At 44.3% G+C, this 60948-nt stretch overlaps 2 protein-coding genes across 2 annotated transcripts; one reads left to right on the top strand and one right to left on the bottom strand.

Moving 5' to 3' along the window:
- Positions 1-4039: 4039 nt before the first annotated feature.
- Positions 4040-6259, top strand: LOC310782304 (prominin-2-like; the record flags this gene model as incomplete). Its single annotated transcript, XM_083642978.1, has 1 exon — positions 4040-6259. The coding sequence occupies one exon, from the start codon at positions 4040-4042 to the stop codon at positions 6257-6259; it is 2220 nt and encodes a 739-aa protein (XP_083499104.1).
- Positions 6260-17213: 10954 nt separating this feature from the next.
- Positions 17214-27114, bottom strand: snw1 (SNW domain containing 1). Its single transcript, XM_083643696.1, has 14 exons — positions 27076-27114; positions 26442-26595; positions 25980-26144; positions 25539-25634; positions 25053-25159; positions 24678-24782; positions 23278-23347; positions 22982-23047; positions 22730-22846; positions 22337-22478; positions 21779-21881; positions 20783-20900; positions 19252-19415; positions 17214-18104 (listed from the first exon to the last, which is right to left on the bottom strand). Exons 1-14 carry the CDS (start codon positions 27087-27089, stop codon positions 17912-17914), a joined length of 1614 nt encoding a protein of 537 aa, XP_083499822.1. The 5' UTR covers positions 27090-27114; the 3' UTR covers positions 17214-17911.
- Positions 27115-60948: the final 33834 nt, after the last annotated feature.

Genomic DNA, 60948 nt, shown 5'->3' with positions numbered 1-60948 from the left:
ATAGAATAGAATAGAATAGAATAGAATAGAATAGAATAGAAGTATTTATTTGCCCAAGCAATGTTTGACATACAAGGAAGTTGACTTGGTGTGGTTGGTGCACAGGATATAAACAAAATTAATACAAGCTATAAAATATATAAAAAATATCTAAGTTATTAACAGAGATAAAGCTCTAAACAGTATTAACCAAGCGTGGTAACCTAAAAATGCAAAGTAACAAAATATGCACAGGGTGCATGAGAAGTAGCAGCAGTAATAAGCTTTGTATTGCACAGGAATCACAGATATTGACAGAATAGCATAGTATTGCACATGATTGTGTGGAACGATAAGAAGAATAGTGTAGTGACAAACACACACACACACACACACACACACACACACATTGGGCTGTGAAAAAGAGCTCTGAAAATGTTTTTTTTTCCCATGGCCAAAATATAGCCTAACTTTGGAGTGTTATTTAGCCACCTTCCTGACAAGATTCATGACATGGTTGGTATAGGTATAGGCTACCAATCAATGCCTTAGGTCTTCTAGTGTCCGCTACAGCCTTTGAAAACAAATTTTCAAAATTGTGATATTTCTCAGAATATCGGCCCGAGCCTACGCCTTAGGGTCAATGTGTATATAAAAACTGTTTTGTAAAAAAAAAAAAAAAGTGAAAAAAGTAAAATAGTTAATCCGTAGTAGGATCCTAAGCACATTTTAGCTAATATTAAATAACTAAATGAGACCCCTGGTCTTGATAGTTTTATTGTTGTATACAGTAGGCATACATTAATATTGTGTCATATTGGCTTTTTTGTATGTGATATGTGAATGTGATTATGTTTCTCAGATGTTGTCAACGGAACAATACAGATTTCTACGACGATTACTACTACTACTCTTTTACAATGAATTTCTTCCTGTGTAATCATTGAACATTGCAAAGCACAAAATGCTGGGTCTAGAAAACAGCACTTGCACGATTCTGACAGACTGCCGATTAACTGTGTTAGATAGCTGAAAAATATTCTGACATCAAAATTGAAAAATCTGTACATGCACTGGATTGTTTTTTTGCCAATTTATTTTAGACATAAACCGTGATGACGTTTGTGGTCCGTGGAACTAGGAACAGAGTGAGAGCTCTGCCCTATTCCTCTCTGTCTAGCCTCACCTGTCACTCATTCCCCAGCAAGGGAGGTCCTATGGCCCAGCCCATTGACATAACCCATAATAACCTTTGCCTGGACGTCAGCTGAACACCCACTTCCAGTGACGCTGTTTCTCACCTATGCAGGACAAGAGTCAAGGATCTGTCCAAGGTGATTCCCACGAGAAACATGTATGTAATGGGACATGTCTTGAAATTACTACACTGAATACTATAATTAATCAATCAATCAATCAATCAATCAATCAATCAATCAATCAATCAATCAATCAATCAATCAATCAATTGTATTTAAAGTGCAGAATCACCATGAAGTATGGTCCCAACACACTTTACAATTACAATACAAAGGGGTGCTTGAATATAAATAACTGAAAATAATCAAACCACATTAAAAAAGACACACATTAAAATAATGTTTTGGACAAAGTTTGAAAACCACTGTTCTACACAACACATACTTTTGCCATTTTAGAGTGTCTGGGCAATGTTTCTCTTCTCTTAGACTGACAACAAAGTGCCTTTTTCACAGCAGCCATTTTGTGTCTAAAAGGCATAGTAAACTCAGGTGCAACAAACATGAATGAGGGTTTGCTTTCCAACTTCCAATCTATTTAGGTGTTCCAGTGCTGGGCCCCTCATTCGTGTTTTGGTTGCACCTGTGTTTAGTATGCCTTTTAGACACAAAATGGCTTCCGTGAAAAAAGCCTATCAGTGCATTATACTGTATGTTTTCCCTTTACCATTTAGGCCTACAGGGAAGGAGGAGGTTTGTACGTAACGTTTTGAACCAGTGAAGAGTGAAGACATTCCAGGGTGGTGGAGCAGCAGAGGACTGATGTGAGGATTTGAGGAATGTGAGTGAGAGGATGCAACAACAACAGAGGTGTTTCCTGGAGTCAAGGTCAAGCCTGTGCGATACCTTTAAAGACTCCAAGTTGTACTTCCTGTTTCGTAAATGGTCTGATGTGCATGTCAGCACAAAGCCCTGGTATTTGGGGGAAAATGTGTCCATGTGTCTTTTAAACAATGTGTGTGAGTTTAGGTATATTTTATTTTCAAATTTTTACAGAACAATAAACAAACAAGACAAACAAGCTCAGACACAGGATGTGTATGTAGCGGCGGTGTTGAACAGAGCAATCGTGATGTCATCAGTGATTATGTCATCAGTTAGTGGCATAGACATTGTGACATCATCAGTGTCTGTCACACTTATGCTGCATTCGTTTATGGCCGGAGCTGGCAAGTGGCAAGTGGAAAATGCATCATCGCCGACCTATGTGTGTTCGAGCTTCAAGGCTTCAAGTCGCAAAACCATGGATGCTAATTGCCGTTAGCTCTCTAAGCTAACAGTTAATAACAACATTTATGTTTAATTGTGTGGGTTTAACCAACTATTGTATTGGTATGCTGCACTCCTTTTATAGTGATCACTTTGGGACAGGTCAAACTGATCACAAGCGGATGATCATTATAACATATTATTTTCCGTTTTCTTTATTTCTCATGCAGATTATCATCTAATTGACATTTGTATAGACGTGAAGACAGAACATATAATAAAGTAATGAAATGGACAGTTTCGCTATTTATTGAATGTTATTGACTTTAAAAATCCAGTAAGCTAGGCCTCCAGCTGTTTCATACACAGCGGTCTCGCATATACATGTACAGAGACGCCAGACAGACAGACAGACAGACAGACAGACAGACAGACAGACGGGGATGCTGCGATCTCTCCATATACAGAGAGAAATGCACCAAGTATCGCTGCTGAATCTCGTGACTCATTTTTGGCAGTTTGTAAGTTAAAAAATATAATGTTTGTAGTTTTAAACATTATTTCAATTGTTCTTCTCAGGTGTGACAAGGCCCAAAATGATCACTGTAAGCAGAGTATTGATCACTAAGCAAATTATTTAAACAGCATGTGTATAGGAATGATTCGGGACCAAACATTTTGATCAATATAACCATGATCACTATAAGCAAATTCCACTGTATTGTTGAACAGAAATGAAAAATGGGTCAAAAATGTGTTTTAAATATTCTTAGAATCGTGGGTGCCATGAGAAATGAGGTCAAATGACGCACTGGGAGCAACTAGGGGTTGAGAAATCATACCCAAGTTTGCGAGAAGGAACTCGCAGCGTTTTATTTGATTTTTGCTAGTAGCAAGTGGCAATTTGCAACTTATAAACGAACGCACCATTACGCACAGTGCAATTGTGATGTCATTGATGATGATGTCATCAGTGATGTCACTGGAGCAATTGTAATGTCCTAGGTGATATCACTAGTGATGTCACTCGACCAATTGTGATGTTATGTCATTCACTAGTGATGACTTTGGCACTGTCATCAGTGATGCAACTCAAACGTGATGTCATCAGTGAGTGACATAGACATTGTGACATCATCAGTGTCTGTGACAAATCACTTACTATGCACAGAGCAATTGTGACATCTGTGATTATGTCATCTGTGACATCACTCGAGCAATTTTCATGTCATCGGTGATGATGTCACCAGTGTTGCCATTTGAGCAATTGTGATGTCATTGGTGAGGATGTCATCACCATTAGAAGAAGAAGGGAAAACACCAGTGATGTCACTCCATGATGATGTGACCAGTGATGTCACTCGAGCAAACACAATCTGACTACTATAATAGGGCGGTCGTCCTCGACATTGATGTCATCATCTGTAATGAGACAGATTATCTGCCATGATGTTGCTCGCGGGGTAAACCTGCTTTTCTCCGGCCAAGTCTTTCCCCAGCTACTCTCACCTGTAGGCATGCTATCTGAGGGTACAAGGGGATGGAGATGGAGGTGGCGAGGTTGCTCTGGAGCATTCAGGGCTGGCGTTGTAATGCTCCTCCTGGGGCTCAGCCTGGCAGACCCCAACCCTCGCCAGGATGACTGTCCAGCTGTGGTCCTGAAAGATCTCACCCAGCCACAGTACCAGAACATCACAGCAGCGGATACTGGATTGGGCTTCATGCCCCACCTGGTCCATTCCTTCCTCCACATAGTCCAGCCTAACCCCTTCCCTGCAAAGCTGATCACACAATTATTTAACAATGTGGTCATCAAAGAAGCCCTCCAGAAACAAGACATCATCAAAGTCCTGGAGAATCCAGACATCAAAGAAGCTCTGCACTATCTGATGGGTTTCTTGGTGTGTGCAGCCATAGGCATCCTGTACATCATTCTGATGCCCATAGTTTGTTTCTTCTGGGCATGCTGTCCATGCTGTGGTGATGGGCAGATGTACCAGGAGCACACATCCCGCATCCGCTCCTGCGCATTCATCACCACACTCATCACCACACTCATAATACTTGCAGGAAACATCTGTATGTTCACAAGTAACGAGGCCCTCAGAGTGAGTGTGGACAAGGGTACAGAGGAGCTCGGCATTACTTTACACAATCTCCGAACCTACTTCACTACTGTGTCTCAGCAATTTGACCATGTGGAGAATGAGTTCAATAAGCCCAAAGACGAGGTTATGCAAAAACTAATTGCCATTCCACAGAACGATTATTTTAATACAATCCCGAGATTACTGACAAAAGCCAAAGAGCTGACTTCTAGCGTGAGCGAACTCCAGGAGAACGTCATCGCTGTTCAAGAAAAGATAAGTAAGACCATCAGCAAGCCCGACTGCATTCGTTGTGAAGATTTAAAACAAATGCTGCAGGATATAACAGTGGACATCCCAGTCGATAACTTCCAGTCAGCAGTGGACAAAGTCCAACATGATTTCACAAAGATTAAGAAACAAATAACCGCTCTCACCGACAAGGTAAATAAGGAGCTGGCGAAGATAGGAGAACAGATTGATAAGACCAAAGGATTGATCACTACACTAGCTCTGGACGTGACAGTCAAACTGGGCCAGCTGCAAACAACCATCACCTCCGTCACTCCACAGGTGGACCAAGCAAAAGATATTAGGGAGGCGGTGTGTGTGACCATGTACTGCGTGGTGCTTATGGTGGTGGTGTGTAATGTCCTGGGTCTCCTCCGGTGCCCTTATGGAGGCACTTTCCTCATGATGGGCACAGCCGTCAGCTTCCTGTTCTCCTGGCTGTTTATGTTGGTGGTGCTGGTGCTGTTCCTGATGGGCGGGAACGCTTATACACTGGTCTGTCGGCCCTGGGCCAGCGGAGACCAGCTGCTAGAGTTCATTGATACTCTAGATCTAATTACAAAGTTTATCGTGCCTGTGGGACTGTCCAAGCTGACAAACAAACTCAACGTCACTGATATTTACAGGGATTGTGGTAAAAACATGCCTCTGTGGGAGACACTCCACCTGCATGATCAATACAACCTTAAAAAACTGCTTGATATATCGAAACAAGAAGATCTATCGAATATGATAGAAGACCAGCTGTCCATTACTTCTCAGACGGCCGACGGTGAACAGCAATGGAGCTCTTTAGATGACGTTAAACAGAAGATCGACAAGATCAATCTCGCATCAATGATAAAGCAACTGAAAAATCTCTCACAATTTATTTCAAGAAAAGAAATTCGGGCCGAGCTGATGGATGAGGCCAAGGACCTGGAGAACATCCAAAATATGATCATACCCATCAAATCAACCATATCTGATTTTCAATCCAACGTAGAAACAATGAAGACAACAACAACATTTGAAACAGACAAAAAGATTTTGAAATGTCTGATGACGTACTTCACAAAATATGCTAAATGGGCCAAGAACGCGATCAGGAAGGAGCTTGGCCTCTGTGAGCCAATGGCAAGAGCGGTGGACTCGGCAGAGACCATCATCTGCTCACACGTGGTGGAATCTCTGAATGCCTTCTGGTTCAGTCTGGGCTCGTGTCTGATCTTCTTCATCCCCAGCATCATTTTCTCGATCAAACTGGCCAAGTCTGACAGGGCCGCCAGAATGCCCAGAATGGCCGCCGTCATGCACGATGTCGGACCTTCCACAGATCTCGTGCCTCCAAGGTACGCCGCTCCCCGGGGCCCAGTTGTCACAGCTCGGCAGTCCGAGCCTGCATGGGTAAACCCAGCCTTCAACGTGACGCCACAAGGTATGGTTGTAGCGTAAGTTTCTTCGTGACTGATAGTACATAGAGGTCACGTGGATGCTGGGTTTAGCCAGGCTACAGCAGTCCTACCCTTTTCCACTGACCTAGGGGGGGGCAGAATCTGGATTTTGGGAAGTGGGGGCGGCATGTCCCCATGTCCCTAGTGGAAATTACACCTGGGGGCCTCTGTGTGTGTGTGTGTGCGTGTGTGTGTGTGTGTGTGGGGGTGGGTGGAGGAGTCTGTCTGTGTGGGGGGCTGTCTGTGTATTGGGGGATTTTATTTTGCATGCTTATTTATAATACTAACATGTATGGGCTTACCCCATGTTGCAAAGCATTCCGACCTATTCGGTGACGTACAGTAATGACGTGGCTCTAGTCAGCTCTATGTAGCCCATGGAAAAGCAAACCGGCTCTTTAGAAGGTTCACAGTTGACCACCTGCGAACATGGCCGTAACTAGCTATGAGGACGGGGAGGTCCGGACCTCCCCTAATATTTCAGAGAAAAAAATAAAACAATCTGCATGGAAAAGCATGAAAAACACGGGATCCCTTTTATTTTGAAACGAAAGGCAGGTCAGGCAGGAAGTCATCTGACGCCGCGTCCGCGGTAACTTGATTCCGAGAGAGCAGCAGCATGGTGGTGAGTGATGACTGTCTGTCTGCCTGGCGAGATAATTGAAGGTGAGCGAGCTGCGAGACAGTGAGCGAGTGAACGACAGACAGTGAGTGACACTGACAGATTTTTTAGCAACAACCAAGAAAGTAAGTGTCTAGTCTGTCTCTTAAGTAATGTTACCTGTGTGACACGTTGGGATGCTACTGGCTAATCATGCATGATGCCAATTGCCAAGCTCCCGAAGTCAGGTATGCAGGTGGCTATATGCATGGTTTCAGTTTCATGACCCAATAAGTAACAAAAAGAGGTGGTGTAAAGTTAAAAACAACATACCGGTAATATATTTTATTTTATTTTTCAATCGTTCCTATCAGGAATAAATAAATGTCCCTCTGTATGTTTTTTTTATTATCGATGATGACTTTGTGTGTTGTGTACGGCTTGGGTTGTGTACCTGTGTTTGTAGGTGTCATTTTGATATGAATTTGGCTAAAACAGTTTGTGTTTGTTAGTTACAATTATTTTGACAGGAGAGCTGAGCAGGTGGTGACATGAAAGAGAATATACTGAATAATGACATCACAACAGTATAATCCTAATGTTGATTTAAAATGATATATTACTGTAAATATGGCTAAAAAAGGGGAAAAAAACTCAAATTTTTTAGAATGGTGCGGGCAGTTAGTCTGCCGTTTCCACCGCTTCGAGACCGGGGGGCGCAAACCAATGTGCCCTGGCAGGAACCGGAACACATTTTCCGGGTACATGTGTGCCAAAAAAATCTTCCTGGTGACATCCTCAAGTGCTCGAGTGACATCACTGATGATGTGATAGACATTGTGACATCATCAGTGACATCATTACTGCACAAATATCACAATGTGGGACCAAAATTGCAGACAGACAGAGGCCACTTACTCAATTTTATATATGATGATGATGATGATGATGTAGTTTGTGTCGTCTAGTTATTTTCCCTTAAGTTTTAATTAATTAATTATTATGGGTAGACTGGCTCTACGAGCATCCTCAAAGCCTTACAAACATAGCAGTGGGTTCATAGAACATTGCTGCCGAGATGTCTTTTTTTCTCGTGTGTGTGTGTGTGTGTGTGTGTGTGTGTGTGTGTGTTTGTGTGTGTGTGTTTGTGTGTGTGTGGGGGGGGGGGGGGTGGTCACCTGTCAGTCACCATGTTAAGGGGACAACATGGTGACGGTCCTGTTGTCAGGTTATTATAACTTTTACATTGGCGTATGACTCCTTAGTTTTGTTACTTCCTTGAGCCTAAGAAAAAAGAAACATGGAATATCACAGAAATTCACTGAATTTCATTCCAATTCTGTTCCAATGCATGGTAACAGCTTCCGAATTGAGATGGCCATGGCCTTCACTAAATCGATTCACAACCTGTCCGACATTAAGACCAGTGAAAGACTTGCTCGCCTGTTCTCACTGACGCCTGAATCTAAACCAGAGACATCGAGACAAGCTTAAAGATCTTCACCTAAAGTTTCCTCTCCCATTAAGGACACTTTAAGCTTCAGTTTCTCCTCGTCTGCTGTCATCTCCTTGCATCACCTAATTTGCATAATAGTATTTACTTTATGTATCTAGTGTAGCGCTATTAACATTACAATTTAGTTTTGTCATCTTTGTTGGATTGGTTTGTCAATAAGATAGTTGCCACAGGAAGCTGTGATGCAAGAGTTTCCCAACATGGAAGCTGTTACCATGATACCATGAAAACGGCCTGTTGTTGACCCCAACCTCCAGTCCATAAAATGTAAATAATATTTACATTTTGTGTCCCACAATTTTTTTTGATTTAGTATTTTCGTCTGCACAGTATATTTACTAAATATCCGGTGCAGACGAAAATACTTCATTCAAGAAACCCACTTCTTCTTCCAACCTCCTAGATGGCACTGTTGGGCCACACAAAGACAAAAACCAAAATAAGAGCTTATGCTGGTGCTGTGGGTTGTTGTAGTTCAGTGTGTGATGGCATTGGTGTGCAGCCCAATGTTCCCAGGGTGTGACACCCATGATTAAGACATCGGTGATAACATCTGACTACTTGATTCTCTAATCAATTTTCAAGGCATGCCTTTTTTGTTTTCTCTCAAGGTTGTAACCTTGGCTACATAAAAGATCTACGCAGCTTGCCAATGTACACAGAGGCAGTTAAGCTCCCCATCCATTCTGAACCTGATAAAGGCGATAAGGATACAGTTTTAATAGGATCAGAGGCAGGGTTAAGAGGAAAGAGGATCTGCTCGCATTGATACTGCCACAGCAAGGCGCTTTAGTAATGATTGGAATACATTCTCATGATACAAGTAGTGAATGGTTTATGATTAGCAATTAATGGCAAAAAAAGAAAAATCAACTTTTCATCTGATACAAGCTGTACTCAATGTGATGCACTGTAGCAGCAGAGTAAATGCAGTTTACCCACCTATTTCAACTGAGGCAGACTATTTTCAGATCAACTGTATAAATCAATTAGGGGAAACAAGGTGGGTAAACTACTCACCTTTGATAGTTTACCCACCTCTGTATTCACCGCTACACCCCTGACTGTAGCCTACCGGTGTGTGCAGACCATTCTCTTTTTTGCTCATAGCAGTGTCTCTTTTGGCTCTGTTCTCAGTAGAGGCATATGCAAAGATTATTCCAAACAGGCAGCTATATACCACCATAAATATTTCATATGAATCTCTTTTATGTGGGGGGGGGGGGGGGGGATAAAAAGTGGACTACCTACTGTTCAGTGCTTCCCTGCATCAGTATTGCATCATAAAATATAGAATTTACGAACGAATCTATCTATCCCTATAGACCAAAGCATAATTATGATCTGTCTCGGCTGACAAGTTTACATGTCATTGCTGACATATTGTCTGCTTTTTACATTAAGTATCATTCAAATGACAGATGATTTCCCATTCACGGAAGATGTATCCCTGCTCTCTGTTGCAATTTCCCTGCTTTGATGTCATCTAATGAAATCATCAGGATAATCAATCTCTCCTCCTATTCCCCAGACAGCCCATTAAGAGCCAGCACTGCCATAGAGGAAGTCTAGGCACGCAGCCATTTTTCATACTTCAACGGCGTCTAATGGGTTAGATAACAAATGATGAAACGAGGATAATACACAAGTAACCATATAAATGAGTATGAATGAGCGTGGGCTCATTGCTAGGAATTCCACTCATGCACAAACTGAAGCAATTGCAAATCACATCCCACCAAACAATGATCCACTCCCAAGATATAGATCACTCCTGCCAGAAATGTCTGAAAGAGTCACACAAGGACAATGTATCCATCAGAGGTCAAAGCATCTCTTTTGACACTGCAAACTGCATGTATGGCGATATTGGGTTAGAATAATGTAAACATCAAGCGTGCCCACGCGAGGAGAGATACAGTATTTAGGAACGCAGCCGGAGAAACTAAATGACACGGTTGGATGTTGCTTTCTGATGGTAAGACAGTAATATTGCATATTGTGGCAATACAATTGTGACAACAAATACGGCTTGTTATCGATACTTTCATGCCGCATCACAGTAGCAGCAACAGCATCATTAGACCACCCACCACTACTACATTCAAACCAGAGCCATTTATAAACTGTAGAAGAGACATCTCCATTCACTCCAATGGACCAGTTTTTTACTCTCAAGAGTTCCAGGAAGTAAGGTCCTGGATTAAGAAGCACTGTCGAGTTGCAGCAAAATGGACAGTTTGTGTTGTACTTTGAACGTTTATTTTTATTTTTATCAAATTGTATCAGCTTTATTTTAGCATTCAAAAGTCAGTCGAGACCCCTTCCTGGCTGTTCATTGGCTAATGAGACGCATTTTGGTCCTCCGCTGACGCCACTCTCTCTCTAGAGGACACTTATAATTCAAACCAAACTCTAGGCCTCGCCTCAGATTAAGACATTGGCTGGCCGAGCTGTCAATCAATTCCCGTCACAGCAACATCCCAGCGCGGTCAGTGTACACTCCCAGCAGGCCTGGGCGGGCCCCTGCACACCGGTGGGTAGCGGTGAGGCTGCGTTCCTGACTGACACAACCATTAGAGATAGTTCCGCCTGTCTACATCTTCCCAGCGTAATGGATTATCCACAGAGGAGAGGACCAATCCTGCTCTCTGTGATTCAGATGAGGGCCTCGGCTGCACACTGCGACCCAGACAGACTGACTGACTGACAGGCAGGCCATTTTCCAGTGAGTAGTAGACTGTCCAACTCCAGACTGCCTGCCGGAATAATGATGAGTGAATTACCACAGTCCTAAGTATGCAAAGATGAGCAACTAATCATGACAGGGAAGTGTGTGAGTGACTGAATAATGTTGGGTCTCCCAGGTAGCCTATATGCTGCTGCTGCTGCTGTGTTTATGACAGATTCAATTTACAGAATATGCGGCTTCGTATAGTATATTCACACAACGCATAAGAGTAGTGCATATTAAAATCAACTACCGGTATATACTGTACTCATGAGTAGGCCCAAAGAGAATCTGCAGACAGTAATCTGCAGACTGGAAAAAAGTTGCACAGAAAATGACATGATGTATGATTTTGTCCAGAATTCCATGACTAATATGTAGAGATAACAGCGAAGCTCTGAGTAAAATAATCATTCTTCTACATTCTCCAATTGTTAACTTCTTGTAAATGAAACAATGAAGTTCAACAATGCCTCAATTTGCTTGGGACCCCCTGGGACGTGCTCAAGGATCCCCTGGTGGCCCCCCAGAGCCCGCGTTGGGAATAATTGGTGTAGGTGTTAGTGAGGAACTAAGGCTGTTGTTTTCCAAGGAGGTGGGTGTTTTTCTTTTAACCTCTGTTAGCAGCAGCCCTCAATACTGAAAGAACAAATGTCTCCAGTCCTCATGGAGTGAAATAGGATCTTTGGACGCAGTTTTCGACAGGTGAACAGCAGCACCGGGTGCATTTATCACCAAACTTATTGCTTTGCTGCCACCGAGAGGAGGGAGCAAGGGGAAATAGAACAAAAAAAACACATCACAAAACAAACTAAGCTATCCTGCTTCAAGTGCAAAGAGTGTAAAGATGTGCCACAACAACTCAATATTGTTTATTATTTCTGGGTTCGTTTCCGTCTGGAGCAAAGATAAGAAGCTATATCCATCACGGCCTCCGTCTGCGACCTGCAGATTCCATTATGGCCCGACACAACATGTTTGCTGTTTGCGTGGAACGGGCACACAAAAGCAATGCCAAGGAACCAATTTCCTCCATGAATAAGAAACTCATTCATCTTCCTCTGTGCGCATTCGGAAAGGCAGACAAGGGCCGAGCCGGAGAGCCATTATCAACCTGTCCCTGAAAATTAAATGCACCTAACACTTCGACAATGAGGGAGCGCCTCCTCTCTGCTGTCCTGCTGCCATATGAAACCCTAGCTGCTGGCTTCCAAAAGCTCCAATTGATTGTGTTGTCTAGAAGAGCACAAGGCCGGCATGTTTCTGATAAAACCACAAACCAGAGACAACAATCTACCCCCATATGTCAGCCGCACAAATGTGTCAAATTGATTCACTCACACCAGGAACTCCGACTGGCTATCATCACAATAGACCCCCTGCTGTCTGTAAAGTAGCTACCTCACACTGGTAGCGAATTAATTTCCATCCATTCATTCACCTTTTATTTGCACATAGGGCACACGCCCCAGTTTGATATGTTCCCCTTTGTTATTAAGTAAAATATGACCGCCAAAAAATCAATAAAAAATGTAGCCCACAGTAGTGTCTAAATTATAAAATAGGCTACACCACCAGTCAGAGGTTTGGTATATTTTTGCGGGTTATGTTTCACATTTTAGAATAATAGTAAAGACATCAAAACAAATGGAATTATGCAGTGATCAAAACAAACAAGAGTTAAACAAATGCAAACTATCTTCTATATTTTAGATTCTTTCAAGTTTGCCTTGATGCACAGCCAAAGGCTTTGGAAAGAAATTCTTACAGGCATCAACTTCACTATTTATATTTGTCAAAAAAAAAAAAAAAGCCTAATAATTTAAGCATAAGCCTTTAGATCAAAATGGCTTTCAGTTCATGATAAACATAGTAGCTACATTCAATCAGGTCACAGGTGTGTCCAAACTTTTGACTGGTACTGTGTATCAAATCAAATCAAAAAGCCATGAAGACAGTGTGTCCTGGTGGCTCACCTGGTAGCATGCGTACAACGGACCTGTTAGCATGCGTACGACGGAGGCTCGGTCCTTTGCACAGCCAACGTGGGTTCGAATCAGACCTGAGGTCCTGTAGAGTCCTCAATTTCAGCCAGGCTCGGGCAGACAATTTACACTAATGGGTCGGGCTCGGGCTGAGCAAAAAAGAGAATGTGTTCTTTATGCATTTACAGTAGGCCAGACTGATACTTTATTCTGTCACTCTCTTCCATGCTTACACACACACACAGCTTTGAGTTCCCAGTTTCAGCCTGAGCCCCGACAGAACCCGACCCAGCCCGATGGGCCGGGTTCGGGCTGACAATTTCTGCTAATTGTTCGAGTCGGGTCGGGCTTCAACCTACTATGTCGACTCGGGTCGGGTCGGGTTTGAATTTTCAGGCCTGTTGAGTCCTTTGCCACATGTCGTCCCCTCTCTCTCCCCACCTTTCCTGTCTGCCTACTTCCCTATCTAAAAAATAAAGGCAAAAATGTTGCCCCCCCCCCCCCCCCCGCCCGCACCAACAAAAAACAAAAAAAGCCATGAAGACAGCACTGATAATAATAGTAAAGATGATAACAGAATGATTAAAAACAAGTCGTCGGAAAATCAGCGGAGTAAGAATGATGATTCCTATGGAGTTATGTTTTTTTTTTTTATATATATAAGCTGTTCCCCAGCTGCAGAAGGGAAGCAGAGACATGCTGCCTGGTTTCTACCACACTGGCAGAGAATCAGATGACTTTCAACATGGCAGCCCCTCTCCGCATGGTATAGGTCAATGGTAAATCACATCAGAGCCACTTTGCCATAATTGAGTCAAGGGGTTTTAACGTATTTTAGCCTGGTTCCTCAGCAGAGACAAGCTGCAGCACTTCACCTCGCTCTGAGTCTTCCTCTGACATAACCTGGTTCCTCAGCAGAGACAAGCTGCAGCACTTCACCTCGCTCTGAGTCTTCCTCTGACATAACCTGGTTCCTCAGCAGAGACAAGCTGCAGCACTTCACCTCGCTCTGAGTCTTCCTCTGACATAACCTGGTTCCTCAGCAGAGACAAGCTGCAGCACTTCACCTCTCTCTGAGTCTTCCTCTGACATAACCTGGTTCCTCAGCAGAGACAAGCTGCAGCACTTCACCTCGCTCTGAGTCTTCCTCTGACATAACCTGGTTCCTCAGCAGACAAGCTGCAGCACTTCACCTCGCTCTGAGTCTTCCTCTGACATAACCTGGTTCCTCAGCAGAGACAAGCTGCAGCACTTCACCTCGCTCTGAGTCTTCCTCTGACATAACCTGGTTCCTCAGCAGACAAGCCGCAGCACTTCACCTCGCTCTGAGTCTTCCTCTGACATAACCTGGTTCCTCAGCAGAGACAAGCCGCAGCACTTCACCTCGCTCTGAGTCTTCCTCTGACATAACCTGGTTCCTCAGCAGAGACAAGCCGCAGCACTTCACCTCGCTCTGAGTCTTCCTCTGACATAACCTGGTTCCTCAGCAGAGACAAGCTGCAGCACTTCACCTCGCTCTGACATAACCTGGTTCCTCAGCAGAGACAAGCCGCAGCACTTCACCTCTCTCTGAGTCTTCCTCTGACATAACCTGGTTCCTCAGCAGAGACAAGCTGCAGCACTTCACCTCGCTCTGAGTCTTCCTCTGACATAACCTGGTTCCTCAGCAGAGACAAGCCGCAGCACTTCACCTCGCTCTGAGTCTTCCTCTGACATAACCTGGTTCCTCAGCAGAGACAAGCCGCAGCACTTCACCTCGCTCTGAGTCTTCCTCTGACATAACCTGGTTCCTCAGCAGAGACAAGCCGCAGCACTTCACCTCGCTCTGAGTCTTCCTCTGACATAACCTGGTTCCTCAGCAGAGACAAGCTGCAGCACTTCACCTCGCTCTGAGTCTTCCTCTGACATAACCTGGTTCCTCAGCAGAGACAAGCTGCAGCACTTCACCTCGCTCTGAGTCTTCCTCTGACATAACCTGGTTCCTCAGCAGAGACAAGCTGCAGCACTTCACCTCGCTCTGAGTCTTCCTCTGACATAACCTGGTTCCTCAGCAGAGACAAGCTGCAGCACTTCACCTCGCTCTGAGTCTTCCTCTGACATAACCTGGTTCCTCAGCAGACAAGCCGCAGCACTTCACCTCGCTCTGAGTCTTCCTCTGACATAACCTGGTTCCTCAGCAGAGACAAGCTGCAGCACTTCACCTCGCTCTGACATAACCTGGTTCCTCAGCAGACAAGCCGCAGCACTTCACCTCGCTCTGAGTCTTCCTCTGACATAACCTGGTTCCTCAGCAGAGACAAGCCGCAGCACTTCACCTCGCTCTGAGTCTTCCTCTGACATAACCTGGTTCCTCAGCAGAGACAAGCCGCAGCACTTCACCTCGCTCTGAGTCTTCCTCTGACATAACCTGGTTCCTCAGCAGAGACAAGCCGCAGCACTTCACCTCGCTCTGAGTCTTCCTCTGACATAACCTGGTTCCTCAGCAGAGACAAGCTGCAGCACTTCACCTCGCTCTGAGTCTTCCTCTGACATAACCTGGTTCCTCAGCAGAGACAAGCCGCAGCACTTCACCTCGCTCTGAGTCTTCCTCTGACACAATAAAGGCTGTAAACAGGCGGTGAGAGTTTGAGATCAGGCTCTGATCTCTGATCTCAAACTGTGAGGAAAAACTGAATCTGAATGTGGAAAGAGGTGTGCAGTAAAAACTGAAATATTTCATGGCCTCTGCTCAGATGGAAAAACATGTAAGCTATTGGATATACCTTTGTACTCCTTTGTACTTTGTACCACTTGCCTCGACTGGAAATTCTGGCTATTGTGGGGATAATTTTGCCCCAACCCACACCGGGCAAATACTAACCACATATCAGGTTTGCAAAATGTCTATTACTGGTTATAATTTCAGCCAATATACCTGGCCAGCTGTGTCCAGGGCTTTATTTGACAAGCAATATATTTCATAACAGTGCTCATGGGGAATGCAAAATAAACACTGAAAAAGTCTATCAAACACAGGAATGGGGTCTTGACGGTGCCTTACTAATCAAACAAAAATAATGAAAAATTGTGATTTCATGCAATTGGTGGCATCCATTGATATAGTTTCATTCATTATTGGTTGGAGAGCAGTCTGGGGTTTTTCAACCTTGGGAGAAAAAAAGGTTGGTCAGTGAGTGTTACGGTTTGTGATTTTCTCTGCGTTTAGGTTTCTAGTTCATCAAATGTTGCTTAGTTTTAGGTTGGCAAACCACAAATGACAATCTTAAACAGCTCATTTGCAGGCACATTGAGAACATTATCAAAGGGCACTGTCCCTATCACATATGTTCGACTATAATTGGTGGTATGGATCTGAAACGGTTTGCCTTCTGCCTCTTGGCTGCACAACACGTTTCGCTCGATGATATATTTATTTCTCTGTCTCCCCGCCATAATTTTTAGGATGCTGGTGAAAGACTGGTAATAAAACACAGCAGGCAAGCCCAGGACGCTGTAGTAATACAAGAAGCCATAACACAAAATAATGCCCAAACAGCTGAGAATAATGCCCATTGAACTAAAGCATGTGAACAAACCAACTGTCTGACTTCACCCCTATTCAGGTATGAGTGAGAGATGGCATTATGCAGAGATTTCTAAGTCTGCTGGGCTGTGTAATGCCAAGTTGATTAGTTTCGGAGGACAGGAAAATAAAACTGTCAGACTGCATAAATCATAATTAATTGTAATTAATGGAACCAGTTTTGTTCTAATCATCGCATAAATCGCACAGCCCATTTCTGGTGAAAATGTCACTACTCACACTTTGTAATTGATGGCTTCTCTGAATACACTTTGGGTATTTAATCATCTATGTAAATGGGACACATTACTCAGGAAGTGACTAAAAGGGGGGGGGGCGGACACTACTATAAGCAAAATATAACAATTACACAACTAATGGATTCCCCACTATGTTCCCAAAGTTGGAGATAAACATCACTAAACTGGACTGAATAATCTGATGGGGGGGGGGGATATCACACTTCTTTTTCAAAGCATCATGGCTTCCTCATAAATACCAACAAATATTGATTTACTCCACAAGAAAGGCAGATAGCGATTTCAATTGCACACTATATGAAATTTATTACATTAGAAGTTGTACTGTACAAGAAATGTTGAGCTGGTTTTGCTTTATATCCTACAGGTGACCGGTCGCATCCTTTTCATATGCCGTAGAATAGATCAAAGAAAGTCAAGGGAGAATCAACTTGATTTACATGACTGCTGTACATATTTCTGGTATCAAATATGGGCCAGAACATTGCTCACAAGAATACTAGTGGCTTAAATAAAACAGAGAAGGGGGGGAAAGGTAAAGGTTAACAGTCCCTGCTAAGTTTGTGGTGGGGTTGGTTTGTATATTGAGAAACGTAAAATAACTAAATCTATATATTTCCAGGGCTTAAGTTTGGACCCAATATTACCACCTGCATCTGAAATGACATTGTTTACAGACAGAACAATGAAGTTTACAGATGCAGAAGCAGATCTCAGACGTACAATAAAACATCTATCCTTTCAGCCCCAGTCATGCTATATTCGTCATGATCACCCATGTTATATTGAACACGAGTGAACATCTTCTGAATCTGAACATGTTAGGGTTGAATATTTACTGAGTGGAGCCAAATAAACAAAACAAAACAAAAAATTGAGGAAAAGGGGGGGGGGCAATGTTGTTGTTGTTTTTTGCAAACTGAACGAGTGTAAAGACTACCTCCCCACCCTGTCGGACGCCAGTAGCTGCCCTAACTGGACTCTGTGCCACCTTGCTCTCACTCCTTCCTGCGCTTCTTGTCGTGGTAGTCGTCCTTGGAGCGACCGCTGGTGGAGGGCCTCTTGGAGCCGCCGTGCTGCTTAGCCTCCTCCAAGAACTTGTCCAGACCGAAGGGATCCTCCTCAAACTGGACCGGCCCTTCCCGCCGCTGCCCGTGGTCGGCACCGGAGAACTCCCTGTCTGGAACGAACCTGATGATAGGGGGGAGGGGGGGGGGACGGGCGGAGAGGGAAGAGGAAGAGAGAGTGAGAACAGTGCTGAATACTCTCTTACTGGTTTGAAGGTCATTTGACTGCGGGCTGCAACATGTGAGAACAATTGAGCTCTTACAGGAACACATTTACATTTACAGGAATACACTAGAGACAATTCTAGTTTTGCTTGTTTGTCAAAGCATAAAAGGGTACTACCACAAACTAACTGCTAGCAATTTTCTTTTTGGCTAATGGATGTGCAAAAACATTTTCCATCGCGAGAAAAACAAATGACTCAAAAATATGATTGGATCCAAAATGTCAAGGCATTCCATGAAACAGATGTAATGCCTCAGAGAGCGGGGTTACGTTACAGATTTGTCATGATACGGGTGCACGATGGTGTAGCACCGCGTGGCCAGCCAGCCATTCCTAGAGGACAATGACACACCGGCGACTAAACATAGGAGGCAGGCCATGCTCCACTAGTAGAGTGTGGCACCGCCACCCCAAGGACAAGGGCTCCTGCTGGGTGCCTGCCTAGAAATAAAGCTGGAACGACCTCAAAAAAGTTTCATGTTTTTTTTATGAATGATTTCTTGTCTTTTTTGCCTGAAGTGTTCATTATGATAGAGAAGGTTAAGAGGGACTTGTTAAGTGGTCCAGCTTCAGTAGTTTCAGTCCTGATAAATAGAGAAGGACTCGCAAGCTTGATAAATATGAATGACCGTTTCAAGCCAGTGATCTCAGCCTGGGGTTTGGGACCCCCTGGTGGGCAGTGAATTAATTTGATAGGTCAAATACAGACTTGTAAGCCATGTGGACGTAAAAAAATATATATTTTCACACTCCTGTCCAGATTATCTTCAGTAATTAAGCATGTTATATGTGGGAATCATTTTGCTTTTACAAAAAGCACCATTTTTGAGTTTATAATATTTTTTTAATGCATGACTCCCTAGAAACCAGTGACTACTGAGTGAATTTTCCTTATCACAATCACGGTAAGAAAGTAAATAGCTTATTATGCAAACAAATAAGTCAATAATTGCATCAATGTTTCACAAAAAGAAACGGGTGCATGTGAAAAACAAACAATATTCATACTACACTACACTATAATACACCACTAATCCACTGGTACCTGTTGTTGTGCATGAGTGTGTCAAAGTCATCTGCGTAGGTGTCCTTTTCTATGTTCTTGCTGGGCCGGTAGATGTTCTGGGCCATGTCTCGGCCGGGGCGGAATGGCTGGTCATACACGTTGTACGTCTCGTCCTCACCACCGGCAAAACCGCTATCCATACCCTGCAGAGGGAGAGAGCAACAGAAAATGATGAAGAGTGCACAAAATATATAATACCTGGAGATATGAGGCTCTCCCTGTCTTAGCTGGCTGTTTGCCACCACCTAAAAAAATTAAACCACAGTTGACGTGCAAACTATTCTGTTCCCCCTCTGGTGGGTTTGTGAGTGACTTCCAATGGCGCGTTTTCCTTGCTTAAAGTCGAACTGAACCCGTTCGGAGCCCAAGTGGCGCGTGGGTCGGAGTCCGTTTCAGACTGAAAACATAACTTGTCTGAGATGACAGGTTGAGAGGCGGGTCATAGTAGCATGTCGATGATTTGATTTGACAATTCTGGGGACTGGCTTTGGCATTGGCCAATCCTGGCGTGTTCCACCCCCAAATCGAGTGGGATTCAGCGTGTTGTCGTGCTACGCGAGTACCAGACAGCCAGCTACTTCTGTGTGGAACGAGCGAACAATCCGATGCATGGGTGCTGCCCGCCCGCCTGGAATCTCCCAGGGGCGACCCCTGACAACCAGGCTCTCAGGCGCGCGCCATTATCGATATGGCGGTAAGCCAGTTACATTTCTTTGCATTCTCAGACATTACAGTTTCATTTATTTAGTATGTTCCATACAATTGGCCAAGTTAGTAGTTAGTTTATGGGCTAGAAATTCTGTCAGATGACAGGCACTAGGCACCATTTTCTCCTTCATTTGGAAGAGAAAATTATCCTGAAATGAAGATTTGATTGACAGCTGCCATGTCGTGATAGGATTGGTTGAAATGGGGTAGAAATCTGATAGTACTAGGTGACGTCAGCAAACTGTAGATTACTGTTATGAATGAAATCTTGAAAAATGAACTTTTGATGTGAAAAACTAAAGAAATTCAATTTTTGTGATTTTTTTTGGCATACATTATTAAATAGGTGCACTGAATACCTAGTTATTTGAACTAAAATAAAATAAGTCATTTTTGGGTTCAGCTCGACTTTAAGGCTCTTGAAAAGAGGTTGTTTTAAAAACAAGTTTTCAATCATGTTCCCCATCCTCATGCAAAACACAAACTACTGGAAAATTTACCACCTAAGCTGCAACACTGGAGGTGAAATGAAACCTTTTTGCTATGAAGAAGACTGTATTAGTAGATGTTTAATTGCAGCAAGGTATGTCTGTCTGTTCTGTGTATTCCTAATCTAAGCTGTATGTGTTCTCACCTTGTTCTGTGTATTCCTAATCTAAGATGTGTGTGTTCTCACCTTGTTCTGTGTATTCCTAATCTAAGCTGTATGTGTTCTCACCTTGTTCTGTGTATTCCTAATCTAAGATGTGTGTGTTCTCACCTTGTTCTGTGTATTCCTAATCTAAGATGTGTGTGTTCTCACCTTGTTCTGGTTGAAGAGTCGCTGGTCGTACTGGGCCTCGCTGGAGGAACGAGGGTTGGGCATGCCCAGAGCGATGAGCTCGCTGATGTCTCTGTCCTGGTCCCTCTGCAGCTTCGACCTGGAAATGAGCCCAGACACGCACTTTACAAACAAATTGTATATTTCTATCGACATGCACAATACCTTGGATATAATAATAGGGACACAGAACAATGCCTAGACCGCAACATGGATGCATAGAGATATCACACAAGAAGAAAACAAATGACACAAAACAAATGATACTTTCTTTTGACGGGTGGAATTGTCGTTGTAAAGTAAACCGAGAAATATGCTTCAATGTAAGCCTCGAGTTGGGACGTTGTCACTTGTCTGCGGCAGCTAGACATACTACATACTAGATTGAACATCAGCTCAGACACACACATGGACACAAAGTTTCCCCTGCCACCCTGCATTTTGGATTTCAGAATTTCTTAAATGCAGGGTGTCAGGGGAAACGCAGCGCGAATAGTGAAATGCTGGAACGAGCCCATTACACAGTCCTTTCATCTACATTAAACAAAGATATTCACATTGTTTTCTAAGTTTTGCATGCTTATTTTGCGAAGACGATTAACATTTTTTCCGCTTCCCAGCTGGGAACACAACACACCACACACGCGGAAGCTCGAGCCGACCAGCTAGCGGCCCAAGGCAACAGCCAATCACAGCTCTCGTGCAGACCCCCCCCCCCCCCCCCCCCCCACACACACACACGCACAAATCACACATGCGCATATACAGTAGGCTCTGGATCATTGCAGACAAGGGCTAATGCGTCAGAGCTATGCTGCATCCTGCTGCGTTTGTTCAGTATTACTGCCGGCCCCATGAATGATTCAGCATTGAGTGGTACATCTGTGTGAAGTGTGTATAATGTGTATGAGGGGGGAGAGAGAGAGAGAGGGGTGGGGCGTTCATGTGCAGGATGTGTTAAAAGCGTGTGTCCAGCACCTCTTATCAGGAGCAGCTCTGGAAATGTTCCTGTCGTGCTGTCTCTCTTTCCTTCGGTCATGGCGGATCTCGTCACGCTCCCTGGCCTCACCGTCCTCGCCACCTGCCGCGGGAGAGATGGATGGATGGTGAGAGGGACAAGAAGTGAAGAGGATGGAAAAGCAGAAAACAAATGTGGAGACAGAACACAAAAGGAAATGGTAGAGGGGAGGTAGAGCGAGGGAGAGAAAATAAGAGGTGTTGGAGGAGAGTAGGAACACAGACAAGGGCAGGGATGTGAGGCAGGTGATGGATGGAGAAACACCAGGAGAAAGTTAGAGACTGAGTGTCCAAGGTCAGTAAACTTGCAAAACAAAAAAACAGCTGAAAGCTGGGGGTTTGCTAGAATTGATAATTTTCCATTTAATTTCAATCTTTCGGCCAATACTATCAGTACCCCAGTATATCTGTCTGGCTCTAGTCACTAGAGGGCACACAGATATACGGTACTGGGGTACTGACAGTACTGGACGGTTTTTGAACTTGTTCTTTTTCTTAGCCCATATCACTAGGACTCACCTTTGTCTCCGTGACCTTTGATCCCTGCTCTGCGGTCTCGGGCCATCTGGGCCAGCTCCCTCAGCTTCTCCTCCTTCTTCTCCTTCTCCTTCTGGGCCATCTTCTTCTCTACCTGGGCACGCATCTCCACTGCCTCTCTGGCCTACAGAAAATGAGTGCAACAGCAAATTAGGATTAAAATGGATCACCAACATTACAAGAAAAACCCTTAGTAAGGCAAGTGCAAGGGTCTAAATTCATAAGCCCTGATAACACATGACAAAACATTTCCATGAGTATTGAAGGATCACGTAAGATAATTTAAATGTGTACAAAAAGCTTGATGTTTCAGGCAATGCAACAATGCTGGACAACAGCAAACCAAGATCCATTAGGGCCAACGGGTGCAATTACCTTTCTGTCGGCGATGTACAGTGCCTCAGCTAGCTTGGCAAAGTTTTCATTAATGTGAACTGTTTGCAGCCCCCTGCCGTCAGCAGCCAGACGCTTGTCAAGAGGAATGGTGTAACCCTGGGAGAAATCACAAATCACAGACAGATCGAGAGACATGAGCAGAGAGAAGGAAAAAAATTGGCAGCACAGCAGGAAAACTAGAATCACCATGAAATATAAACATGACCCTGAAATTCCAAAACAAAACATTACCTTTGCGTTCTTCCAGTTGGAGATGCACGGGGGAATCTTCCACTCCTGTTGCTCCTTGACTGTCATCTAAAAGAATAGAGGGAGAAGTCCGTCAAAGTAATATTGACTTAAAACGTATCGATATAGTATTAACGTGTACATAAAAGCAAAAGCAGAATCCTAGTTTTGCACAATAGGATCTCAAGAGTTTAACTAGTTTATGGATAATTCTGTAGAGAAAAGACCGCTTCACATTAACATTTTCAGCCAGTTGGATTAATTTGTGCTTTCGAGAGTCATTGCAAACCAAACTCTACCTTTCTGCTTGGAGAATGCATGACAGGTGCAGGAGGAGAGGGAGGCCCACGAGGAATCTTCTTGTTGATCCTGAAACACACATATATGCACAGGTCACATTTCTTTATCATTTTTCCTCAAATGCCTCAACTATAACTTGCCCTGTGAGAATGAAGTTATTAAAAGTAGGTGTGTAGATAGATACTGCTTGGCTTCAGTGGGGAAAAATAGTCAAAAAGATTGTTAGTTATTTATTAAAAGTCAATCTTTTTGGGGAGGACTACTGCGCTACGGATGCAGAGCAAAAAAAAGAGATGTAAGTTAACTTGAACCAGCAAGGCATCCAAACGAACCAGAATCCAGTCCACCATTTTCTTTCATAAGAATTAGGCTCAGACATAGTCCGCAAAGGATTGTAATTTTTTTTAAAGGTTTCTTTTAAATAATCTGATCAGGTGTATCGGTCTGGACCAGTTATATAACTTACAACAGCTTAAAATTTGAGTTATTTTTAAGACCTTTTAATGCAAGTAAAAAAAAAAAAACTAAGAAAAATGAAAAAATGGAAAGTGCCTACCCGGAAGCAAGAATGGGCTGACACCAGGAAAATGCACCAAGATACAGTTTGACGTTTTAAGGTGGTCTCACGCAGGTGCAGAACGTACTAGGGGTGCTCCAATCAGGATTTGGGGGTGTGTGCTTGCACAGTTGCATGTGCACGTGGATACACTGAGGTGCACGGATCGAACGAGAGACTGAAGGAGGTATGTGGGTGTGTGTGTGTATGGCGCATGTGTGCATCTCGCATGGACAAAAAAGAGCGGGACTGAGAGCAAGTGTGTATGTGTCTAATGCTGACGGAGAGAGGGAGGGAGGGTGGGAGAGAGAGGGGTGAAGTCATTTTAGGTGCACATATTTAATTGTCTGGCGTGCATCTAATCGGCTCTTTAGATCAGCCTTTTTAGAGAGCTCCGATCAAAGCCGATGGAGCCGCTATCGGTGCCCGATCAATCGGAGCACCCCTAGAACCTATGTGCTAGTTGCCCGTTGACTGTGTTCAAATTCAACTTTTTGGTCGCGACACAGGAGACGTGAAGTGACGCATCGGTCGTGCTCTAATTGCCGCTATTCCTTTCTGGATTTCCCGGTGTGTCTCCACCTTTACAGTCGATCGATTGTAGGTGTTTTAGGTCCAGATGACATTTTGGCGAATTATAAATAGCTGCATATGACTCATATCAGACTGTAAACAATGAGAGAAGGAGCAGGACATCCAGTGGAAAGCCGTGAAATATCAGAGTCTTATTAGTCACCTGACTGATAGACTGAGTGCCCAGATTGGCATACATGTTTTATAATCTAGAAAAATAGGTGTTTGCATGTGTTTACAAGTTACTGTGATGGAGTTGTGTTTACATACTTGAAACGTGGAGGTTCCATGGGGTCCTTTTGCATCTCCACCATGCGGATCACCCTCTGCTTGGCCCCCGAGTTGAAGGCCACTCCTTGCTGGGATGGGGTGTACCTTGGGGAAAGAAACAAGACGTGTCACTACACATAGGAGCTACACTCACACGCAGATCATAATAAAGTTGAAATAGCTGCAACAATTCTCGAAGTGTTTGTCGTAGTGTGAATCTGAACACAAGTATATTGAATTGGCTTAAACTTCCTTTTATAACAGTATATCAACTAAATACTGCACAAGTTTACAAAGAGCATTTCCACAAAGATGCTTTTGAAGAAGAAAAAAGCTCAGTCAAAAGCAGTTTAAAAAAAATATATATATATATACCTGATGTACTGTGCGGGGGCCTGTTTGTCTGCTGCTCTCACAGGCATGGCAGCAGCGATCTTTTGAGAAACCTGCTTGTCCAAGGCAGCACGTGTCTTCTCTGTCAGCTACACACAAAGGAAACAGACCAATAGAATTTGAATTGATAGAACAGTCAATCAAATCTACATACTTGAATGGCCATTTGGCTGGTACACTTACAAATGACTGCTAAAGAATGTTTGATAATGTCATGGAAATTATTGACGATTTGGTGCATGAGACTCAGAAACTGATGTGCTACCATGGCAACTGCCTTACCTTGCAATGAATATCAGATTAAGTGAAACTTGAATTATCTGCATGGGGAAATAGGTAAAGGATATTCTATGATATTATAGTCTTGAACTCTATGTCCCATACTAAACTAAATCTAATGGCAATCTGCCTTGGCCGCCTTTCAAAAAATAAAGGAAACCCCTACCTACACAGAGCACCACGACTCACCTCTTGGACGGCCTCCTCGTCGGGTCTCTGTAGTTCTGGGGCATCTGCATTCAGAACCTCCTTGGGAAGTAGGTCTGTGTACTTGCTGAAGACCACCTGCAAAAATAAAAGATGAGAACAGTTTAGCCAGAACTGTAACTTATGATGCTGCTTGATGTAATCATACCATGAAATGACATGCACCATTGAAATAGATTGTGTGTATTACAAGTGAGTTATATCAAAGAGTGATGACATGTCTGATTATGCTTGTAAACATGGTGTGTGTGTGTGTGTGTGTGTGTGTGTGTGTGTGTGTGTGTGTGTGTGTGTGTGTGTGTGTGTGTGTGTTTGTGTGTAACTGGTAGGTCATGTGAAACATCGGCATCTTCACTGTTTATGTCTTAAGCAGTCAGACTAGATTTTAGAACCCATAAGTTTGACTGGTATTTGTATCTATACCTTATCCTTGCCCTGTCCTTGTCTGGCGATGGCATCATATTTGATCTTTCCTTCTGCGTCCACCTGCACAGCCAGCGCATTGGATGTCTTTTTCGAATTCCTGCCCATCTCCAGGGGAAACTGGGCCACATGAATCTCCGGGAAAGCTCCTCCATCTCCAAAGTCCTACAGAAACACAGATTGAAAGGACAAGATGAGGATATGGAAGTGAAATTAAGGGGTCATGCTTTCTTGCATGGCTCTATGGCAGTGTCTATGGCACGTTTTCAAATCATGCTTCAAACAAAACATTTACCTGAAACTGAACTTATTCAGTCCAACAACCCAAACAACAACTACAACTGGTACCAAAATAAGTACGGGTGTGGAAACATGCAGAGACAAAATTAGCCCCATACCACCATCAAATAAATCAGTAAGTAAGTCTTTGAGTAATCATATTTTCAAATGAATCTGTGGTACCTCAAGCGAGCGAGGCACCCAGCCCTTTCTGTGTCCGTACGGAGGCGGCTCTCTGCGGGATGAAACCAGGGCGGTGGAGTAGGACTTCTGGGCCCGGAGCCTCTCCTCTGCCTCCAGCTGGTCCTGCGACAGCTGGGTCGGCGACGGTAAAAAACTAGACAAATAGAAATATGTCCAGAGCTTCAATCACAATGTTGTGTGTACGTTAGCTCACTTGCTAACGTATTGGGCCTTGCTAACGTTAGCCTTCAGCCAACTGTGCATTTAGCAATATCTAACTAACCTAGTTACAAACGTTAACTTATAATAGTCTAGCTTGGGGCTAACGGCATGGCAATACTGTGATTTTGTGCATATGAAACGTCACTTGTGCTTGTTGTCATGAACTGTTGATAAACATGTAGCTAACAAGCAAGCTAAGCTAACATGCCAACGTGCCAATGACGTTAGCCAGCTAGCTAGCTTAGCTAACACCATTAGCTATGACCGAGGTAGCAAACGATAACCCAAACATTTCAATACAAAACGTTTACCTTATACGTATACGATAGCGCTTCACTTGTATGACAGATAATGCGACACAAAATAATTTGTGATAACAAATTAGTGTAAAAGGATTTGTCACCGAACTCACCTCGCAAGAGACATTTTTCTTTTCTTCCTGATTTCCTTAGAAACGAATTGCACATGCGCAGTGCCATAAGAGAAGTGTGTGCGTGCGTGCGTGCGTGTGAGCAGAATTTCGGCCTGTCACGGCTGTGCGTGTCTTGTATGAACCATGGACCTATTATAAGATATCTTACCAGGATCCTTTTTGCCAATTGTTAACTATTTGATGAATTAGCTGAGGTCAGAGCTTCTTCAACTAATATGGACTGGGGACCAAAAGTGGGTTGTGTTCTTGTTTTTATGGGTCCCCACCATTGTGTAATGTAGGCTACTACTAGTGTATGAATGTAATATCTCCTCTGCTAATCTGGTACATGATATAGGACCGTTATGATCAGGAGAAACAATCTGCCAATTAACTTTGATTTTCCAAAGCAATTTGACTTTCAGTGCAAGGCTGCAAGCTGGCTCTTATGAGCCCAAAAGCACACCACAGTGCTAGAATCGGAATGGAGAGTCTGTCAATAGTGATTGTCCCTCAGTAGTTGAGTGGTCTGGTGAGAGAGCAAACAGAGCAGAGTGCAATCAACAAGAAATTCATATGGGGATATGCTTACACACATTCTCAATAAACATCACAAGTCATTTGAAGTTGTCTCATATTGAGTCACAAGCAAGTCTCAGTCTATGCATGCACAAGTCCAGATCAATGGAAAGTAATTTCCCATTTTTTTGTCACACGTAAGTCTCAAACCATCAGATTGGACTCAAGTCTATAACTCAAGGTGAAGTTACAATCCATTGAGGGGACACCTCTGCCTCGCATCTTGTGTTTCCTGGACGTGTAATTTTATAAAATAAATACATAAAAAGTCCCAATACTCAAACACTAAAACACTGTGAAGAGAGTTTTGGCTTATGTCCTCGCAGGAAACCAAATGTTGTCAAGTGCAGATTGGCGGAATCTATATATCTATATATCTATATATGTCTATAAATCTATATCTATATCTATATCTATATCTATATCTATATCTATATCTATCTATATATATCTTTATATCTATCTATCCGATGACCTCAGGAAAACATCACTGAATATGTGTCCCAGTGCATCCTAGGATGTATCTTAGAATCAGAATTATATATCTATATAGGCCTATCTATATCTATATATCTATCTCTCCATCTCTCTATCTATATACTGTATGTACACACACACACACACACACACACACACACACACACACACACACACACACACACACACACACACACACACACACACACATATATATATATATATATACATATATATATATACATATAATATAGCTTATGAACCCATGGCCAGCAACTGACCCATGAATATAGTGTCAGACACGACTCCTTAGAGATAAGTCTTTTTCAAATGTTCAGCATGGCTAAGCAAACATTTTAGTGCCATGTCACTCCAAACTTAATGGCGTTTACAGACTTGTCCGTCAGAGCCTCGCCCCGCCCTCCCCGTATGACGGCGGGTGGACGCCGTCATGCGGGGAGGGGACGCCGTCGGCTGACGGGGGCTCCTCCAAAATGTAACTCAGCGATACGATATAAATTTTTTACAGACAACAGTTTTTACCTTTTACATACACATTATTGGGCCGATTTTAGGAAATATAGCGGGCTCAGTTTTAAAGCCAGAGTGACGATTCTGGTATCATATGAAACATGGTTAAATCAACAACAACAAAAAATATTTTTTTTAAGTGGAAGTGGTCCCTGGGAAATTTGGTTTGGAACATATAACAGCTAATTCAGTTATACTGTGTTATTATGACGTCATCCTTTTTTAGCCCAGCTTGGTGCGAACAGCTGATCTCTCTCTCTCTGTTTCAGCTTTGAGCTATAACAGAGATCAATCGAGGCACACATTTCCTGGTCTGAGGCCTCACTGTGACTCATCACCTTCTAGTCCCTAATAATAATAACTCCCTGCTAAGTGCTTCATTGATTTCAGCCCTTCTTGCCCACCGGGGTTCCTCCTGCAGGCCAAGCATAAATGATACCTCTGATTTGTCTGTTTTATTTGGCATTAGCACTAACTGCTTTGCTCCATTGCTCTGCAGCAGAGCTCCATCACGCTGAGTTCTACTGCTGAGCATTGAGGCAGCATAAGCGGAGAGGACAGCAGACATTATCCTCTGTAAAATAGCCAGGAGGAATCCTTAAGAAGCGTTCCAGTCTCAGTCGACATAATAGCACAAGGTTTCACTTGAGAGTCCTAATAAAGCAGGAGGAGAAGATCAACACTTAACACTTACAAAATGGGATGTTTGTGTGTGTTAAGCAATAGGATAATTATGTAAATGTCACCATAAGTGGCCCTGCTGATGTGTTGGATATGAAGAACATCTTGATCAGTAATAAATGTGACATCCCTGCTGTTAATGACTGGTGCTTGATCGTCATCTGCTTTCTTTTTGTCATGCTTTTTTCTTGGTTTCTACATCTTTCCAACTCTCCATCCTTCTCCATCTTCCTCTCTCTCTAGGAGGTGAAGGTAGCCTGTCAGTCTCTCAGCAGAGACGTAGTTTATTAATGTGACAGAGGGTAAAAGGACACGTCAGAGGAGATCAGTCACTGGTTTGTGGCACGGGACGAGAGAGCTTTGAATAGACCCAATCATCTGGGCGTTCCTCTTCTGGGTCGTGCCTGGCATTTGGCATTGAGGAGCCCTATACCATTCTGTCTTCCTCTCCCTGGACTCGCCGCAGCACGACAAGTGATGGAGTGAGCATCTTTTCACCACTCAACTGAAATCGCCCTCCAGGGGATCTGTAAATGGTGCTTTCATTTTTTTCATTGAGGATGGTGGGAAATGTAAATGACTAAACCTGTTAACTTTTCAAGTTCCGTTTATGAGAGGGAATCTACTGTACGTATCAACAAAGGGGCACAACGTATTCGCAGAAAAGTAAAAAAAAAAAAAGGGCTATTTCCCAATGAGATCCTGCTAATATGGAACCTCTGAAGGAAATATTTGTTTCTTCTAAATCAATCAATCAATTAATTAATCGATTAATTAATTGATTGTATATATAGCGCCTTTCTAGATACTCAAAGCGCTTCACATATCAGGGGAGGGAGGGGGAGGGAACTCAACTCATCCACCACCAATGCACAATCAATGCAGTAGGTAAGACAAAGGTTAATGGGAAATGTAAATGACTAAACCTGTTAACTTTTCAAGTTCCGTTTACGAGAGGAAATCTACGTACCAACAAAGGGGCACAACGTGTTCCCAGAAAAAAAGGCTATATTTCCCAATGAGATCCTGCTAATCAAATATGGAAGCTGTGAAGGAAATATTTGTTTCTAAATCAATCAATCAATCACTCAATCAATCAATCAATGCAGTAGGTAAGACAAAGGTTAATTGTTGTTACATCTGTGGAGATGTGGAGAACCCCACTGGGTTCTTGCTGGTGGGTGGGGTCGTCGTCGTAGGCCCGGTGTACTCATTGGGCATTAGCCTTTTTCACTTCAGGCATTTTGTGTTTAAAAGGCAGGAAGTAACACAGGTGCAAGCATGCAAAACATTAACGAGGGCCCTTCTACTAGAACACCAAATGGATTGGAAGTTGGAAACCATCATTAATGTTTGCTTGCACCTGTGTTACGTCCTGTCTTTTAGACACAAAATGGCTGCTGGTGAAAAAGGCCCATATAGACCTTCAGACCATTCAGTCTCTCTCCTCCCCGATGCACCTTTTGTTCTGTTCCTTTTGTAGTTTTTGTTGTATTTTCACATAATTTTAGCTAATACTATTACTATTATTTTTAGCAAAACACTAATGAGGATTTCCAATTTCCAATCATGGAAGTTGGAAACCCTCATTAGTGTTTTGCTTGCACCTGTTTATCCTGCCTTTTCGACACAAAATGGCCCACGTGAAAAGGGTCTTTACTGGGAGGCGGATAGGGGGAAGAGAGGAGTGGAGAAAGACATTCAGAGCCTTGTGGGTGGCTGCTCAGGGGAGTGAATGGAAAATGAAAACTGGAGAATGCACACGCACGCACGCACACACGCACACACACACACACAGGTGAGCGTGCATGTGCATACACACGTGCACACACATTAGGCCTACACAAACCCCCCCCCCCCCCCACACACACACACACAGGTGAGCGTGCATGTGCATACACACGTGCACACACATTAGGCCTACACAAAAATCCCCCCCCCCCCCCCCACACACACACACACAGTCCCCCCCCACACACACACACACACACAGATGAGCGTGCATGTGCATATACACGTGCACACACATTACACAAAAATCCCATAGACTTTTACACGTAGGAACCGGAAGTGCTAACATAGCCTACAAGTCTTCCGGACTCATGCAGGCGCAGCGGTACCAAAGGCGGTACTCCACAACATCCGTCTCCAAATCGGAAACTGGCAAACTGCTCCCAAGCCCCGTGATGTTGATGGCAGAGATGGCTCCGCGCGGGCCTTGCAGCAACAGTGGTCGCACCTGCGGCATGTGGCAGCCAGGCACAGGTGGGCTACTGCCTGGGCCACTTTGTGCGTCAATGCTTTGTGCCATATCGCAACGCAATTTTGTTCAGAAAGTTTGGTCACATTTCGAGCCGCCAAACAGACTAACTAGGCTACTAAGCCGAAAAAATGTACTTGTTCCTGCGGTTACTTGCCTGGGTCCAGACCGTCCACAGACCTTCGAATCCGCCCACTCCACGTTGTTGAGTTTTGGCTGCTGAAGATGGATCTGAGTAGCCTACCTACAGACACTGCGGCTGTCTTCAACTTCACTGAGAGACAGAGGGAGAACAAGAGAGTAGACAAGAGAGCTCCATTCAGAGTAAGTTCAGATTGAGAGAGAGAGAGAGAGAGAGAGAGTGTGTGTGTGTGTGTGTGTGTGTGTGTGTGTGTGTGTGTGTGTGTGTGTGTGTGTGTGTGTGTGTCTCAGCACCCGCCGTGGTGTTTATTATTTTTATATAATAAGAATTGTGGTTGTTTTGAATTATAGATCCATTTAACAGCAACCGTTTTGAGGTGGTAAAGCAGGCGTACATGTTATTGGTTACACCTGCTTTACTTCCTGCTATACCACCTCAAACTGGTTGCTGTGAAAAGCAAAGGGCACATGTCCACATCGGTCAGCATCCGCTGTGGTGCACATGTGAAAAGGCCAGGGCAGACCTAGGTATTGTCTAGTGTGTCTAGTGGGTTTTCAAAGTGGGAGGCGGGCCTCTCCAGGGGGGGGCTCCAAACATTTTCAGTTGAGGCTCAGCGAATGGAAGTGACAAAATATTACTTTTATAGACCCTTTTCACGGGGGCCATTTTGTGTCGAAAAGGCAGAATAAACACAGGTGCGAGCAAAACACTAATGAGGGTTTCCACATTCCAGTCAGGGAAGTTTGAAACCCTCATTAGTGTTTTGCTTGCACCTGTGTTTACCCTGCCTTTTCGACACAAAATGGCCTAGTTATCAGAACGAGATCACATAGAATAGCCTAAATGTGTGTGATTTCGTTAAAGAGATAATTCAGAGACATTTTACTGTTTTTCCCACTTTCCCAGAGTCGGAAACAAATGAATGCCTTCAGACTTTTTATGTATTTGGTGTCGCCTGAAGCATGTCAAACAGCAATATCAGGCTATCTTGGCTCAAATGTTGAGTGTCTGGGGTGGTGCAGTGGTAAGCGCTGTCGCCTCACAGCTCGAAGGTCCTGGGTTCGATTCTCACCTGGGACTCTGAACGCTGAAGGAATGCGTGCCCGTCCGCATGTCCTCAAGTGCCCACCGCCCGGGTGGGGTCGTCAAAAGGGCCTTTCTGTGTGGAGTTTGCATGTTCTCCCCGTGCCTCCCCGGGGGTTTCCTTCATATAGGAACCCTCTTCACCAAAACATGCAATATCCTGGTTGCTAATGTGGTTCCTCCTCTGGTCGTTAAGGGCGCCTGTTCGGAGGGAGGGGAACCGGTTGGAATAGCGTGAACCTCCCACGCTTGTGGGAGGTCCTAACTACATGGGCTAACTGCCCATGTCTCGGAGGAAGCATGGAGCCAGTTTTGGCTCGCCCCAGATCGGCAGAGGGTGGAGTAGCAACCAGGATAAATACAAGTAAATTAGCACTAATGGGATAAAAAAAAATCGGGGGGAAAAAAAATGTTGAGTGTCTATGGGATCAAATAACATAATGATCCGATAGGCATCCAGGAATTGAACGAGAGGGGTGTTTTTTTCCAAGCTTTGTCTAGGGGGAGGCCCACAGTCTTGGACTTTGAAAACCCCTGGTCTTGTGCTCTGTGCATAATTATTATCTCTGTGTAATTGACTGCTTTAAATTATGAGGGCTGTGGTATCCTTAGGCTGGTCATATTTGCTTTATCGTGATGATAGCATCAGCCATACTGTATACACTTGTTTGCAAGTGCACTGATTGCAGTGTTGTCAACCTCTCCTGTTTAGTCATTGTGTCCCTGGCATCTAGCTTATTCATTTTCTCTGTGCCTGATTGGTGCCTATATATTATATTTAATATATTATTATTATTATTATTATTATTATTATTATTATTATTATTATATTGTATTATATTAAGGATGACTATTGGTGCTTTTAACCAGAGCCCTTATGTGTTCCCCACCACTTTTCAACACAAATGTGATCCCGTTGGTGGTTGAGAAACCTGCACAGTGTGAGGAAAATAGGGAGTAAGCAGAAAGAATTGACAGAGTATGAAAGAAAAGAAGAAGATAAGAATAGATGCTGAACACAAAGAAGACAGAAAGACAGCAGGGGAGGCTGATAAAGAGGCAGACTGAGAGAAATCCGGTGTGTTGTTTATTGGCTGCTAAATTCTCCTTAACCTTTCAACCAGACCATAACCCAGTGTTGCTGGAGCCATGGGCCAATGCTATGTGGCCTCGCTATAGAGAGGAGTCACTCCTGGTCAGCGCTCCACTTTTCCAGGACTGGCTCCACAGCAAGACAGGGCCAGCCAAGGTCAGCAGAGGGCTTGGACAGCTTATATGAGGGCTAAATAAACCACAGGCATTGCCAGGGGAGCCTAGAGAGACTTGAGAGTGCGGAGGAAGAGGAGGAGAGTTCATGTAGCCTATGGTCAAAATGATAGAAAGCTGACAGTGATTTTTCACAATTTGTGCCTCAATATTTTCTCACAATTTTGTTCATAATACTGTATATACACCTAGAATTTGCCTTATTGACATAATGTCATTTAAACAAACTGTGATATGTTTATGATCATGCTGTGATATGTGTAAGTGTAATCCTGCTGTTATAACAGAATGGATTATTCAATAGGACCAATGGCCATGCAGTTTACTCTGTGATGTCAAAATACTGATTTTATTACCAAATACTACTAAATACTAGGGTAGTCACATATTACATTCTCTTTGTTGTTTGATTGAGGTTGTGAATCATGTACGTTAAATATTTCCGTTCATCTTTGTATAATGGAAAGACTGAACAATCTATCAGCCAAATAGGATATCTTTATCGCATAAAGTTATTATGTAGCTGAATATGAATTACGCATACAGGGAATGATCTCTTAATTACATGATCCCTTAATTGCATGTCCCCCTTTTTCATAAATTAACACAGGATGAGGAAATGATATAATCTATGTGTTCCTTCTCTCATCAATTTATTAGATGATGAATGTAACACATGACTGGGTGGTGTTCCGTTCATATACCTTCCACTAGATGGCAGCACCACCCAAAGCTGGGTTGTTGTCAGTCTTGAACACACTTTGGTCTGCGCACACACACGCACGCACACCCAAACACATACACTTTCACAATCAATGACAACAAAGATGTCTGCTGTTTCAAAGGCTCTGAGCTCTTCTACACCACACATCTCTTTTGCATGAGAGACAGACATTGAAATGGAGAGATGATGGTATATTTATGTGACTATGTTTTTCAATGTGTGTATGCATATGCACAGTTCAGAGAGAGAGAGAGAGAGAGAGAGAGAGAGAGAGAGAGAGAGAGAGAGAGAGAGAGAGAGAGAGAGAGAGAGAGAGAGAGAGAGAGAGAGAGAGAGAGAGAGAGAGAGAGAGAGAGAGAGAGAGAGAGAGAGAGAGAGTCAGGGCCTCTTTACATCAGCAGGCAGGCTGGCTGAGTCGAGATGCTCTTCCCCCTTCTGTCTTTGGACCCTCTCCACTTGCACAGCAGTCTCAGTGCACATCCCATTCAGGGTGAAAGGGAGGGAGGTGGTCCCCCCCCATCAGCACCAATTTGGGGAGGAGATCGCTCATTTCCTAATCGACACAAAATAGCTTTGTCACTGGGAGAGAGATGGTTGTTGAGTGGGTGAACGGGAGAAACGGGCTAATTAACATGCTCAGCCAACATCGACAGCATTTTGAGGCAATGACTCAGCCTGCTGCGTGTGTTCAAATAAACAAGGAAGCAGTTGCTCTCTGATAAAGCCCATTTCATGCTGCGCTCATCCTTTCACGCCCGTGGCGCTGGTGCTTGGCGCTCCACACTGATCTGACCTTGAGAGAGGAAGGGGAGATACAGACGGCAATAGTCGAAACGGCAGCGCACATCAGGGATAATCTCCGGAGCGTGTCGCTCGATGAAGCGTGCTGATAGCGAGCAGCGGCGTCTCCAGCAGTGGAGATATGTATCGCTCCAGATTTGAGACAGAAGCGTGTAAGTGGAGGTGTTGCAAAGAAAACTGCAGGCAGCCACAGTTCTGCTTCATTTTCTGCCCCCCTTGACGCCTGAAAATAAGAACACAATTCAGTTCAGTACCAAGTGAAAATGTGGTGAACATGCATGTGATGCTAGCAAGGCATGCAAGTCGACTCGACAAGCAGCCAAAATACCTGCACAGTTGTGAATAACAAACATGATCTCTTAGAACTTAAAGGGGGACTTCCAGGCAATGTACACCAGAAGCGTTACGGCTGTCTTGCGGATCCGGTAAAACTGCCGGATCGACTCTCCCATGTTAATTTACGGGCGATCCATGCGGTACGGAAAAATTACACAGCTGTTCTATTTTTGTCGGTCCCGCATACGTCTGACAGATTACATGAGTGTGGGTCTGTTCACAGCCGTACCGGAGCCGTACCGCATCTGTTCCGGATTCAGTGTACATTAGCCCTTACCCTCCACATTTCTGGCAAAATGGCATGTTGCTTGATTTAAAAAAGAAAGGCAGCCGATTCCACCCGCTAGTTTGTTCCAATGCAAATTTACTGCAGGCGCATTGTTGTGAAAAAGGCAGAAGAGCGTCTCCTCTTGTCTCGCTATACTCTTTGTCTGTGCCCAGAACGGAAATATTTACCGGAAACAGCTGCCATGACAGTTTGCCCGCATCGAGAAAAACTTTATATCAGAGCTACAAAATCGTTATAAATACCAACAACTAACCAATGCTGGTGGCCTGGAAACAGTGTTGGTTGAAAGTTATATCAAATCGGTCATTCAGTGGCATTTTACTGCCATGTAACTAACGTTAGCCCACAGCTAACAGCTAGCATTGGCCACAGTACCAGATTACCCACAATGCCATGTGTTGCCTCAGCTATATTAGCCAGGAAAGGGGCTCGTGCTCCATTTGAATGCATAAAATAAGCTGATAATAATACAATTTGATTCTTTATACGTCTTACCCTTTCAAAAGTACATCACAACCGGACAGCCCAGATTAATCCTCGCTAAAAAAACGGGTCCAAACGGACAACCAAAACGGCCATTTTGGAGGGCCAAAAAAAGCAGGTTTGAACCCATAGAGGGCACTCTCGCTTAGCCTAGGTAAACCCAGCCACCACGTGACCTGCTCTCTCAGTTCCCAGTCACTAGCGTGTGACATAGTGACTGAGAACAGGTCTGAGAGCAGGTCACGTGGGGGATGGGTTTACCCAGGCTAACTCTCGCTGCCTGAAAATTATACAGTGTGTAGAATTTCTAACAGTTTAGTCTCAAATGTGGAGATTTTGCCCAGAATCCTTCACACACCACCTCAAAAGCAATATACATAGGTTAAATGCTGGAAGAAAAAAAAATAGGGGTTAGTAGTTACCCTTTAAGGTTGTACAAAAGAGTTGGAGTATTGTGCATAATGTGTGTCTTGGTGGAATAACGATCCAGGCGATCAGGGAATGAAGTTTCAGAGCGCGACCAACGCTTATTCAGCAATGCTTCATGCTGCAACTCCAATTCTCTCTCACTTCACCTCGCATTTCAGCTGGATCCAGGGGACATCTCGACATGTTGTTTGTGTTTGTGTTTGTGTTTGTGTGTGTGTGTGTGTGTGTGTGCGCGCATTTGTGCGTCGCAGCCGACATGTGCCAAACACTTACACAGGCATGCACACATGCACACACACACACACACACACACACACACACACACACACACACACACACACACACACACACACACAGAGCTGTGGGGCAGATTCCTGTCACAGTTGGGGCAGTGCCAGGCCAGCCTTGCCCTCCAGCCACTGTCTGATTGATTTGTTGGAGCAACGTTGGTCCTGGTGCTTTCATCTTTATGCATGGAGGTTCCCTGGCACTGTCCCTCATTTCATCACTTCCCTCCATTTATCCATTTCCATTCCCTCCCTTCTATTTCACACAGGCGTCGCCGCCCTCTAACAGGGCTCTATTGGCTTAGCCGCTCATCTGGTCGCCTCAGCGCACTGAGAAATTTGCATGGACACGCTCAGCCAATCAGGATGTCAGCGCCTGACCAACAAGCTTGCCTAGGATGGCATCGTCTGAGAGCAACATGGCTAAATACTTCCTGGGCTGCTCCGGCCTGATCGCGATGACGGGAACCCGCACGAGGCGTACGTGTTTCGAGTGCCTCGGCCCGGAACGCGCCGCGGACGGCGTCTCCGACTCCAGCAGCTGCAGGGCTCTCCATGGTGAGAGGCTGGCAGTGTCAGGATCACTTCCAACGCTATCAGCATCTCCAGCGCCGCCGTGATGACGGCGAGGCGGAGGCTGACCGGCGGCGGCTCGCCCAGGCCCTGCTCCTCTGCCCCTGTCACAGCTCTTCCACTGCTGGCCCCTCCCATGACGGCAGAGGATGAAGGAGGGGGAGAGCGATGACAACATCTCCTCAGTCTGACAGCCCTTCAGAAGAAGGACAAGGAGGACCTGCTGGGTGCTGATGGGTTCTTCACTGCATCCGCCACCTTGGCTACTACACCAGAGACCTTTATCGATAGAGACACCCCAACTTCCAGTCACTTTCTCATCTAGGTTTCCACCCACTTAGGAGACTAGCAGCAGGTCCTGAGTCTATTGGATTCAATGGGAGGAGTGAATCTCAGATTACAGATTCTTTCACCCCCATAGTCATCAAAGTAAATATTGGGCCAATTTTCCGCAAGCCACATATCTTCTGAACATTCTGACACTAAAATGGCATTTTTTTTTGCTTCCCATCTCGGCTCGCATCAAACTCAAGACACTGGTACTGGCCTACAGGGCAGTACACCAGTCAGCTCCGATGTACCTGCAATCTATGGTCAGGTTCCAAACCTCTCAGTGCTCCCTTCGCTCCTCCACCAGTGCAGGTCGCCTCGCCCCTCCTTCGCTACGGGGGCTCAAAAGTCGCTCATTCCGATCTCGACTCTTCTCGTCCCTGGCACCTCAATGGTGGAACGAGCTTCCACCTTCAGTCAGGACAGCTGAATCACTGCCGATCTTTCGGAAAAGACTAAAGACACACCTTTTCAGGCTCCATCTGGGCCCTTCTTGATCTAACTTCTTTCTCTCTCTTTCTAAAAAATAAATAAAAGAAAATACTAACCTAAACTAAACTTGTACCACTGTTCCTTCAGAAGTTGTAGTTGTCATAGACTGTGCTCCATAGTTGATTGCTCTATTGCTGACAAAAATGTGTTATTGTAAGTCGCTTTGGATAAAAGCATCTGCCAAATGACGTAATGTAATGTAATGTAACATTGCCCCCCTCCCCGGTTCCTCAAACCCCCCGAGCAGGCCCCCCGACCAACCAGAGGAGGGACAAGTGCAGTGACCAGGACTCATAACCCAGTGGCTTCCCACATGCAGACATGGCCAATTATGTCTGTAGCAGTATATCCGCAGGGTCTTGAAAATTTAGGGAAAATTAAGGCCGTTAACAAGTCCTAAAATGTCTTAATTGCCATTTGATGAGGTATTAGATTTTGTAGCTATTGTGTTCATTATGTTAAATGGGCATATGATATCGTCTCATATCAATCGCAGTCCCCTGAATTTAATCTAAATCATATCACGGCAGACTATGTGTTACAGTCACCCCTCTCGGCTCATCTAGGATAGGTATTTGTGTTTTATATTTATTGGCTGTTTATCAAAGGAGGTGACGTCAGCTCATAGTAGGAAGTCTTTGCCCTATGGGCTTCCGTAGTTGTCCGTTTAGTCTTCCGTAGAGCATGTCATCGCCCCTTCCCTCTGTGTGCCCATACTGAAGATGGCGGGCTGAGCCGCAGCAACGTGCCTGACAGTCTGATAGATTATTGTGTTTGTTAGGGATTATGTCATGTCCGTGTCAACCGTTTGTCCCGACCTAAACTTCAGAGGGATTATCATCACGGAGCCCCTCACGCACCCGAACCGTCGGGAGCTGGTTGGCTGAACATTTCCTCGCAAATCTTCAGTGCGCTGAGCTAACCAGGTGAGCCAATGCGATCATAGAACTAGAGTTACAATACTTCATTACTGCTCTCTCCTCATTATCATAATAAGCGCCAGCAAGGTTCACCTATAGAGACACTGCGTAACGCGTCATCATTCAGAAGCCACGCCCAAGACGGGGGAAAACAGAAACCCCCCCTCCAATCCTGGCGTTCTCCTATGTCGCGTGCATGGTTGCGTGTTGCACAAAAAGATCGTATATACAGAAGATGAACACTCCAACTTACTTCCTTGATCTAGCTAGATCCACATTTTTCTTCTCGCCAATTCTCAATGGCTTCCTTGTTTTGCTCAGGAGTACAGAAAAACTTTAACTGGCGATTTTTTACATTTGTTGTCTGCGCAGCCCACCACACAACAGCTTTTAGCTATGTTTAATTCAAGGAAAATGACGCTGGTGTGTGGAAATGAACTGAGCTTTTCCCCCGTGATGGGCGTGGCCTATTTCATGCAGTGTCTCTATAGGGACAGCTGCGGCCTGCACAGTAACCAACGTTTTGCTGAGTGAATTGGTGCAAGGGGGGGGCGGGGGGGGGGGCGTTCCTCTCTAACTGCTTCCGACAGGTGAGGGAGATGGGAGGCAGGAGCTACAGCTGCGCTCCACACATACCTGCTAGTGGATCAGCTGGCATCGCCTCCCGAGGATGAGGGGCCACAGCTGCAATTCTGGTTTGTTCCACCTTGCAGAGTTGGTGTTTCATATATTTTAGGCACATGCAACCCCATGCACTTGGGTCTTCTCTGAATCACTCCAAAAAAAACGTTCTGCAGCAGTCCGATTATTTAGGAATTTGCAGAACATCCCGTTCTTTTAAAAATGTGGTTTTCATGTTTATGATATGGCGAGCAGCATCTCGCTCATATCTATCTCTAAAGCCAAAGTGTTCAACTACAAACGGAGCGAGAGGGCAGAGAAGGCACATTGGGCGACGACGGGGAGTGGATAGTCATTTACATCTCAGACTCAGAGCCGGTCAAGGGTAGCGAACCCAAATGGAACTGCCACCACCGTCTCCCACATGCTTTTATTGGTCTCTCTCTGAATTAGTAGCGTATGAAAAGAGACGGTAATATGGATTTTCAAGGCCTCCCCCACATAAAGATAGCTCAAGCTATACCACTCTGGAGGCCCAGGCTAGGAGGACTATGGCAGATCACAGGGCGCGCATTTCATCGTGCCGGCCTCAACTGCCAATTAGCCATGCGTGACAGAGAAATACAAGGCATGAAATTAGCTCCAGCTCCCCTCTTCTGTCATCTGTCTCCCCTGACGTCCGCTGCCCCCTGCTGGACTTTTCATTCCAAATGAACTAGCAGAAAAATGCAGATGAGATTTATCATTAGGGGTCAGCAGCAGTGGAGAGACTGATGTGGAAAGTCAAATCCTATGCGGAAACAGAATGTGCTTCTATAGGGAGGGGATTTGAATAATGCATAATGTATTTTAAATGGCCGTACATATTTTTGAATTGGCAATAGCTGAGAGGTGCTCATTCAGTCATGTAAAGATAAGGCGGCTCTCGGCGTTTAATTGTTTAGAGGAGGAGAGAAATGACTCGGTGATCCTTTCATGCTGTAGGTCTTCATGCTAAAGGTCTTATTGCTCAGCCGATCTCAAATCCCTACAAAGAACTTCTTGGAACAAGAAAGAAAGTTTCACCAACACAGTGAATGTATGAGCTCAGCTCATACAGGTACATGAAGAGAGACTGAGATACTGTAGGTGAAAAGAGAGTTTCTCACTTCATTTACACATCACATCACACACGCACGCGCACACACACACACACACACACACACACACACACACACACACACACACACACACATCACATCACATCACACACACACACACACACACACACACACCTCAGAGATGAAAAAATCTATTGTTGACTCTCAGGCAAGACCTCAAAGTGGGTTTAAGCATCTGCCGTTTGCCCTCCTATAGAGAGTTGCCCTTTAAACAGAATGAAAAGCATAAATGTGTGTTTGTGCACAGCCTGCCCTGCCCAGCAGATATATTGATTAAATCATACCAAGTGCTCTCAGGCACTGTGTGGGCAGGGAGGGCACCGAGCCTTTCTCTGCTGAAAGAAAGAAAGGACGCATGTGAAATTGCACGCATATATTATATACTATACGCATGATGCATAGTCATTAGTCACTCGCGAGTCATGAGTCAGTCAGTGTAATGAGTTACTTTGAGGCAGACATGTATGTGGCCAAACAAAATATAAATATACTGTTCATTTTTGTTTTACATTGATATTAGGAATTGCTTGATGCTAATTGGCAAGTATCTGTGCTTGAACTATATTAGCAGCTCAAAATGTGCCAACTAGCTACTTCTATGGTTACCTTTTTCTAGTAATGCGGGAATCAGTGGAATAATATGGTCGAATTCTTGTGTCCAATCCTGATCGTCTTAACATCCTCTGCCTGTGCCTGGTTCATTTGGATTTGGGCATTTTATGGCTAGTAGGGGCGAGACATAGCGACGGGTAACACTTGACATGACACAATCCACATAAATAGACTTACGATAATCCTTCAATATTGAGCCTATTGGACCTGTGTAGGTACTAGGTACAGGATCTGCTCGCCCTGATGAAGTTAAACTCTCACAACATTGATTTTCAAAAAGTAAGGTTCATGTTTATGAGAAATGGCCCTGTAACACTTGAATCATCATGATCATTGAATGTTTGTGTGATTCATATTTTTAATGTCTATCATGTCTGATAACATCAGTAGCTTAGCTCGTGGCCATTTTGCCCACGTTAATCCCAGCTGCCCGACGGCGTGCAGCCAATCACAGTGTGTGCCCGAGCTGAAATGGCACCGACACCTGCTCAGCAGCATTCTTACCTGGGCTCTCCTTTTGTCGGACGTTTGGCTCCCTTGGATGTCTCCTCATGTTACTACAACAGCCACCTCGTTATGTTCCCGTTTGATTTACCAACGCTTGTCCTTGTAACATTTTGTAGCCCAAAAACAACAACAAAAGCGCGTCAATTTGTGATGCCTTTGGGAGAAAAGGTGTCACACTCGACATTGACTCAATTGACCCGCCTCTCCCGCTGGAGTGAAGTGTTTTTGGCTGAGTGAACAGTGTTTCAAGGTTACGGCGAGAGATGCAGTCAAACGTAATGGCAGCCCTGTAATGAGTGTTTTCCTGTGGGATGGTGGACGCTGACTTTGTGGATGGCAGGTGATTCAAGGCCTCTGGGAGAAAGGATTAGAGACTCTGCTGCCACCTCCGAGCTGGGGCTAATGTAGACGGATGGAACACACTCTGGCTTCTCTGGTGAAAGCCTGTCTCATCCTCGCTATCGTTCTGTCTCCTTCTCAATCTCTTCCGCGTACGCTCTGTGCGTATTTGTGTGATCTCCTCTGCCGCTGTGTTTCTGTGGTCCGTCTCTGCACACGCTCTCTCTCTACCTCGCCTCCACGCCTCCGGAAAAACGGATCTTGGCGACGCGACGCATGTGGCGCCGCCGCCAGCCACTTCTTTTCACCTGACGGCGAGGAATTTAACCCGGGAGGACGTAGCGTGTACGGAGGGACATGTTATTCCCCTCGCCCCCCCCCCCCCCCCCCCCCCTCCCGACCACAGGAGGTGCTAGTGCATCGACCAGGACACGTACCCTTTCCGGCTTCCCACCGCCAGACACGGCCAATTGCATCTGTATTAATGCCCGACTAAGCCGGAGGTAACACGTGGCGCGAACCTCATGTTTCTGGTGAGGGAATAGACCGCTATACCCTTCGGCTATATATATTTTTTTACATATTTTCCACTCCCTTAAGAAGGCGTGGATTCACATGGCCTCTGTGACTTCCCATCCATATGACACGTCATGTGCAGATTGCCTGAAACATTGTCAAATCCCATAGGCTACGTAATGAGGCTCTCACTGGCATTAAGCACGGAGTCAAACCCCCCAACTCAATGCAAACTGGCTTATCTTTGCCACTTTTGCGTGAAGGAATAAAGACCAACTGGACTGCACATACTTATTGCCCACAGGCACACAGACACGCCTCCAAGAATTGTGTGTCTTTACATTAGAAAAAAAAAACACTTGTGTGTGTATATTACTTTTCATATATCACTATATATGTTAGGGCTGTGAATCTTCACTGGCCTCACGATTCGATTCGATTACGATTCATCTGTCAACGATTCGATTCGATTCCACGATGCATCTCGATACAGCTCAAAGTATTGCAGCTCCAAGTATCAAATCCTCAATTTTCTGTATTATTAGTGCACATGGCTACTTTTTGATCAATTAATACAAGCAGTCAGATAAATATCAAGTCCCTTTTTTACTTAGAAAGTGCTTTAAAATCTGAATGTCAACAGAAATTTAAACATAAAAGATTCAACGATTCATCTATCTTCGATTCGATTCACACGTCCGCATCGCGATGCATCGATTATACGATTCATTTTGACACCCCTAATATATGTTACAGCAGGATAGGGACATTCTGTTTTTTCTACATAGCATTCAAACAGAGCCCGGCTCTGTTTGTTATATAAGCTTTCTTTGTGCTCAGCTCCTTTCATCGTTTGATGTCATTCCATGTCCACTTTCTCAATAGAAATGACACAGTCATCTCTCCGCACGCGAGACATATGTCAGGACTGCAAATGGTGTAGAATAAGGTTATGGGCCTACGCGGCGTGGCATACATAAGTGATAAATCACTGCGTGGCGTGATGTGGACACCTCATCAGGCTCCGCATTTGCTGAATATGCCCCCCTGTAATATTGAGGCAATGAGTGCCGTCACTTGCCCCTCATTGTAATTAATGTCACCTCAGAGAGACTGAGGGAGAAGGAGAGAGAGAGATGGAGAGAGAAAAGAGGAAGAGAGAGAGAGAGAGAGAGAGAGCTGGTGAGAGAAAAGAGGAAGAGAGAGAGAGAGAGAGCTGACGAGCTTGTTAGGAAGATATATTTCTGGCTGGATCAAATACCGTACCTTGAATATGGGCTAATCGTGCTAAAGTGTTCTTCTTTTATCAGTTTTTTTTTTTAAATAATTGATAAGATAATTATGAAGAAATAATGCATTCACTAGTAACCACTCAGTATGATGCTCTACTTTACTTGAAGGAGCACAAAAACAGTAACTACTGGTGATCTAATCACTAAATAATGATGCATTCTTATTGGGGATGTCACAATATATCGTCCCACTATATATCGCGATATCAAAACGTGACAATATGTATCGTTGAGATGAAATCTCATATCGCGAGAAAAAGAAGCTGAACATGGTGGCACTGATCTGCATCTGATTGCATGCTCGCTCTCCTTTTCATTGCTTTGTTTGAACAGACGAGGGACATTACAGACATGGAGGATGAAAATGGTGAAATTACTCAAATTAGCGTGGAGGATGCCCCCTCAACTTACAAATTGATCGCAAAAAAAGGATTGTTAAAATATCATATCGTATCATTATTGTGAACCCAATATCGTGTATCGTATCGTATCGTGAACTGAGTGTATCGTGACACCCCTAATTCTTATAGTAGCCACTCAGTATGATGCACTATATGTTGTTTGAGACAACACAAACTAGTAACCGATAATAGGGGTAATAAGGAAGTAATGATTTGTTATTGTTTACATGACATTTAGCACCTTATTCAGAGCTAACCAGGAACGAACAACACATTAAGTGCACCATCGGAGTTCTTTGCACACTCGTTCTATTAGAGGACATGAAGATTCAAGGCTAATTATTTTTATTTTGTTTCTTCATTAGTAACATCCCTCCTCCCCTGAGGTACCAACATTTCATTCCTATTCAGAATTGTAACCCTTTAAATGCTTTCTTTACATCATGGCACTGTTTTTTATAGTGTAAAAGCCCAAAAAGTGAATTATTTTCTGTTCCCATAAATGCAGAATAGCTTTTTTATAGGGGATTATCAGAGCCTGGGATATGTCAAAGATTGGTAGCAACATTGATTTTGATCCATTTTTAGTTTTTGTGCAGTGTCAGATTGAGCAAAAGTCCCCATTATAAAGGGCTATAAAAAGCGCTGGAAACAGCAAAAAGTGCAAATTTTGGACTTACAGCCATTTTTGCGAGGGGAAAAAAAGAATTATTACCTGATGTTAAGCATTCATCTTGGAGGTAAGGCTTCAAATGTGTAGCTTTTACAGTGTTTCATATTTTCCACCATGCACTTAATGCAAACTGCATGAAATTGATCCTTATGCCAAAAACTACACATTTGAAGCCTTGACTCCAGGATGAATGCCTAACATCAGAAAATTCATGCATTTATGCAACAAATGTGTGGAAGTTGAAAAATTGTCACTTTGTATCATTAAAACCAATGATAAATGCAGACATAAGACCATGAGGCCATGCAATTTTCATTAACCGCTTTTGTGTGTGTATGTAAAATGTATATCGTTGTGCTTCTCTGTCACAGGTAACTCGTAAAATTTTTGAAAGGACATTTCGGAGTGCTGGCGTTCTTCTTTTTTACTCTTGAGACTCATGTGTACCAATAGAGAGCCCCAGGAATAAATCCGGAAAACATTGATGCTAACACTTCCGGGTTCTTCACTGTTTTCGCTTATGGGATTTTTTTATGGGTTTTTGGCGCGATGCTTCAAATAAGGCAACGCAAGCTTAATCAAACGCGAATCAGTGTTCAGCGGGATAATCTTCACACATGAGGGCCACTTTTATGAGTTTTTAAGCTTTTACGTGCCGTTAAAAGGGCAGCTAGATAGCAAACGGCTAAATGAGACTACACTGTTGAGTCGACGGGGATATTATATGTCAATAACGTCATCTCTTCAAACGACGAACATGGAAATTCTCTTTCCCTCACCTGGTTCAGCCCGGGGTAATCAGTGCACAGCAGCGCACACATCAACAACACTCCAGGTTGAGTGGTGACGTGACGGGGAAGCCTGTGTGTAGTTCTGGATTAGCTTAGCACAAGCTTTTTACTTCTAGGGCTCGCATTTACACTTCAAAACTCATGAAAGTGGTCCTCATGTGTGAAGATTATCCCGCTGAACACTGGTTCGCGTTTGATTAAGCTTGCGTTGCCCAGAGACCTTATTTGAAGCATCGCACCAAAAACCCATTCAAAAATCCCATAGGCAGAAACAGTGAAGAACCCGGAAGTCCGCGACTTCCGCGTTCCGACTACAAAAAATACGTCATCCCTGGGGCTCTCTATGGAACCCATTCTCATTCAGATGAGGTAAGAGATCCACGGCCCCCTTTGAAAATGGCTATGCCAGTTTTTTCCTCGCCAAAGTTGAGCCCTCTTCCCGACATGCTAGCATGACATGCTTGGTACCAATGGATGCATTATGCATTCTAGTTTCTAGGTATCTTCACTGCAGCTTTAAAAATGGATCTGCTACAGCCTCTGAAGAGGAAAAGAGCACTTATCATTCAGAGGGCAAAAGGTCAGGTGCTTGGGCACCACCTGGGGTCTATCTATTCTGTGCACATCCCTGATTTGAATATTTGTGTTTTGCTTGACATCACACCATTGCCAATGAGATGAACATTCATTTGATTATTTAATGTAATTCTTCATACATTAACCATATTGTGATATACTGTATAGATATCGAGAAAGAACTTTATGATTATCGTGATATTGATTTTTCAACCGTATCCACCCAGCCAGCCCTACTATTCACTATTGTATTCATATCCTAACCTAAGTCTATTCTAGTCTATTCAGCTGTTTCCTTTGAGTCCAGTTGATGGGAGCTTTTGGGCTGTAGTATCAGATACAGCAACTTTTATATTTGCAAGTCTAGTCTGTGGTCGAGCTCGAGCAAGTTGTGTAGGTAACGCAACACTTCTCCCCGACATTGTGTATTTCTGCCTACTCCATCATGTTTTCATCTCATTTTGTCAGTGTTTTGCCCTGGTCAGATTTGGAAATAGAGAGGAAGCTGACTGGCTCTCTAAATTACAGCAGGCCTCCTCTCTCTAACTCAGCCTTGAGGCACAGTAACCAATCAAGGTGAGAGCGTGAGACAGACAGAGAGAGAGAGACAGAGAGAGATAGAGCAAGAGAGAGACAAGAGAGAGAGAGAGAGAGGTGGCAGAGCATGGTTGGCTGGTTGACAGAACATGATAAGAAAAGGGAAACAACAGCAGGATCATATTTTTATCTAATCAGAGTTGGATTGTAATGATGAACATTCAACACATGGGGGAATATTATACTTCAGACATATGAGATATTCTCTCTGCATCGCTGACAGCTTCCTGATTAGGTCAAAACAATATTGCTCATTGTTCCTTGCTTGATACTTCCAGTCAAAACATTTTTCTTATCAATAATGACACGATTTTCAGCCGTGGTATTACAACTGGTGGATATCTCAATTGATGAATATATCTATTGGTAGATAATGTAAATTAATGTCCCGCTATATTCCCGCTATGTTTATTTAAGACTTAGACCGAGAGAGAAGTTGGCTCGTTTCCCATAGAGTTGAATGGATGTTCCCGGGGAGTGCTACACAAACTGCGACCCCCCCTGGCCATTTGAAAGAATGCAATTTCCGCATAGGCGTCAAAAATAGGCAGGCTGAATTGGGCACTGATCTGGAGAGATTGTGGTGGGTGGACCTTGCTAGGACCCCTTTGGGGGGTCAGGGGGGCCATGCCCCCTGTAAGAAAAATGTGTACATTTTAAATTAAAATGCATGAATCTGGTTCACTTTGAGAACAAATTTAAGAGGCTAGATGTATGAAGAAAACACATACAATTACACAGCCTCTTTTTACTGTGCTGTGGTTTTTACAATGATGAATTTAGCCTTTTAGTCATAAAGATTATTGAAAGATATTCCATATTCCAGACTGAAATGTTATAACAGAAGTGGAGTATTGGCCAGAATGACATGAAGATTTGGACACTTATTCAGCGGGTATCTTGTATGTTGCGTTCAGGTGCACTGTAAAAAAAAAAAAAAAAAAGTATTTTTTATTTTTTTAATCTATAAAGTAGCTGGTAGGCCAGAGGCCAGTAGGCAGAGAAATAGCCGGCTGCCGGGGCTTGGGGAACTCCCTGGATATTAACTTTAAGGCGACTCACTTCTAGAATTGAATGAAATTGTATTCACTTACTATCTGCTCCGTGGATTATAACGTTGTGCTTGCCGAGTCGCACCTGGTAATCCAGAAATGGCGTTATGGTACCTTTGTCTACTTGTAGATCATCAAGAAACTTTAAATGAATAACGTTAGATGTGTTTTAATAGAGCTGTATATCGGGTCTAGCAGCTGATCAGCAGCTCAGACAGCCTCAAGCACGAGGTGAATGACAGCTCTATAATTAGCAAAATAGCAGTTTTCTTTCAGAAAATTCAATTAAAAGTTGCGATACATTTGGATGGAAACCCAGCTTCAGTCACTCATGGACATTTAGTGAGTTTAGTGGGAAAAGGGGCCGTAGCTAGGGATAGGAAGGTGGTAGGGATTCGGGATTCGAGGGGTGGGTAGGCAAATTGATTAGGGGGATGTGGGTGTGGCGGGGGGAGGGAGGTTTGCTAGGGGCAGTGGCTAGGGGGCTGTGGGTGGTGGGAGCGGGTGTGCTGCCATAAAGCTGAATGGCCACACCACTGCGCCGTGGGCTTAAAGGTTTGCGCTTGTTGGAAAGAAAGTGTACATGCAACTCATTCATAGAGCAAAGACAAGATGCTTCTCTGACGACGGGGGATAGCACGCAAAACAAGTGGAGAACACAAACTTTCTTATGCTTTGCAGAAAATCTATCTTGTCCCTTTATATTTAATATTTAATATGTATTGTGCACTGCAATTCAGTTTGCTCATTTTAAACTGCCAGAGTGCATTTTGATGACACATGTATTTAAATGTGTAAATAAAGGACATATATTTATACTGATAATGAAACATGACAAATATGGGTTACCATATCCCAAAATGCACTTCAGTGTACATCCAGATCCATAGTCGGTGCTGATGCGTGTCTCTGCTAAAAGGGGCACGTGCTTACTGCTCACGGATGCAATATTGTTTTGTCTGAAAAATACCTGCAGCACATTCTGAACAAAGCCCCCAAGGCTCAGCGGTATTTAAAATCCAGCACACCTTTGATCGACACGCATGGTTCATTTTCACAACAGCCTAAATCGGTAGCAACAGTGCATCGTTAAAAACCTCTGGGAAAGGCTACAAATTAAAGATTGGGTTTGGGGGGGGGGGGGGGGGGGGGGAGCTCCTTTCCTTTTCGGTCCCAGGTCAGCCAAGTTCTTGCTGACTGAGGTTCTGTTTGCTCTACACAGAAATTCCCCTCCACCCGCTCACCCAGCTCCACTGCAGAAACCCAACCTTCATTTGAGAGCATGGATTATAATACCGTAGAATAGCATTAGCATCCATTGATTAGTTCTAAGACCACTGGGTAAGACCAGTCGCAGTGTGAATGGAGAGACAGTAGAAACATCACTCACAATGAGAGGCAATGACAAAGACCTGCAGACCCCCTCCGGCACGCGGAGGGGGTCTGTGGAGTGGACTGTGTACTTTGTTTCCGGGCCTTCTGTTGGTGCTTACTTAATCACACACTAAAAACACTTTTTTCATCAGGAGAAGTTTTGCTGTCATAATAGTGAAATATATAAAAGATATATAAAAATGGAAATTTATGTCGAAAATGGCAGGTGCCTTCTTGTTTCAAACTTTGGTATTCTAATGCGATTGATTGACGGTTTACATTTCACACATTTTGTTTGACACACTTAGTATAGACATGAGCGTGGCAGTAGCAAAGAGATACAGGCAGGATTGTGAGCAGGAAAGATCTGGGTGGTGGATCTGGTGGGTGAATCAAAACTCTTCACATTTACCAGTCTATAAAATGTAGCCTAATCATTCAAGGAGAAAATGGACCCCTGGATGTGTGTTAAATAGCTTGGTGTGTCACTTAACCTGTGATCAATGTTGTCCAAAGACCTCCTGTTGTTTCTACTGTGACATTCATTCCAACATTTTGAATGTGGGTTATTTTGATGAAAGTGCTCTATTTGACCATTGACTTTGAACACATCCATGTTGTATATAATTACCATTGCCTCAGCAAGATAATGTGCATCTCTTTCCTGTAATGTCCTGTATCCAAACTGAGATAACAGACCGTTTGCCCAGTAATCGGATTAACGGAACAATCAGCCGATCGCTCTCTGGATTGACTGAGTGAGCCTGAGAAGGAGGTCTTTTGCGAATAGGCCGAGGAAACGACAATAAACACACACAGCCAATCGTCTTTATCGGTGAGCAGCACATTTCTCATCCACACTCTGCAGCCAGTCAACTGAACCCTAATTAACTCTCTGGAATTGGCCTCACTATTCCTCCCCGGTATTCACAGGCCTAGAGATTATCTTTATCTTTTGTGTTGTTGGTCTCTGATAATCTGGGTGTGCTGTGGGGATAGGAAAAGCAATGGGGCAATAATATTTCCACTCCGTTTCATATCATTGACCTGTGCTGTCTGACGGGCCCTGGGTGACAAGCAGTCACCGAAATGTATGATCGCAACACTCCTCCCTGGGCAGTGGTGAGAGAAGACCTCAACGCCTGTCAGATCAATCTGTTTCTTTAATTCTGTGGCGCTAACAAGATATTTCTAAGATATAGCCGGGATGCCTCAGAGTGGCTTAGAAACATGGCTACATGGAGGCTTACTGCACCGCAAAATTGATCTCGTTTCATATATTCAGCCTTCAAATCTTATTATATTTCGGCTTGTTTCCAATGCAGTTTCACTTCTTTTGGAGTTTTCGAGAGCAACCCAGTCCCACAAAAACATGTCACATAGTAACATTAGTCTACACAGCATGGCAGAGAATAAGCCATTTACAGGACGTAAATGCATGTATTGCGCATGCCCCTATTTCCTCTGTTCCAGGCCGATGCTCGACACGTTATGGCTTTGTAGTGGATCGATAGGATTAGGGTTTTCAGGGTGAGTTATAAACCATAAATAAAGGTGGAAATAAGGTCCAGGTTGTAAACAAACTGAATGCTCCTTTAACGGTAACCCAAACCATAATCCTAACCATAACCAAGTTGTTTAGTTGCCTAACCTTAACTAAGTTGTTTTAGTTGCCTAAACGTAAGCGGCGAGTTGAGCCACAAGTCGGCTCCCGCAAATCGCTACCAGGCCGACTCGGTGGCCGCACCGTAACCAGGGTAACCAGGAAGTAGTGGTGAACTGAGGAGGACATTCATACACCAATGGCGGCTGCCACACAGCTACCACACAGGGTGCCGGCACAACCATCAGGAGCAATTTGGGGTTCAGTATCTTGTCCAAGGACACTTCGACATGCGGACTGGAGGAGCCGGGGATCGAACTAATGACCTAATAATAATAATCTAATAAGCGATTAGTGGACGACCCGCTCTACCTCCTGAGCCACATCCACCACCACTTGACACTTGACTCTACAAAACCCTTGAAACAAGTTGATTTGCATTTGAAATAATTGACATTATCGATTTAAGATACATTTCTGATGCTTTTGTGTTTTCCTAGCGTCTCATTCTGCCTCCTCCTCCCTCTCTCATCCTCCCGTTAGTAACAACAGCCACGTAAAGTAAACTGCTATGCTTGCTCCTTCATCCTGCCAGTGGAGCATCTGCTCTGCTGCGTTTGAGCTGTATAGTTTGCGAGAACACGCACCCCAGGCCCCCGATGTGAAACCGCACCCTCTTAACGCATTACGACGGCATCTTCCAGCGGAGCATTTTCATTGGCTTATGCTACATATGGCACTCGTACAGCGGGGAGGCGGAGGCAGCTGCCGGAGAGAGAGGAGAGCTGGAGGGCGGGGCTGTGAAGGGTGATGCAGGGACACGCGAGGCGTACGGGAGCGAGGAGGAGTATGGCAGGTAGATGGTGTTCAGGTGGGCACAGCTATGGGGCGAAAGGCTAATTTGATGCCCGGAGGGAAGGCCGGGGGTGGGGAGGAAGAGATGTGATGACGGCGACGCTAATGTGGAGCGATATGGAATGGGGAGTATCTGAACACTAGACTCACTCCCACAGTCAGGTTCACTCATTCAGTGTTCGCCTTTTTCACAGCAGCCGTTTTGTGCCTCAAAGGCAGGAAGGAACACAGGTGCAGTCAAAACATTAACGAGGGCCCCGGCGCTGGAACACCTAAATGGATCGGAAGTTGGAAACCCTCATGAATGTTCTGCTGGCACCTATGTTACTTCCTGCCTTTGAGGCACAAAATGGCTGCTGTGAAAAAGGCAAACACTGAATGAGTGAACCTGACTATGGGAGTGAGTCTAGTGTTCAGAGACCTAATGGATGGGAGAGACAGAGTGGGTGAGAGAGAGAGGGTGGGAGGAAAGAAAAATATGAGCCTACTCAGCCTAGGGGAAAGTAGGACCTAATAAGTGTGTGTGTGTGTGTGTGTGTGTGTGTGTGTGTGTGTGTGTGTGTGTGTGTGTGTGTGTGTGTGTGGGGCTGCCACTAACGATTGTTTTCATAATCGATTAATGTGTTGATTATTTTCTCGATTAATCGATTAGGTCCATAAAATATCAGAAAATGGTAGCAATTGACGATCAGGGTTTCACAAAGTCCAAGATGATGCCCTAATGTCTTGTTTTGTCCACAACTCAAAGATAATATCAGTTTACTGTCCTAGAGGAGTAAAGAAACCAGAAAATATTTACATTTAAGAAGCTGGAATCAGAGAATTTAGACCTTTTCTCTTAAAATTGTACTCAAAACGATTACGGTAATCGATTATCAAAATAGTTGTCGATTAATTTTCTGTCGATCAACTAATCGATTAATCGTGGCAGCTCTTGCACTCGCAGGTAAAGCAACAACCTGCAACAGGCCTAAAGGTCTTTCTTTAGAAACGCATAGCCTGCCACTTCTCATTTAATTTCCATCCCTGTTGTGGTTCACCCTATTTGAGATTTGCTTTGAATGGAAAGTGCGTTATAAAATGCATCATTATTATTTGAGTTTTTTACTCTCGCCTTACAATAAATGTCATTCATCCAGGTGTGCTGGCTGCTCAGCTACATGTGGAGTTGCATTCAAATTCTGCTGAGCGCCAGGTCCACAAAGTCAAAGTCCTAATTGAAAAGTAAAGGTTACTCTGATTTTCCCTTTCACACTCAACGCTCTACGTTGCCTCTCTGCCCTCCCTATTTTCTCTCTCTCTCTCTCTCTCTCTCTCTCTCTCTCTCTCTCTCTCTCCCTCTTTCCCTTTCTCTCTCTCTTCCTCCCACTGTCTCTTTCCTTTTCTCAGGAGAGCTCATTCTTCCAGGCTTATTTCCCATGAGCCTCTGCTGCTTGTTTGAATGCTATCATTCAGCACAGCTGCCATGGTGACAGGTAGAGAGCGTTCTCGCTCCGAGCGCAAACTTGACACTACATTTGATGACCTAAGCAGAATGAAGTGTGTGTGTGTGTGTGTGCGTGTGTGTGTGTGCGCGCACATGTGTGTGTATGTACAGTATGTGTGTGTGTGTGTGTGTGTGTGTGTGTGTGTGTGTGTGCGCATGATTTATCTAACTGACTTAGACACATCACAGAAGGCCACAGGTGTCAATAACACAGTGTTCTTTCAGATGTCCTGCAGTGTGTGTATATGGTATGAGTCTTATTGAATCAGAAAATGAGAAATACAGATGGATACAGTCAAGTTATGTCAATTTGTCAGCATTCACTCCTGCGGGGTTATATTATATATTAGGGTCTGTCAGTGAACAGAAGTTTTATGAGCGCCGTCTGTCTCTTTTGTCTGTGTATCTTCTACCAAAGCCCTCTGAGGAGTGGAGGATGCCCTTGATCGTGTCATGCCTGCAGCAATCTGTTTTGACAGGCTCAGAAAGATGTTTGTCTTTGATAGCAAGGTGCTATCAAAGACATGGAGGTGAGTCCTAGGGTATATCTGCAGCCCGGAGTACATCAGAATAGGTCAGTGCTGCTAACTCCCAAGTGGGAGGTGCTTAGCTCCAAATGGGAGGGCTGACGACGACCACCACCACAGAAACTGCCACTAGCATCCATTTGAAGCACTGCTCAACTTTAGCATGCTTCGTTAGCTTGAGGAAAGTGGAAGCTACGATGGAAATGAGTATGGCTTTCATGTGTTAATTACAGCGCACAGATTATTAATGTGAGAATATGGACATGTTAAAGGCATTGTAAATGTCTGCCTTAGTGCAGAGACGTTTTAGCAGGTACCAGGCTGGAATCGCTTTGGCCATGGGAATAAAGATTGTGAACAAAGTGGATGAAAAAAAAATCTCTAAACCTGAACTCTTGTTGACTCTTGTCATTTTGTCTTGTAACTCGCTTGGTAAAAAGAGCATCGGTATAGGCTTGTGTGCACAGGCTTCTCTTTATCAGGTGATATTGCATCATGGTTAATACTTAGAAGACAGGATGGGTGGGTAAAGAAACATTGTTTTGTTTCCATAATTGTGGTTTCTTTCAGTCTCTGTGACTACTGTTATGGCCCATTTCCACCGCTGGTATCAGCGCGGTCCCGCCCAGCTCGTCTCGCTTTTTTGTCTCACCGATCAAAAACCTGGCCAGCCCGGGTTGAGTCGGGGTTGAGTCGTACTAGTTTTGGTCCCTGCTTTGTTGAGGTTCTAGCGCTGTGGACCCGGTACCATACGGTGATGTGAAAACACTGCAGACGACTGATTGGTCAGAATCGTGTCTACTCTATCTACTGTGTCAATGCTGGATACAAGTTTAGTGGGGCTTACCTTCTCTTCTGTTATTTCCATCAGTCTTTTGTGTTGCTGCCTTCGGCTCTGGTGAAATAAAATCGATCTCCTTGCTCAGCTTTAACATGACGGTGGTTTTCAATTGTTTTGAGAGAGAAAAAGTCCGCTCCTCGGGAAGCCCTTTGTAGTTGTGTGCTACGTCGGCTCCGCTAGGCCTGGTGAGTTGCCGCCGGGGTAGAGGCTTCCCTTCTCCCCGTAGCATAACTCCCGTCCCCCGCGCAGCGCATGCATGTGAGTTTGAGTAACAACAAAGTGATATCCATTCTCCTGGCCGATTGTCACATTGCTCATTTACAGGCACCAGTATTCCAGTTTAAAAGTTCTGTGTATGGATTTAATTTTAACATTATACGTTATAGCCTACTTCGGCTATGGGCGGAGGGCAGATATGCGGTCGCTATGACGACCAGGTGTGGGCAGAGGCGAGTAAACTTGCTATGGAAACAGAGTCTATATCAAGTAGAGACGAGTAAGACCAGGTCGAGTAGAGCTGTACTGTGCTGTTATATGTGGTGGAAATGAGCCATTAGTGTTAGTGCCACTGGTCCAAGGTCACGCCCAGTTGGAGGTGAGGCCCTGCCTACTTGGAGGCGCTCCAGGCTGCTTGTCTGAGGTCTCTGTCACACACCCCGCTAACCGGGCGGAGTAAAAATACCAGGGAAAGTATACTTGAGTGTATTATGCTATCCTCTGCTGATTTGCACAATGGTGAGACTGCCAGCTGGAGCTGGTTTGACATCGCCTCGGCTGTGACAGTCCTTGAGTAAATGAGGGTGACTGCGGGGAGAAATAACACCTGAAAAAGGCAATTTCACAGCACATAAAACTGTACATCACAGAGCTAATTACAATTCTGGATGTATTCTCATGCATTCACCATCAGTCAGTCAAGCCTAGTCAATATCGCAGACACCTTTACACAAGCTTAGTCTGATATCATCCAGTCAATGTCAAACTCTTCTATCCAGCCGAGCCTCTGCTGGGAACTACAGCCCCGTCCAACACTCCATTGACTGTGGAATGAAGGCACTAATGCAACTCTGTGTGTGTGTCTCCGCCTCCCTTTCTCTCTCTCTGCAGAAGTCTCTCTCTCTCTCTCTCTCTCTCTTTCTGCAGAAGTCATCTCTCTATATCTAACTCTCTCTCTCTCTCTCTGCAGAAGTCTCTCTCTCTCTCTCTCTTTCTGCAGAAGTCTCTCTATATCTAACTCTCTCTCTCTCTCTCTCTCTCTCTCTCTCTCTCTCTCTTTCTGCAGAAGTCTCTATTTCTCTCTCTCTCTCTGCAGAAGTCTCTCTACCTCTCTCTCTCTCTCTCTCTCTTCCTCTCTCTCTGCAGAAGTCTCTCTATATCTAACTCTCTCTCTCTCTCTCTCTCTCTCTCTCTCTCTCTCTCTCTCTTCCTGCAGAAGTCTCTCTATATCTAACTCTCTCTCTCTCTCTCTCTCTCTTTCTGCAGAAGTCTCTCTATATCTAACTCTCTCTCTCTCTCTCTCTCTCTCTCTGCAGAAGTCTCTCTCTCTCTCTCTCTCTCTCTCTCTCTCTCTCTCATTGGTTCTTAATACCATTCTGGATCACACCATGGATGGGAACCACAATGAGCCTCCCCCTCAGTCAGCCAGTGCATTGAGAAGTGCAATGATCTCAGATGAATTGATTGATGCTGTAGATGGATGGAGATGTATCCAGACATAAAACAATACAGATGGCTGCAAGTCAACATGATCTCAGTGCTGATAGAGCATGTTTCTTTAGGGGAAGCATTACACCTTCAATTAAACTACACAGCATGTATATTATTTGCATATCCAAACTGGTTGGGGTCTAGTTTAATCTGCCACACTAGATCCGTTATTATTATAGCCTCCTAATTACCAGCTGCGACAAGGGACCATAATAATAATAACAGACAATCATACAATAAGTGAATAAAAGGATACCCCCCCCCCCCCCAACACCTCAAGTTGTTTTATTGATCAGAAATGAAGAAAGGTCCAAGGCACTCTTCTGTGTGCCCTGTGTGTTTTTTGTGTTCCTTACCAAAGAGCACCTTCATCACACGTTTGAACTTCCAAGCACTCCGGACCCTTTCTTTCCGGTATAATCGTCTCGTATACATGTACGTAGTTTGACCTTTGATAGCGTTGGTATTGTTTTGGAAATGTTTTTGCAATCTTTCAAGCTGTTTTGTTTCTCTGCTATGCACTATGATGCTTTTTCCCTAGCTGACATGGTGATAAATTACGAAGCAAAAATCTTAAATCTTGGCATTTATATCTGTATGCCTCAAATACAAAACAAACAGTCTGTATAGTAGTCTGTCAAAAAATGTGTTTTCAACACTCCCAGATGCACCGGCATGCTGTGTGCGTGGCCAGTGGAGCAGCCTGTTCTGATCCAACCCTGAGAAGAAGAGAAGCATCTGGTGTAGCTGAGCCGTTACACCCTCGGCCCTCTGACCATCATTATGCCTCCAACACAGTATCAACAACAGGGAGAGAACCCAGAAGCCTGCACTGGCATTTTAAATCTAAGTTGCTTCAGGACCAGGAACTTGGTGTGAGCGTTCACTTGTTTGGATGCCTGCAGCCCTGATAGAACCACAGCTATCACACACGGGGGAAGGTTTGAACAGTCTGGCAGCATCAACGCTTTGGCACAGAGCAACAGTCGTAGACCCTCTTGGTCCTTTTCTCCTCCGAGGATACAGAAGTCTTGGCATCATTGGTCCTCTATCTCCCCACTGCTGAGGGAGCAGGGATTTGTCTGGCCAGAGAGGTGGCAGCACTGCGCCTCCAGGAGGCTCAATGCCTGGTCTGTCCCAAGTCCCTTGGTTAGCCTTTTGGTGCTATGTTGCGCAGGGGCTTTCTTAAACATCCTCCTCTCCCTTTGTGCTTGTTGGAACTTGGTGTCTTTTTCGAGATGCGAGGACGAGCATGTTGGCAGGGCAGAAGCTATGTTTTTCAGCTCACTTATATCCTAGCAGCAAGTAGGGGAAGGGGTGAAGGTGAAGCTTGAGCATGTCAGAATCAGAATCAGAATAACTATTGATCCCCGAGGGGAAGTTGAGTCATGGTGCTGCACTTCCTCACGCTCAGCCATGGAAAAATGTAAACATCAAACATTATAAGAGGCATAGGAATGTACCATAAACAATCAAATAGAATAAACTAAAAGTTACGTAGCCTATGTACAGTAAAGTGTCACACAATATGTGCCTTCTCCAACAGTCATTCTCAGGTACCATTTAGTAGAGTGAAATGAAATATCTGAGGTACATACTATTTCCTTATATACCGCAGAGACGGGATAGTAATACTAATAATGATAATAGTAATAATAATAATAATAATAATAATAATGATGATGATAATAACAACAGTCAACAACAACAACAACAACAACAACAACGAGTAAGCATGTATGAAGGCAATTTGCCCAGGTGGGATATCTCGTAAAACGGTCCTTTCTGTGTGGAGTTTATGGTCTCCCTGTGCTCACTTGGGGTTTCCTCCATCCATATAACATTGATACGATCCCGCACTAAAAACATACAAGAAAATCATCCCTGACCAGCGATGGAAGTTGGTCCCCGCTGTAAAGAGCTGCCCACCGCTCCTGGCCTGCACCACAGAGGAAGGAAGGGCCAAGATGGGAAAATGCAGAGGATACATTTCACGACGCCATTGAAAGTGTGTGTGTGTGTGTGTGTGTGTGTGTGTGTGTGTGTGTGTGCGCCGGCTGGCCGGCCGCCGTGCACCTGTGTGCATGTGACTGAATAAAGATGGGGTTGGTCTGTCCTGTTTCTAATTCGCTGCACTCTAGGCAAGGGGAATGGAGGACACCACTGAACGTTTCAAACCCAGTGTGGATAAAGTCAGCGAGATTTGTTGTGAACATTTTTAGACTCTTCAAAGGCTGCAGGGGTGAAGTGAGGCGGACAGCCAGCTCTCTTTTTCAACTACTTCAGGCACTCCAAGAAGAAGAAAATCACTCTGACTACAACCTCTGTGTCAGTCAATGTCACACAGCTAGCCCATTGTCCCCACACTCCTCCACAAGTGCTGGAGTCACCTCCAGGCCCACGTCGGGAAGCGAACCTGCTCTCTCGTCATGGAAAGTTGCAAGTCGGGGACAATATCCAGACTGTGGTTACGTTAAAGCAGTGTTTCTCAAACAGTGGTCCGCAGACCACTGGTGGTCTGTGGGCGGCCCCTAGTGGTCCGCGAGTAGATTTTTATTTTTTAATTTTTTTTACCTCCCACTATCCAATCAGAGAAATGTTTACATTTTCTGGGAACCTCGAGGTCAGATCACGATGCCTGTAAAGGACTATGTATTTTTTCATCCCGAATCCAACACCACCACCCCTGACTCTCTATGACTTACGGTTGCGGAGATACGTCCACTCTGCCTGCAGGGCTACAGGAGAGAGACAGAGTACAGCGGCGGGTGGTTGGGAGTTCCAAGTTACTGACCAAACACTATATTATTTCAGTAATTGCTGTCTATATTCTTAGAGCCATTTAACACTTATTTGAAGACAAAAACATCACTGAATGCAACTTGAAGATGGCAAAAGATAGCCTATTTGACTTTGGCAACATTGTATTAGCCTGTAATTTGTAATTTACAGTTGAAGTAGTAGGCCTATTGTTTTTGGAGATGCTTTGGGAGTTAGGTGGTCCCCGAGTTCTTTTCATTGGTTTAAGTGGTCCTTGGTCTGAAAAAGTTTGAGAAACACTGCGTTAAAGGAACATGCCAACATTTTGGGAGATTCGCCTATTTGCTATATTCCCCATAGTAAGAGGAGAAGATAGATGGCTTTCTCTTCATGCTTTAGAAGGTGTGTTGCACCCCTCCTGCTCGTTAGCCTGGTAAACCAGCCGGTCACGTGAACTCACATTTCATTTGGTTCTTCGTTCGCTTTGCAGTTTCTGCTAAAGCCCTCCCAGGGCTTGAGGCCAGACGATCCCGCAGAACGAAATAAAAAATGTTTTTTTCTCACTTCTGCTATTTATTCCTCTTGCATTCTCTTCTCTTCTCTTCTCTTCTCTTCTCTTCTCTTCTCTTCTCTTCTCTTCTCTCTCTCTCTCTCTCTCTCTCTCTCACTCTTACATTTCTCTCCCATCAGCTCCTGTCTTTCTGTCTGTCTTCTAATTGTCCGCTTAGCTGGGGGCATGGAGGCAGATGAGGAGATGGTTCTACAGAGGTTCTAAGTATGTAATTCATCACCCTGCCCAGTTTTGATTGGCTCTCTGGGATGAGGAGGGGTGGAGAGAGGTGTGGCGGGGCGCGGGCATAAAAGACACTTTACACATGGTGGGGCTTTGGCGCTGCCTTT

Source organism: Poromitra crassiceps (assembly GCF_964638095.1).
Source record: "Poromitra crassiceps genome assembly, chromosome: 9".
Lineage (NCBI taxonomy): Eukaryota > Metazoa > Chordata > Actinopteri > Beryciformes > Melamphaidae > Poromitra > Poromitra crassiceps.
This window is presented reverse-complemented; position numbering and strand designations above follow the sequence as displayed.

Coding starts and splice junctions, on each gene's coding strand:
- snw1 (XM_083643696.1), bottom strand. Junction 25,160..25,538: donor ACGAGGAGGCCGTCCAAGAG/GTGAGTCGTGGT, acceptor CTTTGTGTGTAG/CTGACAGAGAAGACACGTGC. Junction 22,479..22,729: donor TGTACATCGCCGACAGAAAG/GTAATTGCACCC, acceptor CATTTTCTGTAG/GCCAGAGAGGCAGTGGAGAT.